This window comes from Episyrphus balteatus, chromosome 4, assembly GCF_945859705.1.
Source record: "Episyrphus balteatus chromosome 4, idEpiBalt1.1, whole genome shotgun sequence".
In the NCBI taxonomy this organism is placed as follows: domain Eukaryota; kingdom Metazoa; phylum Arthropoda; class Insecta; order Diptera; family Syrphidae; genus Episyrphus; species Episyrphus balteatus.
The window spans coordinates 33,794,269-33,866,357 of record NC_079137.1 but is presented as its reverse complement, the minus strand read 5'-3'; the positions used below and the strand labels follow the sequence as shown (position 1 = coordinate 33,866,357).

The following is a 72,089-nucleotide window of genomic DNA, read 5'->3' as shown; positions in this document are numbered from 1 at the left end:
TATGAAATTATGTCGTTTTCTATTGACTTTTGAGATTGTTGTGTAAAATTCTCAGATTTTCCACTGCAAATAGAACATGAAATCTAGTTTTGTAATTGTGTGCGAAATCTGTGCGTATAAAAAAAATAAAACAACAACAAATGTTCAGACAAATGTCAAACAGAGAAGTGTGTGTGAAAGTGCGTGTGCTTATATGCGTGAATCTTGATAAAAATCCAGAATCAGATTCTTGAATCTCAGATTCATTTTTTTGTTCTTGTTGGGGCTTAAACGTTCTACACAAAAGTGCCTGGTGTTAAATCGATCGCTTGAAACGTTTTGAAGGACGTTCGATGTTAAGAGGTTTTTCGGGAATCAAGTTCCTAAGTGGAAAAAGTAGTTCAAAATAATAAAAAAAAATTCACTTATTTTTGTAGGTTTTTATTTTGACGCTGGATGGAACCCAACAAATGTTAAATTTTTTTCTCATTTGGAATAGGTACCTATATGTTGGCTTATGAGGTAATTTTTTTGAGATAAGGCTTTAAAGGAAATAAAGGAAAAAAAAAAATGATTAGGTTCTTGCCTGAATTAAACACTGTTTTTAAAAAAGGTATAAACCATCTTTTGAGGACCAGGGTTTAATTTTGTCACGACATGTATGTTTTTTTGGGTTTTGTTTGTGCAGTATGGAAATTAGCATCGTACTTTTGAAATAAAAAAAAATATTTTTTGAATCCTAACTAACGGAAGCTGATTATAGAATCAATGTTTTGATTTCTTGTAAACGACGATTTCAATGATTTTTTGTACGTAAAAAACCGTGTAGCAACCTAAATGTTAAAAATAAAAACAAATCAGAAAAATAATTTTTGAATTTTTTAATAAAACTTGATTTTTTTAATCAATTTTTAAACAGGGAACAATGTTTTTTTTTTTACTTACTTTGTGTGTGTTTTTTTAATGTTAGACATAGTACCAATTTATAAAAAAAAACTGGATCTAAAGATTTTCATTTTTTTCTACGAGAATTTGAATAAAAATGTAAAAACCTTTATAAAAATGTATTTGTTATTTCAAAATCAAATTTTATATAACTACGTAATTTATATTTTTTTAAACTTTATTATATATCTTAAAAAACAAAATTGACACACTGCACTGTTTAAAAAAGTGCACTTTGATAAGAACACTCTATTTCAATCAGAATTGACAATGATTAAATAAAAATTCTTTCGAACAGAAGTAGGTACCTATCTTATATTCGCTAATGGATTGACTTTATTTTTTTTAGGAGATAAGAAAAGTTAGGAAGAGGAACCCAGTATAACCATTAAAATGTGACGGAAAAACAACAAAATTGTTCACTTATTAAAAAATGAGGGAAATGCATAGCAATTACATATCTTTTATTTCTACATATATATTTTTGTATGTGGATTCCAAAAAAAATGCAATTGCTATTGCGATATATGGAGGTATAATTGAACAAACTCATAAAATTAATTGCTCATCATCTCTAAGGTATTGCCATATTTTTTTTTTGAGTAAAAATCGAAGTTGGATAATCGATATAGGTCGTTTCAAATCAAAAGTCCCATGGAAAATTGAGCAAAAATAAAAAAAACTCATTCCCTTACTGGAAGGAAGCATTTATGAGGCAGCTGAACTTTTTCTAAAATTACGATAAAATAATGAAGAACAGTTCTTGATATCCGTATTTTAATTAATTTATCCGTCTGTGAGGTTCACTGGGTTAGCCTAAGAAAGCAGAGGCAAGTCTCCCGGGCTTGCATCACTCCAATACAAAAAAACATACAATTATTTAAATATTTATCATTTGAAGGCAGTTGGGATAACTTTGCCGAAGATATTATTATAGGACTAGGTGAATATGTACCAGAAATGTCCAGTTTATATGATAGCAATTCATAACTTAAAATTCTATTCACAACTTTGAATTTGTATAATTGGGCAGTAAATATCTTATTTTTATTTTTCAATTATTTTGGAGTCGTCACCATAGAAATCATAAATAAACAAATTCAGATTTTTCATTTGCTTATTTTTTTCTCTAGCATTTCTTTCATTCAAACAAGCATGATTTGTTGTTATTTTTGAGTTGATTTGTCGCAATGAGCAAATAAAATTGAGTTTTTTGTTTATTTGTTCTGAATTTTATTGGAAGGGAGAAAATAAACTCTGAGTCAGGACTTTTGATTTGAAACGACCTATAACAATCCAACAATAAAAACACAAACAATAGCAAATTTTTCGTTATCAGCCTTAAGGCTATTTATTTTTTTACTTGCGATATAGGTACTATATATCAAGTTATGCATTCGTACAAAAAAAAAAAGTTGAGATAACATTTTTCCATGACATTACGATGATAGACAATGCCAAAAAAGTGGGTCCCCGAAGTCCTGTCAGTCTGTCAGTCTGTCAGTCTGTCAGTCTGTCAGTCTGTCAGTCTGTCAGTCTGTCAGTCTGTCAGTCTGTCAGTCTGTCAGTCTGTCAGTCTGTCAGTCTGTCAGTCTGTCAGTCTGTCAGTCTGTCAGTCTGTCAGTCTGTCAGTCTGTCAGTCTGTCAGTCTGTCAGTCTGTCAGTCTGTCAGTCTGTCAGTCTGTCAGTCTGTCAGTCTGTCAGTCTGTCAGTCTGTCAGTCTGTCAGTCTGTCAGTCTGTCAGTCTGTCAGTCTGTCAGTCTGTCAGTCTGTCAGTCTGTCAGTCTGTCAGTCTGTCAGTCTGTCAGTCTGTCAGTCTGTCAGTCTGTCAGTCTGTCAGTCTGTCAGTCTGTCAGTCTGTCAGTCTGTCAGTCTGTCAGTCTGTCAGTCTGTCAGTCTGTCAGTCTGTCAGTCTGTCAGTCTGTCAGTCTGTCAGTCTGTCAGTCTGTCTGTCTGTCTGTATAAGGAACTAGAGCCTAAACGGATAGACCGATTGACTCCAAACTTGCTATGTAGAAGTTTTTGGAGACTCTCCAGAGGGGTTTTTGGAATTAATTTTTTTAGACCAAAAATAACGGTACCTGTCATACAAAAATTTCGGAAAAATTTAATTTCACGAAAACGGCTCCAACGATTTTGTTAAAAAAATTCAAATGTTAGTTTTTGAACAAGGGCTATCTTTTGAAGAAAAATTTTTTTTTTGAAAATCATTATTAACGGTACCTGCCATAGGACCGCTTTTTTCAAATCTGATTTTCTGCAAAACTACTTATTGTATTTCAACGAAATTTTTTACACAAAAGCATTTATATAATTTAAATATAAGCCAAAAATAAAATTTTGAAAAAAATAATTTTTGGATTTTTAAAAAAATTTTGAAAATTTTTTTTTGAAAAATCAAATTTTCGAAAATGGGACATTTAATTTTTTTGAAATTTTGTTTTTAGATGTTGATTAGTTATTTCTACAAAATGGCATACTAATTTTATTTTTAAACTTTTTTTTCAAAAAATTATTTATAAAAAATTAGTTTTTTAAAAAACGGCTCTAACGATTTTGAAAATTTTTTTTCTAAAAATGCACCTTAATGTATCAAATAAAACTGCATACTTGTTTTGTGGGGTGATTTGATTTCATATATTGTTTTATTTTTTTGAAAAATGAATTTTATTTTTTATTGTTTTTATATACCTACAATTCCCAAGTTTCTATATGAAAAGTCTTAAAAATTTAAGCAACTTGAACTCTAAGAGCAAGTTCGTGCGACCCAGTCGTGCATTTTATTTTTTATTGATTTTGTCTTTTTTTTACAAAAATTCTTGGAGCTATGTTAGTATAAAACTCAAATTACTTTATTTGGGAATTTTAAATTAACAATAGGGAGGTCCGTATGGTGGTGGGCAAAGAGGTGGTCCGTCTGGTGGTGGGCAAAGAGGTGGTCCGAGTGGTGGTGGGCAAAGAGGTGGTCCGAGTGGTGGTAGGCAAAGAGGTGGTCCGAGTGGTGGTAGGCAAAGAGGTGGTCCGAGTGGTGGTGGGCAAAGAGGTGGTCCGTGTGGTGGTGGGCAAGGAAGGACTGGGGTACATGGCTTGGGATGTCCGGGACCATGGTGACCAGGACCATGATGTCCGGGACCGTGATGATGCCCGTGATCATGATGGTGTCCAGGACCGTGATGTGGTGGTCCGTGATGTGGTGGGCCGTGATGTGGTGGGCCGTGATGCGGAGGACATGGATCATGTCCATGGTGTGGAGGACCGCATCTGCAGGGTCCAACGCAAAGTCCGAGGCAATGTCCGTGTGGTGCCATTTTAAATAAAAATTCTTTAAGTACTGCCTTACAAAATTTTTCTCCTCTCGAATATCAAAGCTCAAAAGCCAATGCCAAACTGAATGAAAATGCAATGAAATTCTTGCTATTTAAACAAATATCCGCCGCGACTCACAATTCAGAAATCACAATCTCAAGTATCGCTTCTCTATTATCGCATTGGTTTAGTTGGAAAATTGAAGCTTTCAAATCATGAATCATGGTTTCTTTTTAAAACAAACAAAATGCACTATGTGGATGAGAATGAATGTTGTTCATTGTTTTGTTTGTGAAAAGGAAATGCATTTGTGGTGATTCCCTACATTTTATTTGGATTTTTCAATAAGACTTTAATTTTTTTCAAATCAATATTTTTTTTATCGAGAATTTAAAATAAAAAAAGTAAAAACTATTTAAAAAATTGACAAAAATTACGACATCGAGCGGCCGTTGCGACGCGTCGTTTAAAAAAAACATCATTCGTGTTTTTTTAAACTTTTTTTTTTTTTATATATCATTAAAACGTATTTACCTAGATATGTATTTAATTAACATATAAAGAAATAAACATTTAATCAACCATCTTCAAAATTTAATTTAAACAATTAATAACAATGGCTTTTTGTATTGAGTGTGCATAATTTGCTTCAATCTCTATATTATTTCATTAAGGGGAGAGTGGGGCAGTTTTGAACACTTTTTGCTTTCGCAACTGCTAGAAAGATATTAATTCGATTTATTGATCTGTTAAGTTTACTTATATGAAGCCGTGATATTGAACTTCGATTTTAAATTATATCTGGTTATTTTCGCATATTATTTATATTTAATTTTAATTTTAAACCAATATTAGGTCTTATGTTCAAAAGTTATATCATATTTCATATTTTTTCATTAATTTTGCTCACAAATGCTAGTTTCATTATTTTTTTTTATAAGAACATTACGATTTATTAAATAAAACACATTCAAGTGTCCTTAAAATGTCTGATACAAACTACTCGGGCGGTTTTGAACATGTTCAAAAGTGCCCCACAATACTTGTTCAAAAGTGCCCCAACTGTGTCAACGACATAAAATGTTGAATAAATATTTAACATTAATATATTCATTCAAAAATTCACCGTCAATTAGTTTAAAATTCATTAACCATTAACAAAAATTGTATTGCGTTTTGAAATCACGTACCAATTTTTTTTTAAACTCTTACAACTAAAAAACTGAAACAATGCAAAACCACTATAAAAATCACCTTCCACCTATAAATCTGAAAGTCAGCCGAGATAACGATGGAAAGTCATTGACATTTATGGATATCGTGTTGACGGGTTCAAATATCGAAATACTTCTAAAAAAGATTGATATACTAAAACTTTATATGCAGTGTTCAAATGTGCCCCGTGTTCAAAACTGTCCCACTCTCCCCTATCAAAATTGCAAACCCTAACTCATTAAACAAAATCCATTAGTTTTCATATCAAAGATTTGTAAAATGAGCATTATGGGCCATATTCCCGATTTTGCGAAATAACTTTCAAGAGGTGGAATTATTGAAAGTTTGGTATCAATTTCAATTGATTAATATGAACTTAAACGAATGGCACCTTTTATTTCGTAGAAGCAATACGTACAAAATTGAGCTTATTTAATGCTCATAAGACTAACTCATTGTTAATTAAGCATTTAAAACTGTTTGGATGATAAACGGTATTTTTTTTTTAGATACGGAAATGTTATGCATTGAAATAGCAATTTTAAACTTTGTAAGTAATTAATTAACACAAATAAAAATAAACTGTTCATTTGGCTTTATTAACAACGAAAAAAAATTGAAAACTAAATAACACTGGTCGACAATTAAAATAGAGCTAGAACCAAACCATACTTTTCTAAAGGACTTTTTATGCTGAATCCGAAGTCAAAATTTCGCACGTCAGGTTTTTGAAATACTTGAATATAAACAGGTCTAAAACGCGTTTTTTGGGTACATTTGATGTCAAATTACACCACTGTAAAATATTTTTTTGCAAATTTTCGTATGCAATTTCAAAAAGCAATATTTTATTGTCCTAAATATATTTTACATTTTTTCAAAATCAATTTTTTTCTCAAAGATATTGCAAAAAGGAATGTATGATATCTCAAAATCTAAGTACATACATATCATAATGAATGGTTTTTTTGATCCAAATTCCAGTTTGCTACTTCTGATTTGGATTTTAAAAAGCAACATTTTAAGGAAAAATGTATTTATTCGATTAAACATCAAAAAGAACTTCATTGAAAATTAGTTTTTGAGACTTAATAGTGAAAATAGAGATGAGTATAGCTCGAAAACCAGATCAGAAAAAAGAAATACATATTAATGGACATATTAAAACTAAGTTTTGAAAAAAAATTATTATGGATGTGTTTTCAAAACATTGATTTCTCATTTATTTTTTACTTGCGATATGTGTAGGTACTATATATCAAGTTATGCATTCGTACAAAAAAAAAGTTGAGATAACATTTTTCCATGACATTACGATGATAGAGAATGGTAAAAAAGTGGGTCCCGGAAGTCCGTCTGTCTGTCTGTCTGTCTGTCTGTCTGTCAGTCTGTCTGTCTGTCTGTCTGTATACGAAGCTACAGCCTAAACGGATGGACCGATTCATGTCAAACTTGGTATGTAGCGTTATTTGGTGACTCTCCAGAGGAGTTTTTGGAATTAATGAACATCAATATTAACGGTACCTGCCATAGAACCGTTTTTTTTTAAATCTGATTTGCTCCGAAACTGCTTATACGATTTCAACGAAACTTTTTGTGAAGAAGTATTCATATAATTTAAATATAAACCAAAAATAAAATTTTTTTGAAAATTTTTATTTGAAAAATCAAATGTTCGACAACTTGACATTGATTTTTTTTTGAAAATTTGTTTTTAGATGTTGATCAGTGATTTCTACAAAAGGGCATACCAATTTTAATTCAAAACTTTTTTATCAAAAAATTATTTATACAAAATTAGTTTTTTTAAAAAACGGCTCTAAATATTTTGAAAATTTTTTGTCTTAAAATGCGTCTTAATATATCAATCAAAACTGCATACTTGTTTTGGAGAGCAATTTGATTCCAGATTTTATTTTATTTTTTTAAAAAACGAATTTTGTTTTTTTTCCAAATGTCTATATAAAAAGCCTTAAAAATTTGAGCAACTTTAACTCTAAGAGCAAGTTCGTGCGACCCAGTCGTGCATTTTTTTTTTTTAATTTTCATAATATTTTCATTAACGTAACTTAAAGGTTTTTATACAAAAATTTTCGGCTCAATTTTAATCACTACTACTATTTGTTTTATATTTTTTTTTTTCATTTACTTATAAAATAAAAAGTTTCAAAAAATTAAACTTGAACTTTAGCACTAAGTTTTTAAAACACAGTCGTCCATTTTATTTTCAGAAATTCTACGTTACTAAGTAGTTTATTGATATTGGTGTTCTCAATGCTTTTTTTTAAATTAAAAAATATCTCTTCAGTTAAAATCCAAGGTAAGACATTCAAAAAAAATATTTTTTTCTCCTAACTTAGGTACCTACAATTTTTTCTTTTTTAATTTTCGGAAAATGTCTAAAATTACCTAACTAGTAAACAATTCTATGAAACATCCATGAAATCTCTGGATATGATTTGGCGATGTAAAATTAAAAAAGTTGTATGCTAACAGTTTAAAAGCTTAAACTTAATAAAGTAACTGAAGCTGAATACGTTATTGAAGCCTCAAAAACTATTGGCATCTAGAAAACAACTGCATGAGAAAGAGACTGGAACTAATCACCAATCATATCATTTTGGATGAAATTCGGATTTTGATTATTTTTCTCCGAATTTCCTGCATCAATATTGCATTTTCAATCAAAAAAACATTTGTATCTCTTGATACACCAAAACCATTTAAAGCCTTGATGTTTTTCTTTTTCAAAATCCATCTGGGCTAAGGGCTTTTACAAAAAGTACAAAATCCGTCTCTGTTACATTGTATATGGATGTGTAAATATTTCATCGATGTTCTTAATTAGCCATGGGGTATTGGTCCCACGACATAAATCCCCCTATCAACTATCCCTTCATCCTCCTCCGGACCAAAAGAGATGGTCCATCCTTCCATCAAGATAACGTGTTTCGAGAATCTTGTATACAAAACGATGTTCGTTTAACTCCCTAAAGCCACTCAACTCCACCTGATGCACCAGCCAGAATCAGCATCCAGCATTTTGGTATCCAGCAGCAGCACTATGCGGGATATGCAGCGATACCGATCTGTCCAAAATGCTATCGCACAATCGGAAAAACCTACCTTGCTGATGCTTCTGATGCTGATGCACACACATGATGACTTTTGTTTTCTATTTATAATCCAATCAGTGGAGCCACTATCTCATCCCGCTGACCATTATTTTTCAAATGCGAACACTCTTTGGGTGGTCCTGATGGTCGTGCTGCGGCTGCTGATGCAGTTGCAGGAACCTTAAGCTGGGGCGTGTGTGTATAGGAAAAATTTATATTTCCACCAGCCACAAAATACAAAATAGAACGAATGAAACAACACAAAATAACAACAACAACAAAAACAAAACGAAATGAAACGAACGAATGAACGAAACAAAAAAAAAAAAAAAGTGAAACTGAAACGACACAATCGTGGTATGTGAGTGTGTTTTGGAAATGTTTCCAATTCGTGGACATTGTTCTAGTTGCTCTTCTAATTTCGGGCTGTTTTCTGTGGATAGAGGTATCCCAGGGGAACCAGTAGCCGCACGTTTCAGCTGCAGCGGAATTACCACCGCACCAGCTCTTCGCTCACCATCATCAGCCCCAGCTTAAGCTATGACTGTGTTCCTAGGTAGGTGCCATAGTCGTGTCGTGGGTCGTTTGGTCGCTTCGTCTGTCGTCCTTTTTGACAACACAGTTGAATGCGGCTTCGTTGGCATGTCATGTCGTAATCACTGGTGGTGCTAGTGTGGTATCCTCTGTTTCGGAAACATAACATTGCCCCGTATATGCACTCTTCTAGTTCCATTCCATGGATCTGGACTTTGGGGATTTGCGTGCTATTTCCATTGCGGAATCTATCCCCGCCGCAGTTTATGTATATTTAAACTATATCCTTTCCCGGTCCCTGGTGTGGTATAAGTTTTATATCTATTTTTTTTTCTATTTTCAATTTTTTTAGATTTTAACCATCTGTTGACGGTAGATCCCCATCTAAAGGTAATTAATTAGGCTTTAGCTAGCAAATATTTTTACACAACGCTTTCAATTAATCTATGTTTCTCTCCTCTATACACGAGCTTCTCCCCGAGTTCCGTGTATTTACGTCACCCTAGTTTGATATTCCTCTTCTTTTCTATATGCGTCGTCGGTCGCTCGTCGTCGCCATGATTAATCGAACGGTTTAGTGGCGGAGTGTGCGCCTGCCTATTAGTCTTGAGCAATTTGCTGATTGCAATTACTTAGACATGATTGTGATATGGTCTTCCTGTGCAATATTTACAGCAATTTTGTAGAGGTATTCCCGAAGGAACTTCGAACAAAGGAAATTTCCCATCTTCTTTGAGGGATGTTTGACGAATGAATTGCGTGAAAGATGAACTGCAGCTTCCTTATACTAAACTCGTAGTCATTCGTCATCCCCATTTGCGAGATTTCGGTCGATTTCACTCTGCAGCAATCTGCGCTGCATAATCAAGTTCCCCCCCATTTTTTTGTTTTTCTTGTTATGTGCAATGACCCAACTACAACACTGGGGCCACACCAGTATCCAGCATCATAGACACTAAAAGCCGACTGGCGGAATTATGAGCCTGTGGAACTCTCCAAGGTGTGATTTGTAATTTATTGCTCCGTTAAATCTTTGATTTCAACATTCCTCAGCAAAAATGTTGTGTTTACAACCGCCTTTATACCGCACTGGTCAGTGCGGTGGTGGATGGCGGCGGGATTATAGTGTTGCACGATTGGACATTAATTAAGAAACCAGAAGTGTAAAAAATAAAAGAAACACTTTTCAGGTGGATTTCAGTGAGTGGCAAATGATTTATCTGATGGATCTTTCAATGTAAAAGTCTGAATGTAAGAAAAAAAAAAAAAAATAGAAACCTTTCAGCACTCAGAAAAGTTGTTGTTGCTGGAATTCGGGTGAACTCTCATAAATTTTGCATTATCTCTACGTCTTTCTGGGTTTAAATAATTTTTCTTTTGTTTGGAAATAAATTTTTGTTGAATTTTTTCTTTTGTTTTATACTTTCTAGTAGCTAGTAGGTATAACATTGAAAAAAGGACTTTTTTTTTAACTGAAGGAAATTATTCTATACTTTTGACAAATCAAAAACTTTTTCAATTTAAATGCAAAAGAGAGACAGAATGTAATCAAATCCTTTGTGTTTTAAAAAAATTTCACTTCTCTCTCAAACAAAAGAAAGGAAAATGGAGGTGAAACTATTTTGTCTGTGCTACAAGAGATTCTATAATAGCAAATTTGTATGGTTTGGCCTTGGGTCTTGTAATGGAAATGATTTTATGACTAGGACTATGAACTTTTATAACTTACAAGTGAATTTTGAAAAAAAAAAAAAAAATGTACTGAGGTTATTTAGTTTCAGTGTCATATGCCTGGGAGCAAGGATTTTTATTAGTCAAATGGATTATTTTTTTTTTTTTTTTTTCAAAAATCCATCATCAACTTCTTTGAGATTTGCAGAGTTCTTGAGAATAGAAAGTTAGCAAGGGGCATCTAAGAGGTTAACAAAAAATGTTGGTATGCTCGAACGTATAACCTTCCTTTACCTTATTCCTACAACAATGAGAGTAGCTTTTATGCTTAGAATATGGATAGCGAAATGACAAGCGTGGCCTTTTGGGAATAATAACACTGTGTTACAAAATAAAAATTATGTCAATTACTTTGGAAATGAAAATGACCTAACAGAGGTTGTAGGTATTACTGGGTAGGTACATCATATTTCGGCACTTGAAATTTTTCGTAGAACCTTAAAAATTTTCAAGTTATCGTCAAAAAACTGTTTTTCAATGTTTCCAGATTTCAACGATTTTTTACTCAGCCATTTTTCGGTCAATTTCAGATTTTTTTACAGTTCTAAACAGAGAAGTACTTGTTCTTTTTTAAAATATTTTTTTTGAAATGGTAACGTAGTTATGAAATATCGAAGTTCTGAATGACCGAAGTTACGAAAAACCGAAGTTATGAAAAACCAGAGTTATGAACACCGAAGCTATGAAACGATGTTTCATGATTTTTTGAAATTTTATCAAAATTTTGAGAGTGTTTGGAGTTTCACTTCAGATTCGGATTCAGCACGTCAAAATACATAAAAATAAGCAGGAACGGTCAAAAGAATTGATACTTTTTTTTTTGGCTTGTGTTATCATGGGCAAGAAAAAATTAACAGTATTTAAAATATATATCTGAGCAACCAAAATCGATATCAAAATGTTTTAAACGCAGTTACAAAGAATAACATTTTTTCTTAAAATTAAGACCATAAAAAATTTTCTACCATTATTATGAAAAGAGAAATTAACTTTTCATTTCTTTCATTGTCCCAAAAAATTGAAATTTCTCTTTTTTGTTCAGCATAAATAGAACAATAAAACTGTTTATAAAAATTTTTTTTCAAAACACAAAATGAAGCTTAAAACGGTCTCCGAATTCTAAAAAACGGTGAAAAAATTTTGTACTTTGAGATTGAGCCCATCAAATCTACACCCAATTAGGTGTTTGAGCATAGTAAATAAATTGCACAACTGGGGTCGCACGTACTTGCTCTTATGGTTAAAGTAACTATAATGTTAAAGCTTTTTATTCAAGAAATTTAAAATTCGATATTTTGAAGAAATTTCATAAGTAGTATAAAAAAATTAAATCTGTTTTTATAATTAATAAAACTCCGTTTTAAAATATCTTAAAAAAAAAAAAACAAATATGCCATTTTATTTCTCGTATAAAAAGGTATTTTTAGAAAAAAAAATTTTGAAAATTGTAGGAGCCGTTTTTTTAAAAAAAATAATTTTTTATATATAAAATTTTTTTAACATTTTTCAAAAAAAAAGTTGGTATGGCATTTTGAAGAAATAATTAATTTACACATAAAAACTAAATTTTAAAATTTTTCATTGATCCGTTTTCAAAAAATTGATTTTTCAAAAAAAAATTTTGAAATATTTTTTAAAAAACCAAAAATGCGTTTTTTGAAAATTTTCTAAAATTTTAATATTATCTTTACTTACACACTTTTGTATAAAAATTTTCATTTAAATCGGGTTAATTTTGTACGAGATATTCAGAAACGAAAAAAACCGTTCTATGACAGGTACCGTTAATAACGGTACAAAAAATATTTTTTTTATTTCAAAAGTTGGCCCTTATGTGTAGTATTACACACAAAAATTTTAATCAAAATCGTTAGAGCCGTTTTTGAAAAAAATTAACTTTTCTATTTCCGTTATATGGCAGGTACCGTTAGTTTTGGTCATAAAAAAAAAATTTCAATTTCCCCTCTAGGGAATCACCAAAAACTGCTAACTACCAAGTTTGAAGAAAATCACTTCACTCGTTTAGGCTGCAGCTCCAGATAGAGACAGACGGACAGACAGACAGACAGACAGACAGACAGACAGACAGACAGACAGACAGACAGACAGACAGACAGACAGACAGACAGACAGACAGACAGACAGACAGACAGACAGACAGACAGACAGACAGACAGACAGACAGACAGACAGACAGACAGACAGACAGACAGACAGACAGACAGACAGACAGACAGACAGACAGACAGACAGACAGACAGACAGACAGACAGACAGACAGACAGACAGACAGAATTGCCGGACCCACTTTTTTGGCATTCTCCATCATCGTAATGTCATGTAAAATTGTTATCTCGAGTTCGATTTTTGTTACGAATCCTAAACTTGCCCTATAGTAGGTACCTATATCGCAAGTAAAAAATACACTAGCCCAAAAAATTAAGGGAACAAAAAAAAATCGTCATTTTTTTAGTGATTTTCGATAGGCTGTATCTCAGTAAAAAATGATCGCATCATGACAAAATAAAAAGCATGTGAAAGCTCTATTCTTCTAGTTTTGGGATTAAATGTTAAAATATTTTCTTTCTAACGGTAAAATAGCTAAACTGTTGCAAATGTTCAAAAACCAACATTTTCCAATTTTTTTTCGTTTTTTCTGTTCTCCTAAGAAAGTGAGAAAATTTTTTCTGATAAAATGAGTATTATTTTTAGAAAGGCTTTTTATTTGGCTTTAAGATTCATTTTGTTTCAAACATCTACGATTTTTTTTAGACTGCAATATCAGTCATCAAACCAAAAACCATACTTTTGACTTTGACTATCAATATCTCAATAACGGATTACTGTACAGAACATTCAAGGACACATTTAAAAACTTCATTCAATTCTCTACAAAGAAATTAAGTTTGCTTTGTTAAACAAAATGTTTTTTTATTTATGAGATTAATTTAGAAAAGCTATCAAAATAGGCATTTTTACGTTTTTTTAGAAAATTTACCGCTTTTTTATTTCTTTTGGTGATAAGATTAAACTGAGCCTTAATTATTGAAGTCTAATATACCTGTAATTAGTATGCAAAGTTTCAAACTAATTCATCAAGCAGTTTTTCTGTTGTGAGGGTTTGAACTTTTGAGATGAAATAAAACACCATATTTCTGCAGGTCTAAATGACTTACTTCTTGTAACTTTTTTATGAGCAAAATCAAATTCTTTTGAGTTTATTTGATAATTTTATTGAAAAATATCGTTTAAATTTAAGATAAGCCAAGGAAAAACAAAAAATTTTCAAAATTATGAAAAGTATCCAAAAATGGTATAAAAAGCTTTTTTTTCAAAATTTAATTTTTTTTTTTAACTTTTAATTTTTCCTTGGTTTATCTTAAATTTAAACGATATTTTTCAATAAAATTATCAAATAAAGCCGCAGTAAGATGAGACAAAATAAGGGTTAGCAATGCTATTATAACAAAACGCTTACTTTGTGTTACTTTACTCATGTTAATGATAATTTACCAAAAAACTCATACATTTTATGGTACTTGGGAAAATCTGCACCAGGAAAAATATAAAAAAAATGTCTTTAGAGTCAATTTTTTACTAGCCAAGTAAATCCCAGTTAACACTTATTCCTAAGAATAAACGTTTTTATATATTTTTCTGATAGAGTCTAACTGACGCGACGATTGAAATTTGAAAAATTATGGCTTAAATTATTTTTGCTGTTCAAGAAAATAATTATTTAAACAAATTTAAACTACAACAAATATTTCAAGTTTTCTCTTTGATTTTGTATGTGCATATGTTTAAGCTATTTTTTTTTTTTTTAATTTTATTGCGAATTTTAATTTAAATTTTGTTGTTCTTATGACAGATTTCATAAACATTTAAAAGGCTTTTAAATTTTTAAATGACATTTTTTTTTATAGAACAAACGTCATTTTAGGACGTAAAAGCCAGATAAATATTTAAAATGGCTTTATGAAATTGGCCATTAGTCTTTTAAGACCTTTTTTAAAGATTACACTGGTGCACATTTTTCTAAATAATATTAAAATGTATGAGTTTTCTGATAAACTAGCAGATGAATATTTTCTTAATTATTGTTTTCTTCAAAAAAAAAAAAAAAAAAAATGAATAAAAAATACTATGGGCCATATTCATAGACACTGTCTAAGCTGCTTTTAAGAAACACTGGAGTTTAGCCTATTCAAATTACATTGGATAAACCCCAGTCTAAGATAAATTGGGGTCTACCCTACAAACACTTTTGGTCCTATAATGCTTTACAGAAGCAACAGTACCATCTGTAAAGCTTTATAGAAGCAAAATTGTTTATCGGGTAAATACGACTATGAATATGCCCCTATGTTTATCAAAAAAAAAGATATCAACATTTTTGAATCAAATTAACAAATAATAACATTAAATTTAACTGAGTTTAAGTAGAATCACCTTCTTTTAAGCGGATATCATATTATTTTAAGGTGGTGAAATTTAATATGCGCATCATCTTATTTTAATGTGATTTTTTGAAGTGAAAACTTCTTTAGTATCGTAGTGATTCAAAACAAGATGGAACGAAAAAGCGACACGAAAAATCAATTGATCATAATTTTTTTGTCATATAAAAAATTGTGATGGAATAAAAAAAAAAGTTATATTTTTTCGATTTTTTTAAAATGATTTTTAAGGTTTCACTTCAACCACGTGTGAATTGCACACATGATTTTTTTTTCTCCGTGTAGGATCTCTTAAACAGAAAGATTCCTAGCCCTCAAACCACCATGACAGTTCTCATACTTTCCTTTGGCATGTTTTAAATGATGTTTTTAAAGTCTACCCAAATGCATGTCTTCTTCACCAATTGCATCACCAATTTTACAAAATTCAAACGGTTACTGGACTTTAAAACTTCCAAAACGTTTCCATCAAGTATAATTCTTAGACAAGAAAGTTATTGATCTTGTTTTTAGATTTCTCTATCCCAAAGTAGAAGATATTGTATGGTTTCGTCTTAACGCCTAAGAAACAAGCCATGTTTTCAGTATATCACCAAATATTTACTCGTCTCCTCTTCATTATCGCTTCTATTTCGTAGCATACTAATAGCTTTTAATACTAGTTCACATTTAAATATGTAGAGCTGAACATGAGTGCCTCTATTATTGACTTGGTATATTTGAGATAGAATGAAAATCTCTCTCATGCATATGAAGTTTTAAATCTAGGTAGGTACTTCTTTTAAATATTCATTCTGCTTTCTTACTTTAAAAATGGCCTTGCTCTCAAATTTTCTTTTCAAAAGAAAGTTCATAAAAAAACAAAAGTTGAAGGCCAATTGAATCCACATCTTATTTCACTGCATACAATACTCTTACAAAATCACTTCATCTATATCTCAATATATAAAAGTTCCCTTCAAATCGAAATCCCATTTCCAACTGATCAAAACTTCAGAGTCATAATAAAAAGTGACAATCAACCTATAAAATATTCAAAATTCCCTCAAATCCTACTTTCATTCAAAAAAAAAAAACTGCGAATTCATGTTCCAATATTTGAAAAAGGAAAAAATATTAAAAAAAAAAAACAGAAATCCTCACATTCGCATTCAGAAAGCGTTTTCTTCTTCTCTGCGCGCAGCCTAATGGATTTATTTCAAATGTATATTTCTTTTAATTTTATTATGCCTATACCATACCTTCGTTACAAAACACTCTGTTCTGTGTGTGCTAACACTCTCCCCTGAGAATTCCGGGATTCCAATTCCAAGCCCCCAGCCCTACACAAGGACCAACGATATGACGATGACGCCGAAAATGCCAAGGACGACGCAACGGTGAGTGTTGTTAGTAGGAAGGTATATAGTAAAGCAGTACTACTACAATATTCGTACAAAAGACATTACTCATCATGTTTTCATTAAAAAGGACTTTTGGTATAAATCCTGTGCGAATATGGGCAAACAGAATAAAGCTGTACCAAGGGGCGGAAAAATATAAAGAAAGTATTCAGTCGCCCTTATTTCTTTTGGCATACAACAAAACGGGATTCATTCATCCATCTATCTCCACCCTGCTACCGTTGCGCTGCCAAAACAGACCAGGAGGGTGGATTCACTTCTTCTTGTTAGAGGCAACACAAATTCAGTTTCTGCCATATAATCGTCTCAGTTTTTATTACCGAAGGGAGCAATGATTTTCAATGAAACACAACTCTGACAACGAAATCCTTTTAAATTTAATTTAACATGCTACATGCCTCCCGGTCTTACCTCTGTTTACATTGTACTGAAAACTGTACTACATATATAGAATCTAACCTAAAACCAAATGCTGTTGCTCTTCCCAGGGCTAGAAGTGAAAAACCCAAAAATTCTAATGAGTTGCACGGGCTCGTTCCGATGATGATGATGATGGGCTTATGGATGCTCAATTAATCCTGTGTATTTGTTTAAAGTAATCTCACTCGAACATGACTGCCTCACGAACTTGTCGTTTCTTCCTCTTCAACTGGATTAAGTTTTGTGTCAAGTTTAGAAAGGGTAGTTGCTGAAAGTACAGTAGGACGACGCATGTGACATTCTAAATTTATTCGAATCTGAAAGTAAACAAACGCAAATTGATGCTTTAAATATCAAACATCACTCAGATTGCTCTATCATCACTTGGTTGATAGTTGGTTTTACTATCAAAGGCAGTTTCATGGTTAAAAAAGGCAATATTTTGAGGTTGAAACTGAAATGGACTCAATTCATGGAAGAATGAATGAATGTGTATTTCTTCTTGAAACACATTAACTGGAATAAAACTAAGAGTCACCCAATCGTATATGGTTGTAAGTTTATGGATTCCATTCACAAGTTTATCAACATTTCTTGGTCATGTTCGTATCGTAAATCATTGAAGTTGCTTCATTGTCCGAAAACTCTTCTTAAAGAAAGGGTTACCACCCGACTTAAATAAAACTTGAATTTGTGCTAACTGTTTCAATACACCAAAAAAAAAACACGTCCCTTACTTTGGCAGACACTTTGTGGCGGAATCAAACAAAATTTATCTCATTAATTGTAGCTAATTAAATGCTAATTTGTTGCGCAAACCAAAAATTTGTAGCTCGCATAGTTTTTGAATTATTGAATTTTCCGCTAAGATAAGTCTGAAGTTAGCGGACAAAATCTGAAATGATTGAAATTTATACGTTTAGTTGACCTCCAAATTTGTAGCTTCTTAAATGCTTTTCAATTACATAAAGTTGGTTTTTGTAGCTTGAACAGTTTTTTTTTGTTATTCAAAATTCCGCTAAAATAAGACTGAATTTAGCGGACGAAAGTAGGAAAATTAATATTTTTTTGATGCCCGAAATTGTAGCTAATTAAATGCTAATTTGTTGCGCAAAAATTAGCTCCACCCAGTCATTTTTTATTTCAAACTTAACGTTTCAGAAGTGCACTTTTCTGGTTTGATGAGGCCAGTGGAGACTTTTTTAAAAAATCACTTTTTTAAGTTGTTTCTTTTTCCATTGATTGTAGCTTTTGAATACATTATTTTTGATACAAACTCCAATTTTGTAGCTCAAACCGTTTTTGAAATATTCAAGATTTTGTTTTAAAAACAAAGCTCAAAAGTGACCTTCTAAAATCCAAAAAAATGCGAAATTCAAAAAATTTTTTTTGCACAAATTTGAAGTAACCTAGACTAAGACGAAATCCAAAAACCTAGATTTTGTAACTCGATTAGTTTTTTTGTTATTCAATATTCTGCTAAAATAAGACTCAATTTCATATGTAACGGTCAAAATTAAAAAAAAATTGAATTTCCAAATTTTGTGTCGCATTGTGTCGCATTGTGTCGCGTTGTGTCGCGTTGTGTCGCGTTGTGTCGCATTGTGTAGCGTTGTGTAGCGTTGTGTCGCGTTGTGATGCGTTTTGTCGCATTGTGTCGCTGTTGTGTCGCTGTTGTGTCGCATTGTGTCGCATTATGTCGCTGTGTGTCGCTTTGTGTCGCATTGTGTCGCATTGTGTTGCTTTGTGTCGCATTGTGTCGCATTGTGTCGCTGTGTGTCGCTTTGTGTTGCATTGTGTCGCATTGTGTTGCATTGTGTCGCTTTGTGTCGCATTGTGTCGCTGTGTGTCGCTTTGTGTCGCTTTTTGTCGCATTGTGTCGCGTTGTGTCGCTTTGTGTAGCTTTGTGTCGCACTGTGTCGCATTGTGTCGCTGTGTGTCGCATTGTGTTGCATTGTGTCGCTTTGTGTCGCATTGTGTCGCTGTGTGTCGCTTTGTGTCGCTTTGTGTCGGTTTGTGTCGCTTTGTGTCGCGTTGTGTCGCATTGTGTCGCTTTGTGTCGCTGTGTGTCGCTTTGTGTCTCATTGTGTCGCATTGTGTCGCTTTGTGTCGCATTGTGTCGCATTGTGTCGCTGTGTGTCGCTTTGTGTCGCATTGTGTCGCATTGTGTCGCTTTGTGTCGCATTGTGTCGCTTTGTGTCGCATTGTGTCGCTTTGTGTCGCTGTGTGTCGCTTTGTGTCGCTTTGTGTCGCGTTGTGTCGCATTGTGTCGCATTGTGTCGCTGTGTGTCGCTTTGTGTCGCATTGTGTCGCATTGTGTCGCTTTGTGTCGCATTGTGTCGCTTTGTGTCGCATTGTGTCGCATTGTGTCGCTGTGTGTCGCTTTGTGTCGCATTGTGTCGCATTGTGTCGCTTTGTGTCGCATTGTGTCGCGTTGTGTCGCATTGTGTTGCATTGTGTCGCATTGTGTCGCTGTGTGTCGCTTTGTGTCGCGTTGTGTCGCGTTGTGTCGTATTGTGTCGCATTGTGTCGCTGTGTGTCGCTTTGTGTCGCATTGTAACGCATTGTGTCGCTTTGTGTCGCATTGTGTCGCATTGTGTCGCTGTGTGTCGCTTTGTGTCGCATTGTGTCGCATTGTGTCGCATTGTGTCGCATTGTGTCGCATTGTGTCGCATTGTGTCGCATTGTGTCGCTTTGTGTCGCATTGTGTCGCATTGTGTCGCATTGTGTCGCTTTGTGTCGCATTGTGTCGCTTTGTGTCGCATTGTGTCGCTGTGTGTCGCTTTGTGTCGCTTTGTGTCACTTTGTGTCGCGTTGTGTCGCATTGTGTCGCTGTGTGTCGCTTTGTGTCGCATTGTGTCGCATTGTGTCGCTTTGTGTCGCATTGTGTCGCTGTGTGTCGCTTTGTGTCGCATTGTGTCGCATTGTGTCGCTGTGTGTCGCTTTGTGTCGCTTTGTGTCGCTTTGTGTCGCATTGTGTCGCGTTGTGTCGCATTGTGTCGCATTGTGTCGCTTTGTGTCGCATTGTGTCGCTGTGTGTCGCTGTGTGTCGCTTTGTGTCGCATTGTGTCGCTGTGTGTCGCTTTGTGTCGCATTGTGTCGCTGTGTGTCGCTGTGTGTCGCTTTGTGTCGCATTGTGTCGCATTGTGTCGCTGTGTGTCGCTTTGTGTCGCTTTGTGTCGGTTTGTGTCGCTTTGTGTCGCGTTGTGTCGCATTGTGTCGCATTGTGTCGCTGTGTGTCGCTTTGTGTCTCATTGTGTCGCATTGTGTCGCTTTGTGTCGCATTGTGTCGCATTGTGTCGCTGTGTGTCGCTTTGTGTCGCATTGTGTCGCATTGTGTCGCTTTGTGTCGCATTGTGTCGCTTTGTGTCGCATTGTGTCGCTTTGTGTCGCTGTGTGTCGCTTTGTGTCGCTTTGTGTCGCGTTGTGTCGCATTGTGTCGCATTGTGTCGCTGTGTGTCGCTTTGTGTCGCATTGTGTCGCTTTGTGTCGCATTGTGTCGCGTTGTGTCGCATTGTGTTGCATTGTGTCGCATTGTGTCGCTGTGTGTCGCTTTGTGTCGCGTTGTGTCGCGTTGTGTCGCGTTGTGTCGCATTGTGTCGCATTGTGTCGCTGTGTGTCGCTTTGTGTCGCATTGTAACGCATTGTGTCGCTTTGTGTCGCATTGTGTCGCATTGTGTCGCTGTGTGTCGCTTTGTGTCGCATTGTGTCGCATTGTGTCGCTTTGTGTCGCATTGTGTCGCATTGTGTCGCATTGTGTCGCATTGTGTCGCATTGTGTCGCTTTGTGTCGCATTGTGTCGCATTGTGTCGCTTTGTGTCGCATTGTGTCGCTTTGTGTCGCATTGTGTCGCTGTGTGTCGCTTTGTGTCGCTTTGTGTCACTTTGTGTCGCGTTGTGTCGCATTGTGTCGCTGTGTGTCGCTTTGTGTCGCATTGTGTCGCATTGTGTCGCTTTGTGTCGCAATGTGTCGCTGTGTGTCGCTGTGTGTCGCTTTGTGTCGCATTGTGTCGCATTGTGTCGCTGTGTGTCGCTTTGTGTCGCTTTGTGTCGCATTGTGTCGCGTTGTGTCGCATTGTTTCGCATTGTGTCGCATTGTGTCGCATTGTGTCGCATTGTGTCACATTGTTTCGCATTGTGTCACATTGTGTCTCATTGTGTCGCATTGTGTCGCGTTGTGTTGTTAATGTTTCAAGTCAAAGTTGATGAAAAAAATCCTTATAAATGGATTAAAAGTATTTTTTAGTTTTTCTGAATGGTTCCCAGACACGAAGGTTGCAATGTCAAATTGACGCAGCTTTGTGTGTAATTCTTATGGGATCAAATGGCGTCAAAAAACGAATGTGTGCACCCACCCTACATCTTTTATAATGAGTAATGCCACAAGAGATTCAGAATTCTTAACTCCTACTTTAAGGTATTTCGTGCACTAACTGAAGAACCTTAGAAAAAGCTGCTGGTAACCCTACTCATGAACACCACCTACAAGCATATAATAAAATACCTCGTTTTAAGGTAAATATTTCACTCAAACTAGATGATGACGAGTGTAGTTATGTATTTTGGCTGAGCAACAAAGCGAAATAACAGTCTTAACGATGTAAGCCGGCTGACCTTGCGTTTGGCAGGCAAGTAAGCAAACCAATCCGACTTGAGGCCTTTTGCACAAGAGTTTGTTCCACAGAGCATCAGCATATTCAGGAAGCCATGAAGTGTGGCAATTTCAATAAATTGACAATAATTCTGAATGGGGTGCTCAACACGTCACCTAGACGAGGCTCTTTGTATACGCATGCATTTTGGTATGAATTTGCTGCAACTGCACCAAGTAAAGATCTGCACCACAAAAGAGCTCTGTTTCGTTGATGGTCTGAATGGTTATTTATTGCAATTGCATCAGCACAGCCTTGCACCGTCCCACCCGTGCGTTGTTGTCGTCGTCCCCAGAATAAATAAATTCATACCTAAGACCAATTGATATTAATGGGACGAACGTGTGGAGCCACAAGAAGGGCGTGTAAAGTATTAAAGGTAAGGTACACACGTTCGAGTTCGTCCATCCGTCCGTCCGTAACTAATATACGTACTTATAATAGGATTATGGATCAGGTGACGCGAGGCCGTAATTTTCAATAAATCGTATAATCGTGAGTTTGAGGTAGAAAGTCGATGTGTGGTGTGGTTGGATTTGTTGGTGATGGTGTTGGTGTTAGCAATGTGCACAAGTGATTCATTTTCGGATTTTGGGGTTATCCACAAATAATGGTGTTACCGGACACCTTTTTGCTATATAGAAAGATGTGTTACGTTTCTTTGTTGGGGGCGAGCAATGGTAATTTGTTTTGTGGAACATTTAATCCCTTTTTCTGTCAACTTTGTGCTGAAGTAATATTTTCAATTGCGTTATGACAGGGTGTCCAATGTCCATTCAATCCTTATGTACACCTTTATTCGAACCAAAAGATAAATTAGGGTTTCTATTGAGGGTTTAGAAGTACATCCCAAGAAGCTGAGTTTCAAATGCCTAATGGAAAATGTTTAAATGCAAGATTATAGGGTGTGGAAAATTTTGAGTAAATTATTAGATATATTATATACGGATAGAATAAAAAGGGTAGATGAAAAAAAACTGTCCTCTTATTAAACCTATAATCAAGTTTCTGTATCAACTGGAAAAGAGCAAGATATATTTTTTTTTTATTTATGAAAGGTAATACTTCAATTGAGAGTTTAAAATACTCTTTAGAAATCCTAGTTAAAAGGCTTCTGACGATAGGATTTTAAAAGAAAACGTTGACGAATTTCAATTAAAATACCGATAACTTGGTACCAAAAAAGTCCAAATATTTTAAAGGCCCAAATGCGAACAAATTTTTTGGCACCAAAATTTACGGTACTTGGCATATGAGTGATATGAAAAAAGTTATTTTTCTCAAAAAACAGATCTAACGATTTTAATAAAAAAAAAAAAAAAAATTTACTGTGGCAAAAAACGTACTACTTTTGAAATAAAAAAAATATTAGTTCAACCGTTATTAACATTAGATACCTGCAACCTGTCATAGAATCGTTTTCTTGATACCTGACTTACTCATAAACTTGTAATCCGATTTCAACTAAAATCTTTTAAAACTTTTTTAAATTTTTTTTTTTTTGAAAAATCAGTTTTTGCAAACGTGGTAGATAATTTCTTCTTAAGAAATTTTTTTAAAAATTTTCACTGAGAAAAAAGTTTTTTTTAACGGTTCTTTGATTCAAATGAAACTAAATGACATACTCCGTTTGAAGATTAAGACCATGCAAAAGGGTGATTTCATTCTTATCACAGTGAGCCTGAACAAGTTTAAGGTTGACCTAAAATGACGACAAAAACTAAAGATGAGGCTTTGTTCCTGAAGGCCTCAGCAATAATAATCTGTTTTTACCAAAATCGGATTAGCTTCCTTTTTCGAGATACCCCCCGTAAACGTGTTTTTTTAGAGAAAAATTCATATCAACGCAAGGCTTGAGTACGATAACTTAGTCGCCGAGAATTGAAAACGGTCTTTAGTAGAGGTATTCAATATAATCGTTTTTTGTTTTGGGAGTTTTATCGAATAAAACTGTCGAATAAAAACTATCGAATAAACTATCGGATAAAAACTATCGAATAAACTATCGAATAAACTATTTTTTTTCACTTCAGATTCTTTGATGTAGTAAGCTTAGAACAAGCTTTTAACTACAATCAGAGGCTCATCATAAGTGCATGTTAGTGGTTAGTAGACAAAAAATACAACCTCCCACATGCACAATATAAAAACAAAATAATTACAAACAAATTTACAAGTTATAAAATTATAAGTACAAAAAATCCAACATTTATTTAAAACATTGATTAACAGTCACGATTGTGGAGCACTGGTTCGAAACAATGTTTTTAAACCCATTTTCGTCAAATTAAAGTCTAAGGATGAATGGTTCAAGTTAAAAAGTTTACTCATGCGACTAAGAGGCTCATTAATACCATAGTTTGTTCTATGAAAGTCGATATGCAAAGGTTCAAATCTTCGTAGGAGGTGAGATCCACCCGGATAATTTATACCAATACAAGCTAATAGATCAGGGGCGTCAATTTGGGAATTAATAAGCTGATGAAGAAAGATTAAATCATTATTTACACGTCTCTGTGCTAAAGTTTGTATCTGGAGAAGTTGAATGCGATGTTCATAAGGTGGCAAGTTGAAAGGGTCGGTCCAAGGAAGACCTTTTAGAGCGAAGCGTACAAAATTGTGTTGAATAGATTCGATTCGGTTTTTATGAACTTCATAAAAAGGACTCCATACTTGAGAAGCGTACTCAAGATGGGGTCGAACGTAGCAGTTGTACAAAGATAGAGTAACAAATGGATCATCAAATTCCTTTGCCCAACGTTTAATAAAACCAAGCATTGAGCTCGCTTTATTTACTATAAAATTGATGTGTTCAGTAAATCCTAAATTTGAACTAAATTGGACACCCAAGTCTTTGAAGCTAAATACTCTACATAGCTTATGTTGCAAGATGTAGTAATCAAAAATATTAATGACTCGTTTTCTCGAGAATGTAATTGTTTGGCATTTAGCTGGGTTAAGTGAAAGGCCATTTTTACCACACCAAACATTAAAACTGTTAATATCGCTTTGTAGAAGGATACGGTCATTGTCAGACTTAATTTCTTTAAAAATCTTCATATCATCAGCAAATATGAGAATATCACTTGAAGTTATGCACGAGATTTTACTATCGAATAAAAACTATCGAATAAAAAAAACTATTCGAATGAAAAAACTATTCGAATGAAAATAGTAACTAAATGAATGAATGAATAGTTTAAAACTATCGAATGAATGAATATTTTACAACTATCGATAGTTTGGTAGTTTTTATTCCATAGTTCCCATCACTACTAACAATGATAGATTTCTTTTTTCGTAAATTTTATAAGATATGTAAAAAAGGACTAAAAATCGTTTTTATAACACAGTGAGCCTGAACAAGTTTAAGGTTGACCTAAAATGACGACAAAAACTAAAGATGAGGCTTTGTTCCTGAAGGCCTCAGCAATAATAATCCGTTTTTACCAAAATCGGATTAGCTTCCTTTTTCGAGATACCCCCCGTAAATGTGTTTTTTTTAGAGAAAAATGCATATCAACGCAATGCTCGAGTACGATAACTTAGTCCCGAGAATTGAAAACGGTCTTTAGTAGAGGTATTCAATATAATCGTTTTTTGTTTTGGGAGGGGGGGTCTATGTCCCCCCCCTTTAGGCGGGAGGGGCAATTTTCTAAGAAATCATACAAAAAATTATTATAAAACAATGCCAACACTTACAGTTATGAATGATACTTTTTTTAAAAGCTAGAATTGTACACTTAATTATAGTTTTCAAATCAAGTTATTTTAAACAGTTGTTTTCGAAATAATCGATTTCAAAGTCATCAATTGTGAAAAAGAAGTTTAAAAAAATACATTGAATACTATTTTTGTCAAGACTTTGGGTTTCATTACGGGATAAATTGATAAAGTAAACTACCTTAAAAAATTCCTTATCAAATACTGAAAACCATATGTTTCTATGCCCTCTAGTTTTTGAGAAAATTTAAAAATAGGAAAACTACTTTCTTTATCAGGCTCACTAATGAGCGTTCTGGTACCACACTGGTAAATTTTTTTTTTAAGATCCAATTATAAATGGAAATAAAACAAATTCATGGAATCGAAGTAGTTTAAGCACAGTACTTTTTAGCTTTCGATTTTTGATTATGGCAGAGCAAAATAGCTAAGAAAATAAAAATAAGATAAAGAAAGTAGTTTTCCTATTTTTCAATTTTCTCAAAAACTAGAGGGCATAGAAACATATGGTTTTCAGTATTTGATAAGGAATTTTTTGAGGTAGTTTACTTTATCAATTTATCCCGTAATGAAACCCAAAGTCTTGACAAAAATAGTATTCAATGTAGTTTTTTAAACTTCTTTTTCACAATTGTTGACTTTGAAATCGATTATTTCGAAAACAACTGTTTAAAATAACTTGATTTGAAAACTATAATTAAGTGTACAATTCTAGCTTTTAAAAAAAGTATCATTCATAACTGTAAGTGTTGGCATTGTTTTATAATAATTTTTTGTATGATTTCTTAGAAAATTGCCCCTCCCGCCTAAAGGGGGGGGACATAGACCCCCCCTCCCAAAACAAAAAACGATTATATTGAATACCTCTACTAAAGACCGTTTTCAATTCTCGGGACTAAGTTATCGTACTCGAGCATTGCGTTGATATGCATTTTTCTCTAAAAAAAAACACATTTACGGGGGGTATCTCGAAAAAGGAAGCTAATCCGATTTTGGTAAAAACGGATTATTATTGCTGAGGCCTTCAGGAACAAAGCCTCATCTTTAGTTTTTGTCGTCATTTTAGGTCAACCTTAAACTTGTTCAGGCTCACTGTGTTATAAAAACGATTTTTAGTCCTTTTTTACATATCTTATAAAATTTACGAAAAAAGAAATCTATCATTGTTAGTAGTGATGGGAACTATGGAATAAAAACTACCAAACTATCGATAGTTGTAAAATATTCATTCATTCGATAGTTTTAAACTATTCATTCATTCATTTAGTTACTATTTTCATTCGAATAGTTTTTTCATTCGAATAGTTTTTTTTATTCGATAGTTTTTATTCGATAGTTTTTATTCGATAGTTTATTCGATAGTTTATTCGATAGTTTTTATCCGATAGTTTATTCGATAGTTTTTAATCGACAGTTTTATTCGATAGTTTTTATTCAAATGAATACATAAATGAATGAATGAACTATTCGATAGTTCAAATCATTCAGTTACTATCTATTGATAGTTAAAATCATTCGATAGTTCCCATCACTAATTCTAAGCAACTTTTACCATAAGAGCAAGTTACACCCAGTCGTGTATTTTATTTTTGTATTATTAATCAGCCCCTGATGTGAGTTTCACATGGACATTTAAAAGTTATTGCGTGTTTCACCGGAAGCAAATTAGCATTTTCCTCTAAACTCGGTTTTTGTTCTTCACCAAAAATAAAGTGAGCTGTTACTTACCTCACTTAACTATTATCTGGAAAAAAGTTCAAAATGCGAGGAGATTTCGGACTCACAATATTTCCATAAAAAAGTGAAATTTAATTTTTCCGGGTGGAAGTTTGTTCACGTGAAACTCACAATAGGGCTAAGGGTATAATGAGGTTTTGTAATGGGACTCAACCCCCAGAACGAATAAACTAACAAACAAAATTTTGTCAATTTTTTAACTCTGTAAATGGTCCAGAAACGGAACATAGACCGACTGACGAAATTAATCTTCTGGACCACCTTCATAATTGTCTCGGTTCCTCTGTTTTGCGATAGTGTGTGTACTACCAGTTGCAAACCCATCTTATTAGCAGTTTCTATAGGTAACTGCAGGAAATATGCTACCAAATCATTCTTCCTAAAGTAGTTGAGTCAGTTCATGAAAAAAGTTGTGACGTCAGCTTATTTTGGATGCAGCATTGAAGAGGGACTTCTTCTGCGTATAGATCTCAATATTTCGAGAACGACTCACGTAGGAGTATTGTCATCAAAAACCTGGCCATAATTATTTTTCTTGGTTTTTGTTAGTATTTTTGTTTAAAATGAGTATTCCTACAAGAAAATACAATATAAACCTAGTTTTTGTTATTTTTATTTTTTTTTTTTTTTATCAAAAACTAAAAAAATTGATTAATGGCCTGTACTCCGCCTGTATTTTTCTCAAATTTTTTTCCTCATCCCTAATACGCAACTCTCAGTTTCTTTTCTCTCTTCCCCAACCATAATTAACATCACCCAAAATAAAATACACTAATAACATCAGTAAATTTAATTTAAAAATAAAAAAAAAACGTTGCATAAAGTAAGGAGTATTTTCTATCAGAAAGTGAAAAACTAATTTACCCTCAATTCTCTAAAGAGCACCTAAGAGCACCCAATTTTTGTTGCATTGTTTTAAAGAATATATAAACTAACTCATACATTTCAATTTATTGCAGAATAACGGGGTATACTTAAACAAAATCATTGAGGTTCAAATAATAACTTAACAAAAATATCAAGTTTTTAGATACTAGTTCTAAGCCCTAATTAAAATAGAAAACACCATCTAACATTTCCAAAACTTTATTAATATCGCTGATAAATAATTGAAGAAGAATTTCTCCATTTAAATTTTTTTTAGATTTCTATCACAACACTTCGATATCGCATATATAATAACACTTACCAAAATACTTCGCATTCAAGTAAAAATGAGGTAGATGTAACAGTTAACTTTGAACTCATTTTTTAACAAGACACGATCTAAAAACAAAAAAATGAGTGCAGCATATTGACACATGTTTGTTTTGCACCCTTTTTGCCAAACCACATTCAATGTGTATAGGTTAAAGGCTTTTAATAATTGAAAGCCCCCCATTGGGAACATTTATTTCCTTAAAAGCAACAGTCTACTTCGTCCTGTCAACTATTAAACGCTCTAATTTAAAACGATTTAAATGAAATGATAACCCTCTTGACATTTCTCAAAAGGCTAAAGTACATCCGAATTATAAGTAAAGAAAAACTAAACTAACGTGACGTGACCAATTAAACGAAAAACCCCAAACCAACTTAACATGTGCCACTTCTTCTATATAAATCTTCTTAATAACAGTTTTTGTTATAAGTAAACAAAAGAAGCTGCTAATGGCTCCTTCAAGTCTCAGCAAAAAAAAACTTGTAACCAACCGTAAACACAAAGAAAAAGTGTACACAACAATATGCGAAAATTAAAAAGCTCTTCCTTTGCAACACAAAAGTATATAGTTTCAAGTAGATCACGAGTTTCTGTCACGCAACTAATATGCCTCCGTGTACTTTTTATACCCAAAGTGTTGACACATTACCTCAAGAGAACAACTTAAAGAAGCTTCTTTTCTTTTAATGTGTGTTGTGTGTGAGTGAGGAATATAGCCCCAAAACAACTTTAATACAATAAGAACTTCATTCCATTTACTGAGAGACTCTTTCAAGGAATTTGTTCAAAGTTTTCTAACCCACAAAGGGAATCCTAACCCCACACAAGCTCATACCCTACTACACTATAGGTACTCCATCACCAATCGTAAACAATAACTTAGCAGCCAAGAATCACATTTCAAATGCGAGCTTGCCTCTGACATAACCAAATGTCATATCCTCAGGGAGTTTCCTCTCGCACGCATTCAATTCTTGTGTTTTGACATAACCAACACCATCATTTTCTCTGTGCATAGTCGAGTCGGGGCTTGAAGAAGTTTACACGCCAAGTTTTATACCCAACCATTCAACAATGGAAGAAAACATTGAGGAAAAAAGGACGAAAAAGTAAAAAGCAATTCTTCATAATTGCTTGCTAAATAATACGCGCAAAGTGATTTTTTTTTTCTTTTCTGTTTTTGTGGAAACGGATGAAGATGGAGTAGGACGCAACTTTTCAATGGCGAAAGGAACAAAACGCGCGTTGGGATTTGGGTTACAGAAATTCTTTTTTTTTATCCTTTTAACATCCTTGAGCTCAAATCACTTTAAAACCAACATTCCTTCCAAGGATAGACGAACGACCGAAGCGACGACGACGGACTGACGGATGGATGTTATCGTTATGAAAAACCCACTTTCAAATGCACTCGACCATGCAGATTGCTGCGGAGCGGACTAGAAGAAGTAAATGAAATTCGATGCCACAAATGATGCACAAGAAAAGTTTGAAAAGAAGAAGATTTAGCGATAATTATCAGATCTTTCATCGTCGTAGTCGTCGTCATCATTAAATTAGAAGAATCTTTTTTTTTTTGTTGTTGTTGTTTGTAGGTATTCAATTCAAGGTTTTTATACCATCTTACAAAAGTTGGTAATAGCTTGCAGCGCGGTACGGTTGCGGTGGTGGTGGGAGGAAATTGTATAATCTACTTCTCCAATACGATGATGGTAGAACATCATCTTGATTGGGAAACTTTGTGTGTTGAGGAGTGTTAAGAAAATTAATACCTTTAATCGGATTAGTGCCGCGACGAAAATTCCTTCCAGCATTTCGAATTAAAAACAAAATAGAATTCTAGAGGCGGGTTTTACTACAGATACACGTCGTACCTATAGGTAGAGATTCATGTTTCCACAGTAGCAAAACATTCAACGAAAATATAATTAAGTTTTGCATAAGTTATGTCACGGATCTATGAGAGCGGCGGCGGTATTGTGTTTTGTTTGGACAACAATAATGTATGGCATACCAATTTTTGCAAGGAGTTGTGTATTATGTTTGTAGGTGATGGTTTGTGGTGGATTAAAGTGTATATTTTGTCAACTTGATTTGAATGACAAGTCACGGAGTAAGTGCACAATGGGTGATAATTATACGAGAAATTAGAAAGACAGTACCCTTGTAATGCATTTTCAAGCTCTTTTTGAAAAATGAGAACAAAACTGTAAATAATTGAAGTAGTGCTTAGGAACGTCAAATGGTTGTCAGACTACCATTTAGCAACTGGAACGTGAGCAATTCAGCTCAGATGGGTCTTCTAAAATATAATTTTGATTTTCTGCAAAAAATTGTTTAGCGATGGCGTTGGGCGCCACAAAACCCCCAAAAAAATATTTTTTTTTATTCTGTGTAAAAATTGTTGCTTTTTCACTGTGGTTCGTTTTCCCAACGTTAGCCCAGGATAGCCCAACTTTTTTTTGTTTTATTTCATTATTTTTTAAAAAGATACAAGATACAACACATCAGAAACCGAAATAAAATGCACGACTGGGTCGCACGTACTTGCTCTTGCAGTTCAAAGCATCTTTATCTTAAATATCTATTGGAAATTTAAGATTTTGTGAAGAAAAAAAAAATAAAAACAAAAAAAAAAATCGAAAGTTAAAAAAATTCAATTTTTTAAAAATTTTTTGAAAAACTTTTTTTTTAAATTTTTTTTTACATTTTACACTTCAATACCTATGATGTCTGTAAATTTTGAAAAAATTGACTTATGCTTTGATGAAATATATGGACTTAAAAAACATGTCAATTTTTGAAAAACGGCAACGCCATATTTCCGCTCTTGGCATTTTTTGAGAAAAACTAAAAACGCAGTTTTGTTGGAATTAATAAGAGTACTGCGCACACCAAATTTAAACGAAATCGTTAGAGCCGTTTTCGAGAAATTTGAAATACCTCAAAAACGTTATATGGGAGATATGCGTTAAATTGGAGATATTAAAAAAATAAAAAAAATTGACCTAGGGAATTACGTAAAAATCATCTGTACCAAGTTTCAAGCAAATCCATCCACCCGTTTAGGCCCTAGCTCGATGTACAGATGGACGCACAGACGCACACACGCACAGACCGACGGACGGCATGACGAAAACCACTTTTTTGATCTTCTCCATCATCGTAATGTTGGTTTTGATTAAAACCTCGATTTTTTTTTTCTACACGAAACCAATACTTGCCCTATAGAGCAAGTAAAAATTGTGATTTTTGGTTCCTGTAAAAAAATCGTTAGCTTAAAACCGTGGTTTGTTTAACCAAGATAAGTCCAACTTTTATTTTCGCTATCTTACTCTTAGATTAGAAATTATAGATGCATCTCAAAAAAATTATAGACGCACCTCACAAAAAAAAGAACGCATACACAACAGTGACCTTTTTTTTAATTTAGAAAAAGTAAATCCATTAGTGTGGGCACTTCGCATTTTTTTCAAATTTGTTTTTTTTTTTTTTCAGTGTAACAAATTGCATCACTTTTTTTCGTTATCCCAAAATTTTTTAATTACCAACCTCTTAAAAATCAATTTTTACACTGAAACAAATAAACAAATTTGGATTTCTAAGAGGTTGGTGATTTGAAAAAAATTAGTTTGTCATAATTTCTGAACTAAGGGTGGACGGAATACCTATGTTAGAACTACCATGGTTATTTGAAAAAGCTTTAAAAAGTACAATTCGTGTACTGAAAAAAAAAATCACCTCACACACCATTTTATATTTGTTGTAAATTTTGAAAAAAGTTTTCAAAGATTATAATAACGATGTAGCTTTTCTAGGTGCTCATATAGCAAATCACTTTGGGGGAAGTTTAAACTTTTAATACTTTCCCATGTTTTTTTAGACCATAAGCTCATGAGGCTTGGTTCTTCTTAATCTCCGAATATGGTTTCTTGTATTCAAGATGGATTTCAGAATTGGTATGACTTTACAGCCTCTGATTATGCGATACAGCGTATTTTTTAACCGTAACCGTTTCTATTTGTAAGTCACGATGTAGATCGCTATTTCTTATGTACCAAGGTGCATTAACTATTCCATGAAGGACTTTGTTTTGAAATGTTTGGATGATTTCGGTATTTGTTTTCTTTGTACAGCCCCATAATTGGATACCATAGGTCCAAACAGGCTTTAGTACTTGATTATACAGCATTATTTTGTTTTGGGTTGATAAATCAGAGTTGCTACCAAGTAACCAGTACATTTTTCTATATTTCAAGTTTAGTTCTTCTCTTTTCTTTTTGATGTGCTCTTTCCACTTTAGCTTTGCATCCAAAGTCATTCCAAGGTATTTGGCCGTATTGGCGTAAGGAACAGCTTGATTATTAATGAATATTGGAATATTGTTTATCTTTTTATTTGTAAAGTTTATATGTGAAGATTTTGTTTCATTGAGTTTGATACGCCATTTTTCGGTCCAATCTCTGACTGTGTCGACGGCATATTGCAGCTTTACTGCTCCCCTAGAGACACATTTGTCGGGTACCAAAATTGCGGTATCATCTGCAAAAGTAGCCATTATGGTGTGATTACCAACTGGGATATCCCTTGTGTATAGTAAATACAGGGTAGGACCTAGGACAATTCCTTGTGGTACACCGGCTTCTATTTTCTTCAATTCCGAATATTCTTGATCGTACCTTACTCTAAACAATCGGTCTGAGATGTACGATTCATCATAAGACCACTGAAAATTTTTTGTCTTAACTCACTTAAGCGGTTATTGGTTGTGGCCACAGATTTCATAGTACTGTCTGGGAAGATCCCTTTGCAGTTTGTACTCAAGTCCCTCATGCCAAACCTTGTCAAAGGCTTGAGCAACATCTAAGAAAATAGCTGAACATACTTGTTTTTCTTCTAATGCTTTTTCTATTACATCCGTTATTCTATGAACGTGGTCTATCGTGGAATGTTTATTTCTAAAGCCAAACTGATGATTTGGGATTAACCTTCTTTCTTCTATAATTTTGCTAAGTCTACATTTGAAAAAATATTTTGTACATAATTTGTGGTTTTTTAAGGTGAAATATAACAAATCAACTTAAGCTTTTTAATAGAAATGGTATATGGACTACATTCAAACATGACAGAATTCTAAGTCATTAAAATAACATTTGAGGCAAAACGCTGACACCGGTGGATTTACTTTTTCTTAATTATAAATTTTTAAAAATGGTCACTGTGGTGTATGCGTACTATTTTTTTTTTTAAGGTGAGTAAGAAATAATGCTTATATGTAGGGTTGCCAGATATATTTTGAAGAAACTAGTAATCGAGATGTAAAATCCCGGACTTTCCCGGATAAATAAGGACACAAAAAAGAGTACAAATCTAGGACAAAAGGAATGCATAGTCTTATAAAAACAAAAAAAAAGCGGAACAATCTTTTAAAAATTTAACTAAAAATCACATTTTTAACCCTTGTTCCCGTAGCATTTTTTTCTTAATTTTTTTTCACACAAAAAAAAAATAAAAATACAAATTTTAGCTAATATTACAAAAGAATGTACCTACATAGTTACAGTAAAAAAAAATTTTAAATTCCATTAAAATCCAATTGCTCAAAATTTTAAATTTTATTCATGATTGTTTTTGTTTTCTTGTGTTCCACTGTATTTTTTTCAAAATTCTTTCAAAACAGCTTTGACAACTGACACAATATTTTTGTTGAGATTATTCCTTAGAATAATTTTTATTCGTCTCTGAAAGAAGCAGATAGCTTTATTCTAAGGAATAAGCTATAAGGTAGAGTTGCCTATTTTCGGCCGTCTCCAGTTTCCGGCCACCTTTCGGATAATCGTTATAATTAGGGATTTCGTAGGGTTTATTCCAAAATTTTGCTCTTATGCTGTTCTCTTATATGTTAAAAAAGCATACGAGTGAAAATTTGGAATAAACCCCTTTGAAATCACTAGTTTTAACGATTTTCCGAAAGGTGGCCGGTAACTGGAGACGGCCGCAAATAGGCAAATCTACCCTATCTGCTTGTTGAAAAATTGATTTTTTCTCTATCCTTAGGAATAAGTACTAAATGACTTATCAATATTTTGATAAATATCTTCAACAAAAACTATTTCTTAATTCAATCAATTAATGTTAACGTAAAATCACAAAATTTTAAGAATATGTTCTTCATACATTATAATTAAATTTATAAAATAGATTTAAGTATTTATAAGTATATTTAATGTACATAGTGTCATAATTTAAGAGATAACTGCGTTAGTATTTAACGTGTTGAATTAACAGATGACTGTTTAACTGACTATTGAAAAATTGGCCCTTAGTTAAATGCTAATAGAATTTTTAGTAAGTTACTATTTAAGTTAAGAAATGGTCTTTTTGACTTAGCAACTTACTTAAGCGGCCTTATATTTTTCTTAATCGTTTAAAATTTTGCACCTTGAGTCTTACAATAAGGTACCTACTGTAATAAATTATAAAATTTAAATAAATTATTAAAATAAATTTTTGTTGGTCAGAGAATTCACTAACCAGTACCTCATACGCACATTTTTGAGTTTTGATTATATTGGAACAGAACACAAAAAAGAATTGACCAGATAATAGACCAAAATAAAAACGCCTCGCTTTTAATGAACTCGATTCGTTTTTTGAATATGGAATGAATTAAGAGTAGCATACAAAAAGTGAGATTTTTAAAGGCTTCAAAAGAGTACAATCCCGGACAATTGATAGAAACTATCCCGGACGTCCCCCACACAGCCAAAAAATAGTACATTTCCGGGAAAACCCGGACGCATGGCAACCCTACTTATATGTATAATTTCTAAAGGGAAGTATAGCGAAAATAAAAGTTGGGCTATCCTGGGCTAACATTAGCCAAGCAAACCACGGTTTTAAACTAACGATTTTTTCACAGGAAAAAAAAATCATAATTTTTTCGGTTTGTGATAACTATGAATAAAATTTTGCATTCTATCTTTGGAATTGAATTAAAGAAAAAAATACTGAGCTATCCTGGGCTAACCTTGTTGAATCGAACCAGGCAGATTTTGAAAACAAAAAATTAGTATTTGGGGTGACAACTTCACATAGCCGTTAAAAGTCTTGTATTATTAATTGATTTTACGAAACACAATAATTATATACAAATGATGTATTTGTACTCTGATTCTTAAGGCAAGCAAGGAGTGTAGCCTCATGAAGTGTAGGTAGTAACCGAATCTTTCTTTTTCTACATTTTCATAACCAATATTTCAATATTATTTCAATACCTACCTCAACTTACTTTTAACACCTTCTAACAACCTTTAACCTCGAACCACTATAACCACTGCTCGTGCATTTGTTTTTCTTAATTCTTCAAGGTTAGATTTTTCAACAAAACCTTCATTATAGATACCTACCTCAAATATATCCAATCATTTCCAAACCTAAAAACATAAGTAATTTGGGAAAAGGGAACTCCCTTCAAAACAAAATTTTAAATAAACAACCCCGTCATAAGAAAAACTTTTTTACGAGTTGCTTAAAATACTATATAAAACCAACACTAATTTTACCACAAAGAAGGTCGACACAGAAAATAATTTCAGTTTTTTTTTTCCTCAAAACTCTAGTTAATTTTCCAATACAAAAAGTAAATAATGTCCCTCCCAAGGAAATAAATTCACTCCAACGGAAATAAATTTGAATTTAAAATTACCCCAAAACAAAAAAGGGTTATTTCGTATATACTCCTATAGTTGGCGAGTTACCCAATTATACTTGACCTTTTCCATCTTAAATTTAATTGAATTGGTTTCATTTTGTGGTATGGTTTCATTTTCTTTTAAGAATCCTTACTCTATAACTCTCTTTCAAAATGAAAAGATACTTTTTACCAAAAAAATATTTGAAATAAATTTTCATAAATAAATTCAAATTAGCTTCACAATATTCTCATATCATTGCTAAAAGGTTTTATTGAAACGAATTTATTACTTTTGGTCCTTATCAAGTGACGATGAATTCATTAAGTCTCTGTCAGGAGCAAGACATTTATCGATATGAGCTCTTTGCCAAGGGAAACAACAAAAACAAGAATCCACTGAACCTCGTAAATTGAACAAAATTATATCCCGAAAAAAAGTAGAACACAAAAACAAAAACAATTCATTTAATGGTTTGCCTCATAAAGTGGTTTGCCAAATTCCCTAGATATTACCACCTATTTAAGCAGCCAGCCTCAGCGAGATGGAGGAGTATTATATAGCGTGTATATAGGACGCCCTTTGCACTCGAGGATGCGTGGGCATTTTTAATGGATGTGGCGGCGCGGTTTCACAAACATTTTATCCCCGACTTTTATCACATGCGGTTTTTCTCGACTTATCACACGCCACTGACCAGGACCAGAACCAGCGAGAACCCATAGAAACCCTTAAACCATAGGACCACGATACCAAAGCATAGATTGGCTACGGCCAAACTAGAAATGCAAAGACCGACGTTATGGCTACACACCAACCAACGCGACGTAGGTCCTTTTTGCATTTAAATTGAAAAAGTTTTTAATTAGACACAAGCCGAGGAAAAAATAATACAATAAAATAAAACAATGAAAAATCAGGAACATGGTAATTTTCAATACGAGAATCTGTCTGCTTGTCGTCGGTAAAAGTCGCAGCCATTGTCGCCGAATCGCTACGCGCCGTGACGGCGACGAGGGCCGGGGAAAAATTAAATTTCCAAACAACTTGACAAATGATCCACGAAATGTAAACACAACCCTTGAGGAGAGTATGTTTACCAAATGAACGGTTCAGGATTTCGTCGTCATCCGTCGGGCGGCGTGACGTCGAAAAGAGAATGAGAAGGATTCGAAATTGGTGATGTAGAAGAGGAAGAATTGATGGTGGCTTAAAGAGAATGAAAATTGCGAAACAATATTAATTTCAACTTTCATAAATTCAGTTCCTGACGAGTGGTGTGGCCGGGATTGAAAATGCCATAGTATCCTGGCAGCCACTATAGTGTGCGTATATAGCCTTGTATAAACCTTTTTTCCCTTCGACCCACGTCAAATTTCCCAACCTCCCCGGAAAAAACGGAAGTTCTCTGTTCTCATTGTTTACTCATCGGATTCGAATTGAAAACTGAAAAACAAGCACAACTTTAGACCGAAGAAGTTGGAGGAGGTAGTATAGATTTAGGAGGAGCAGGAGTTATATAGCAAAAAATCGAAAGTTAAATATTTTACTTGTTCGGAGAACAAAATTGATTTACATTGTGCGCAAGAGGATCTGTTGATTTTTTAACTTCTTAGAGCATTTTTATAGCTTTGGTTGGAGCGGAATGGAGTCGTGTGTTCTTTGGGAACAAAATTAAGAACAACATAAAACAAGCAAAAAGGAAAAGGAAACTTTTGTATATAATGGATTCAAGGTCTGTGAAGGTTTAGTGGGAGGATAAATGATGCGGGATTTCGAAGTTCTTTGGCGCAAAGTGTTGTGGAAAGTCTCTTGAGTTTTAAAGACTGCCAAGAAGATGATGAAAATATGAACCTTTTAAACTCTTATTGTAAGGGGGTATTCTTATAAGAGGGCGGATTTGTATGAATCTTGTTTTTTTTTTTGTGATGGATTGTGGTAGGCGCACCATGGATAGAACATGTGTAAAATGCACACACCCTTTGTGCACACAATTATGCATCAAAAGGGTGGTTTTTATTAATCAAGCTCTTTATATCCATTCATAGAAGCCTTTGTTACCTACTCTCAAACACACACACACACATACATGAAAAATTGAGAATCTTCAAAAAGGGTTGTATAAAATTTGTATGGTTGTATAGAAGAAGACTGAGTGATGTATATAGAGCCCCTTAAGCGATTCGTTCGCATAATTCATCGTCACAACCTCTTGACATAAAACGTCAGAAGATCCCTTGGGATGAGTTTTTTTTTTTTTTTTATTTTGAATGAAGTGCTCTGGTTATTGAGTGAGTGCTGTATGTTGTAATCAATTTCCTTGCACTTTGCTTTTGGTTACAATGATGTGTTACCTCACTTTTCTATATGAGATGAAGAGCTTGATGTGGCAGTGCATTAGGGTTAAGATTTGTATGTTTTTTTTTTTTTTGTAAATATGGAAAGGGTTTAAACCAAGTGGGATACATTTTCATTTTTGGGAATTGATTTATTTCCTTGGAACAGTTGTTTCTTTGGAGGTTTGTTTAGGGAGGCTAACAGGAGCAGTTAATATGTGAAACAATTTTACGGAAATTTGTAGTTTTTAATTCTTCTTAAAGTTTTGCTTGTCGTAAAATTTGTACAATAAATTAAAAATGATTGGGTTATAATGGATTTTTTGATCGATTCATCACATTCAAACCTTAGATTTTTCTTTAAAAAGTAATTCCAAAGTTCATTTTATCCTTTTTTATCCTATTTTACGGATAAGGTTTTGATTTTTTTTATATCATAACTTTGAATGAAGGCCATTCTAAATTTCTTCATTTAATATTGCCAAGGCTACCCAAAACTTTATCAATTGTTTAAAAGTTAAAATAAAATGTTCACTATGGCGTATACTTAACATTTTTTTGTAGAAACATTTCTAGCGCCCGATAAAATCATATAGTTGACTTTAATAGACAATCTGCTGATTTTATAGTATATCATTTGAAGTTTTTAATATGGATTGCTTACAGCCGAAATAGAATATTTCTTGAGGTGAAAAATGTAACGTATTAAGTAAAACTATCAATGTATTTGAAATTTGAAATTAATATTTTTTTTTGTCAAAAACTTACACATTCAGAAATGCATAAGATTTTTTTAAAAGCAAATTTAAAAAAAAATTAAAGTAATATAAGTTTTAACAACATCTTTTTTAATGGTTTCGACTTCCAAACGAAGTATATGCCATTGAATTTGTTTTCATAAGACTCTTGAAATCTGGTTTGAAACCAAAAATAATTTTTAGACCTTCACCCAATGCAAATATTCTTAACTTTGTCAATTACTAACTAATTTCAAAAATTTTACCTCTTATTGCTATAAAATTCAGAAAATTCAGAGGTACTACAATATATAAAACGTTTTGTTTAAAAACCTAGAATTAAAAAAAAAATACTCTCCTTTTTGACATTTTCTCTACTTTTTTTTCCCAAAATCAAGATCATTTTATATTTTTAATAAAATTTTCTTATTATTCAAAGAGACAATATACCAGGATGATGTTGCAAAATCGGTCTTTGATGTAAAAAAAAAAAAAAATATGACATTCAGAGCTGCTCAGGATGCATATTGGAAGCTTATATAAAGAATCAAAGGAAGAAAACAAAAACTTTTATTTGAATTTGAAAAAGTTTTTGTCAAATACTTTCTTGAACGTTTTTCAAGTCGTTATCCATATGATAAAGACGAAATTTTTAATTTTAAACCGCTGTTTACATTTACCCCGAATTTGTAAAAAAAAAAACACAAACATGGTGGGTAGGGTGCTTTATAAAAATAAATTTTCGAAATTTTAATGGGACACCCTTTCATTTTGTTCTTCATGCCTTAAATATAAATTGGGTAAAATTTGGTCCAGTTTAAACACGTTTTAGGGGTCGCTACCACAATTCAAAGTTTTGAAAAACACAGCAAACTTTGTTTTTTTTTTTTCTCAGAAAATTTTAAAATTTGTAATCAGAATTAAATAAGTTTTATTAAATCTTTAGATTTTTTGAAAGAAATTTTGATAAAAATACAGCGGGATAAAAATTACGTTTAATTTTGAATATTTCTTAGTTTCTCATTTTTTTTTTGTTATTCTGTAGAATAGCTTACTGAGTGATCTTTCTTGGTTGAAAAATTCAATGTTTTTATCTGATTGTTTATGAGCTTAATATCTTTATTCGTCAGACAGTTAACTGACTGTTTATTAGAAGATTGAAAATCGCATACTTTGTATTGTTTTCCCTACGATAAATAATTGAAAACCAATTTTTTTTGAAACTGATCATTTTTTTTTTTACTTAAATCTTTAGTGAATGGTAGCAACCCCTAAATTTTAATATTAAAATCGGAAAAAAAAATACCACTATGCTTATGTGAAAGAACATAATGCAGGGGTGTCCCATTAAAAAATCGAAAATAAATTTTTTTCGACCACATAAGAAGCACCCTAACATACCTACATAAAAACAGAATGCAAATTTTGAGTACATAAGTTCCAATCAAGTATGGATTGCACTGAGGTGGATGCTAAAATTCTATTTACAGCCTTCTGCATTTAAGTCTTCGTTTTGACTCTCCTGTTCGCAGTACGCGAAATACTTGACAGCAACATTTGCCCCATGAAGATTGGAAGCACACATAAGGTGACTTTAAGTATACTTGACTTCAAAATGAGAAATGATTATTTTTCAGAATCAGTCATTTCGAAAATGCTAGAAAACGGTCAGATTCATAAACGCCTTAATAGAGTTTAATAATCAGAAATGCAATTGATACAAGGTTCCCAATTTTTAGTGGTGGGGTAAGCGAAGATTTATTTAAGGCTGGCTGACACGCCAGATGCAAATGAGCTAGTTTCTTTCAGAAAATAAATCGAAGGAATTGTCCCTAAAAAGTTAAAAGACAGAAAATATTTTTTTTCCAACAATAGAAAGGAAAAACTAATTAAAGGATTTTCGTCAAAGTCACAAATTTTTCTCAAATTCTTTTCCTTCCAAGAACATGTACTTCAAGCATATTACCTAAAAATTTTTAAGATCAAACGAACAAATCGTATCAAAATTCAAACAATTCCTACCAACCATTCAATTATTCTCAAATCAGCTCGAGAACAAAAAAAAAAAATAAATTCTAATCCAAATTATTCCAAATTACATATAAATTAGCCTCTGCTTAATGAATTTATTATACTAAACCGCTTGATCCAATTCCAATTAAACTGCTTAAAATTTATCAAAAAAACATCCTGTCAATGCTTTTTTCCTACCCAACAAAACAAGGACCTTTGATGTTTAATTTCAAATTTTCAAAATATATCCTCACTAACGAAAACCGAAAAGACATTCCACGCACAGTAGTAATAATGCAAATTAGTTGGTGGGAATTGTAAATCAATTAACTTTCGCGTCTTTAATCACAAAGCTCTCTCACTCTCACACAAAACGGAACAAATCATTTCGCATTCAGCTGACTTCCATTACACCCCAGCCATTGAACAAAAAAAAATATAAAGAAATTGAAGGAATGGAGAGGATTGCCATCCTCTATTCCACCTCGACCCTATCCACCATTTGAATGAGTGAGTATGGTTGGGGGATTTATTTCTGCAAATCAGGAATTAAAATGACACGTTGAAATTGTTTTGTCTGCCTCCTGTCAGTGTTTGCTTTGCTAGCGCATTGCTGGCTTCTCCTATAACTCGAACTCAAGCTGGAACTCCTATTTATAGCTCCAGGCGTAGGACACACCATCCGGTAGTTCATTTTTGTTGATATAAATGTAGGTAGTTCGTTTGTCGATTGTTTTTTTTTTTTTTTTGTTCATTCTTTTTTTGTGTTATGTCTCTCGTTTGGATTCTATGTTTGCGATTGTGATAAAAAGCTCCAGTTCCAGCCCGACAGACGAAGTCACACTCTCTATACTCTCTCGCTGGCAGTGAACTCGAGACTCTGCTGGAATGATTTGGTAGGCAGCTGTTATGCCTTATAGTCCCTTATAGTCATCGTCGTCGTCTTCGTCCTTGCCAACTCATGGATGGCAGTATGTTTTCTGGGATGTTTGAAATTCCACATCCTTGCTTTTGCTTCCCAGCAGAGCCAGTGCCGGATTAACCATGTCATGGGCCTCTAGGCAAAATAATTCTTGGGCCCTTTTCCGATGCTTTTTCAATATCATAAGCTATTTTTAAGTTTGGTTAGAAATTTGTGCAGGTAACTTACTAGAGACTAATCGGATATAATCTGGTGTCCTATCATGTCATTTTATAAATGTAAACTAAAAGTTTTGAAATAACTATAATAAATATTGTAGTGATATCTCAACAAAAAAATTTTAGCAACTTGATGGTTCACAGATAATTTTTATTAACGATAAGTTATTAGAAAATATATTAGATTCAAAAGGTATAAGTAGGTATACCTATCCCGACTTTTCACGAGTCGATTTTAACCACATGATATGTCTCACGGCTTAAGTCGACTAGGACTCTAGTATGGGGATTGTCACTTTAGTCGCGTGCGGCTTACGTTCACACGACTCGACTGACGCCAAAAAGCTTCGCCGCACGGCGAAAATCGACTCGTTATAAGTCGGCATTACGGTTTCATTATAAAACTGGAAAGAGAAATCATGAGAAAAAGTTTCAATTTTGATTTTATTATTATTATAGACAAGGCAAATTACTCAAAACAGAGATCCGCAAAACAGTTCCAAAGCCGGAACGAACATGGAACGGTTCTTTTTTCGGTGGGAACAAGTTCCTGGAACTAGTTCCGCGGAACTATCTAGAATTTTAGTTTTTTTCAGGAAAATGCATCAAAAAAAGAAATAGTATGATATTGAATATTTTTTCCTGATGGCCGTTTAAAGCGACCAGAAAAACTAATGTCAGTTGAAACAAACTTCATCTACCTTTTAAAGGGCCAGAAAAACGTATGTCGGTTGACACAAACTTAATCTACCTACTAGTTCCTGGAACTAGTTCCGCGGAACTATCTAGAATTTAAGTTTTTTTTTTCAATAAAATGCATCAAAATAAGAAATAGTCTGAATTTGAATATTTTTTCCTGATCCTGGAACTGGAACTATTAATGTAGTTCCATGTCCGTGAGCATTATTCATAAGAAAGTAGTTGTGGTTTTGGTTTGTGAATTTTTGGCGCTCAACTCGTTCGCATCCATGTGTGTTGGCTTTGGATGAGAATTCTATGACATGCGTGTGTGTATTGTGTATTTCAAACAGAGACAGAGATATATTCGCATTCGTTTTGTTTCTTGTTCCTCTTCTTCTTTCTTTCTATTGTGTGTGGCTGTGTCTGAACGATGGAACTGTTTAAATTAATTTTGGGGAAATAGTGGAACTAGTTCCGAGTGAGGAACTAGTTCCAGGAACTATTTGGCTGCGGAACTATCCATCTATAGTCTGAAACGCGTCTGAAACGCGTCCGAAACGCGTTTGAAACGCATCTAAACGCGTCCAAAATACATCTGAAACGCGCCTAAAACAAGCCTGAAACGATCCCAAAACGCGTCTGAAACGCGTCCAAAACGCGTCCAAAACGCGCATGAAACGCATCTGAAACGCGTCCAAAACGCATCTGAAACGCGCCCAAAACGCGCCTAAAACGCGCCCAAAACGCGTCCGAAATTCGTCAAAAACGCGTCCGAAACGCTATTTGTTATTTGTGAAAACTATTTTCTCTAAACAATATCTACCACACAAATTCTTCGGCACGCCACAAAAATTTATTTCCACCATCAAAATGCACAGCCTTAGCCTTGTGCATTTAGAAAAAAAAGTAATACAAAAATGATACAAAAACAACCACCAATTGATTTGGAAAATAAAGGTATGCTGATTATAAAATTGATGAATTATAAAGTTGTTGATTTTTCTGTCTTTTAGTGGCGATCAATTCCAGACATCATTGACTGAGCTTACAGCAGCTTCAGCCTTGAGCATTTAGAAAAAAAAAATCATAACAAGATACAAAAACTATGACCAAAGTGCAGACTGCAGACGCAGAGTATTTTTTTCTTTTTCCTTTTCTCAACTGGCCAGGCCACAGGCGCGTGCCCAAGGATCTTTTTTTTATGTATTTTGTTTTCAAAAAAAAAAAACTATTTTGTGTTTTTCCAATAAAATATTAAATAATAGTTTAAAAGAATTGTTTGTTTGTTTTGAAGATTTTTTTATTTTCAGATGAAATTAAAATATGGATTTTAGCAGTACGGATATAAATCCATGAAAGTGCTCCAAATAAGTACTTTAAAAGTACAAGTTTCAGTGCTTTTTCTGTAGGTTAAAAAAGTACTGGAAAATGTACATCAGAACCAATTCCAGAAGTGCTTCGCTGATGCACTTTTGAAGTACATTTGTCTGTACCTACTATTAATGGAGGGGAAATTTATTTCATCTTGCATGCAAAAAAGAGATAGCTGCTTCACGTATTCTTATATACAGAAAGTATATAACTGATTTTTTTCCCGAGCTCCTATCTTTTTTCAGTGGAAAAGAAGTACTTATTTTACGTACATATTTCACCGGTTTTTTCTGTAGTTCTGCGTTTGCTGGGAAAACACATCTGAAACGCGTCCGAAACGCGTCCAAAACGCATCCAAAACGCGTTTGAAAAGCGTTCAAAACGCGTGTGGGTGGTTTAGTTTTTTTTTTAATTGATAACACTGGTCAACAAGGTTTTTGCCACAAGAACCAAAATATACTTTCCTAGTAGTGATGGATGTGTTGAACTCGAATCTGAAGTCAAAATTTTTTTATTGGCATCCGTTTTTGAAATATTACCGTTAGAAAATGCCAAAAAACGTCATTTTGGTTGTTTTCGAAGTTATGTTTTTATTTGGGGTAGTTCATTATGAATAAATTTGTAACGGTGCCTATATTAACTCCTAACTTCTCTGCATGCACAATCTCAGATTTTTCTGACATATTATCTGATTGCAACATGAAGAGCTTTAATGGCACCATCTCGTTACTAAACTCTGGTTCGATGTCGTTGGAATAATATTCGAATAGACCAGTATTTGTCTTGGTATTTAAACGTGATATATTTTGAGCTGCACAGAGAAAAATATGACCCGCTAAAAACTAACAGATTGCCATATTGTTTTACCGTCCATACATTTCATAAGGAAATCTTATTAAAATCAACGATTAATAAGGTTTTTTTAAGGAGATTTCTTATTATTTTTATAGAGAAAATCTTATTAAAATTTGACTGAAAAGTTGATTTTTTTTGCAACTTAGCACTAGAACAAAAATCGCGATCAATATTTTCATGGCAGGTTGGTTCAGGTGGTAAGGTGGGCGACTAATGATTTGAAGTCTCCAGTTCGATTCCCAGCCTGGTCATCGTTTTTTTATTTTTTTGCAGATTTTAAAACAATAAGGAAAACCCGATAGTTTTAATAAGGTTTCCTTCTTGGATGAAAACCATAGAGAAATCTTATTGTTTTTGTTCTATTTTATGTGGTCTATTTTTCTCTGTGTGACTGTTCTGGGTTGATTTTCCATTTTCCCTAATCAAAAATACCGAAAAAAAAACAGGAAAAAATCCCTCAATCTGGCATCGCTGGGTTGGGCCCTTCAGGATGGGATGGGAGTCATAATTCATTATAAACACATGTATATTAAGGGAACCCAAAACCTCTTTAGTGCGCGCTCATTATAAAAAAAAAAAAAAAAATAGAAGATCAGTGGTAGAAGTAGAAGATCATGTGGTAATTATAGTACTAGATCAACTCATGAGTAAACTACCACCTCCAATGAAACGGGGCTAATGTTTAATGATTTGCAAACGTTTTTTTATTCTTCTTTTTTCTTATTTTTACTGATACAAATGTAATGCTGTTTTTTATTAAAGGTACAACTCCAAGAAATTTTGTTTGTTCGTAGTCGGGGCGAGGGGCCCCTAGCTGAAGTGGGGCCCCTAGGCAGCTGCCTAGTTTGCCTTGAGGCTAATCCGGCACTGAGCAGAGCTCAAACCCAATCCAACCAACCGAACCCAAAAGTGTATGTATAGAACTGGGCGAAACGAAAATGTCCTTCCTGGTTACGTGTTGTGCCTGGAATCCGCAATGAAGCAAAAACGGATATTTCTGATTTTTCTGAAGTATACTATTTTTTCTGTCCACAGGGGACAAGGGGGTGCTCGAAGTACTAAATGGCAAAAAAATTATGTGCATTAGGGTGGTTGTAGCGAGTGAGCGCGAGTCAAGGGTGAGAAGGGTGAATGTTGAATTATTTTTTTGTATTTTTCTTCTTGTGCTCATATCCACGCCCGCCTATTTATGACGTGTCTAGGCCTTTCCTGCAAGCTTCAGCTACAACCATTACCGTCCCATGACTTTGCAAACGACGATGGTGGAATAATAAAGTCGTCTTTAACTGATGCTAGTGCTGATGCAGAGTTGCAGTCTAATTTTGTCAATTTCGCCAATAATAATTCTTATAGAATTCCAAAAGAATTTATGGGCGATAAAAATAGGTTAGGTACCTATATCGAATATAAGACCTTCCCCAGAGGTAGGTTTATAGGAAAACCCATGCATAAGTATTTGAAAACTGTATTTTTTTGGGGTTGTTATACGTGTTTTTGATTATCTTGTAAATTAAATAATTACAACCTCCTAAGATCCATAAAACATAAGTTTCCATCTGTGGCGAGAGGCGAGCCACCCATCAGAAATGTATAGGGCTTTGTATACCTAATATTTTATAGATACATTTTGCTTTATGAAATAAAAGTCCATAAAGTTGGGATTATGTCGGCTTAAGTTCGGCTGTTTACTATTAAGAAAGATGCTGTGGATTTGTTTTTGTTTTTTTCATATTTTTTTTTTTTTTTTTTCATGAAGAAAGACACAGCCCTTTCACTTTTGGCCATAGCTTTACCATCACTTTGGTGATAGGTTTTAGGTAAGGTAAAGTGCGGGCGCGTGTTAGCAGGCCTTGAAAGCCTTTTATATACAAATTGAGAGGATTACATTGAAAGATTATGTTTTCATTTTGTTTTTTTTGTGCGTTCATCTTTTTTGATGGCAAAATAATGTGTGTAGTTTTATCTCTAAATGAATAAGACCTTTGAAATGGGAATAGAATAAAGTGATTTCTTTTGGGAGAATATTTGTGGGGATTATCTTTAGTTGTTGACACAATTTTGCTTTTATTTTTACAAATATGTATATAATATAGAATTATTGGTATAACTTAGTTGAGAATGAAGATTCTTATAAAGAAGATTTTTATAAAGAAAATGCAACGTCATTGTTGTGGGCTTTGAATGAAAAAGAAGCAATTTGGCGGGAATAATATTGATGTTTTTGTTTTTATAAAGAAAAATTAATAAATCAAATCAATTTTTATAAATTTTATTTTTCCGCAAAATTCATCTCTATTTTTATGAATGAATGAAAAAGCACATTAGGTTCATTGAACAAAGAGGTAATGATACCAACAAAATAAATTTTAAAGAAAATGCGTGCGGAGTTTTTAGGTTATAATATAATATAAATAATTTAAACTTTACAAAAAAAAAATTTATCATTCGATATTTTAATTCGAACTGTCGCGGCTTTTACAATAATCACGTAAATTTGAAAAATTTTCATTTTTTGTATTTACTTAAAATGTAAAAAAAAAATATTACTATACGTGGACACTAGGGCTTTCGTTATTTAGGTTTTTTTTTTTGAGAATCAAGTTTCTAAGTACAAAAACTCTTTCTAAATAATAATAATTTTCAGATTTTTATTTTGACGCTAGATGGAACCCCAAAAAGGTTGAAGTTTTTTCTCATTTGAAATCAACGGCGTATACAAGGGGGGGGGTCACGGGGTCATGACCCCCCCCAAGAACTCAGAACTTAAAAAAGAATTTGTTAAGTGATACTGAAATATCTTTAGTAAGATTATTTTCAAAATGTTGAAGTTTTAGAACATGAACGAAAATTAAAAGTAAACAAAATTTTTGGTATTCAAACAAACTAGCTATTTTACCATATTTTGGGGATGTGGTCATATTTTTAGCGAACGCTATGCTGGTTTAGGATTATTTTGATTCGTTCGATAATATAAGTTGAGCTATAGAGTTTTGTATGGAAACAAAATCCGGATAAGTATTATATTCAAAGCTTTTTAAAAGAAATTGAATCTAGTAGGTACACAAAAATAATATCTTAAGGGCAAGACACTGCTTACCAGCAAATAAAAGAAGCAGCCATATCTTCTATTTTTTTATATGATGAAGTTAATAAAATATGTTTTAAATAGGGAAGCTTTCTGTGGCCTTGCTGTGTGGAGGTCAATTCTGTTGATAAAATTCATCATCGGCAAAATGTTAAAGAAGGATATCATTTCTCAAATCTTTTTAGTTTTTTGCAATGTTCCAGTTCAATACATTCGTCTGATAAAATTTTGTGAATTTTGTTTGCTTACAGAATATAACAGTATTTTGTACATACTGAATTTGCTAGATCTGTTGCATTTTTTGAAACAACTATCGATTTGTTAATCATCAATGGCCAGCCAATTATAGAAGCAATATAAGCAACATTATCTAAGGCAATTTAAATATTATTATTAAATATCACTTAGGGCTAATTTTTTGAATAGTTAGATAAACCTAAGTTAGAGCTTATTCCTAGGAATAAAAGTTTTCTGATAGTCTATCTGACGATTGAAAAAGCAGGGCTTTATCTAATAAATACAACTGAATGTTTTTTATATTGTAAACCGCTGATTAATACCTGAAAACGGACGAATTCCAAAATATCCAAAATAATTTTTTTTTATCTTTACTATTTTAATAGAGGTATTTTAAATTCCCGTACAATTTTAAAACAAAATTTTAAAAAAATTATATTTTCAAATGCAATTTTTTTTTTAAACTTTCTCAAGTAGCACAAAAGTCTAAAATACACCAAAATATTTGGTGTATTTTTTGCACTTTCGTGATATGCATTTTGAATATAAAAAATACACCATTTTCTCGTATATAATAAACTCCGGTGGTTAAAAAAATATACCGATTTTGGTGTATAAATGGCGCTAGTGGTATATTAAATGATCTGGTTTTTGGTGAAAATTATCCCTTTGAAATTGAAGAATAGGTACACAATAAATCTACGGATAAAATACACCATTTAAATTATTCTGATTTAAAATTTGAACCAAAGTTTATTTTTTACCTCAAACAGTGTGATGAATTCTAATTCACACCATTTGTTATGAAATAAATGTAAATGAATTTTTATTCACTTTCATAATATTGCCATAAGAAACTAATGGTTAAATATGAATTTGTTTGCCTAATTTTAAAACGAAACACATTCTGTCTACTAATTTTACATACTACCCCCTCTAAAAATCGAGCGCCTCAAAAATATCAGTGAATTAATGATTTTTTTGTTCGATTTTAAAAATCAGTTTTTCAAAAATTTTATTTTTTTTGTTGTTTTTACATTTTTTTTAGAAGAGTTCTTTTATAATATAATAAACCGCATAGAAAAAACCAAATTGCGGGATAATTAGGTCGATAAATATACTATTATAGAAAACTAATTAATTGCTGTCTACTTTTTTTAAATGGCGGCCATTGAAAAATATGTCGTCTCCTACTTATGCATTCTGGTGAATTTTATGTCCACAAGGTGTGCTTTCTACACCAAAGAGAGTTTACAAAATGTACCGTTTTGGTTGATTTCAGAATCGAATAATTTTATACACCATTAATGGTATATTATAAAAACAACTGAATATCGGTGTATTTTTTGCACGGAATCTTAAAAAAATGTTGAAATTTTTTACAGAAAAGACAGTGGTATAATTTTTTTACCACTAATTTTGAGAAATACACCATATTTTTTCAATTTCCTCAATTTTACACCAAAATTAATGAATTTACACCAATTTATACACCAGTGTGCTACTTGAGTTGCGATTCGTTTGCCTGAGGTTAGGAAGACTTTTAATTCAAAAGTTAAAACTGTTATTAAGTAAAAACGATTTTTATTTTAACTTTCTGGGCTAGCGGAAAACAATGAACAGTTGTTTTAAGGCAAATTATTCAATCGAAGTACTCGTACAGTACATTTTATTTTTAGGAAAGGATAGCCTCATTTAGTCAAAATTAAAGCCTAGTACGCTGCTGATAAGAAACGAAAAATCCCATACAAAAATGAAACAACGAAATGGTAAACCAAAAATTTCGTTCAACTTTTCGTTCTGTAATACGCTGTTCGGCACAACGAAATTGAAAGTCTAAACTTCTTTTTCGCACACAAACAATTGCCGGGGACATTCATTGTGTGTGGAAAAATGACATTTTGAGTTTTTTTGTTTGTTTTTGTTGTTCATTTTGTCATTGCATGTCTTTCTGCGATGCGTGTTTGCTTTTTTTTCATTTATGTTTTGCAATTTTTGAGTATTTTTCGGTCCAGATTTCGCAACCATTTCGTTGTCCTCGTGGAGACCGACGAAAAATTTCGTTTCACATCAGCAGCGTTCTAGGCTTTAAGGCTTAACGCTAAACTTAAACGAATCTCATACCGTTTTTGTTTGGTTATTTTTAGAACTACATTCGGAACTTTTCGATTCGAAATGCAAGACGCACAAATTTTAATGTTTAATAATTCAAAAAGCCCATTTTCAGGTTTATGCCTGCTATCAAAACTTTTGAAAAAAAAAAAAAAAAATTGGCATGACCCCTCCCAAGAAGCAAACCTGTATACGCCCCTGTTTGAAATAGGTATATGTTGACATATTGGGCCATTTGTTTTAGATATAGCTTAAATGTAAATATTTTTGATGAGGTTCTATTCTATATTAAACACCCTTTTCAAAAAGGTATAAACCATTTGTCTAGGACTAGGGGTTTAGTCATTACATACATGTCTTTTTCCCCGCTTACATACTTTATAATTAAACATAAATAAGACTTTACTGGGGAAAAATAATAAAAAAAATATATATGATGGAATGATGATGATGTTTTGTTCATAGCAGAAATTGGTCATTGAAAAGTTTTGAACATCAAATGGCAAAACTGTAGCAGAAAAAATTATAAAATTCCAATCATCGCCAAACAAAAAAGATACCAGGGAACTACTGAAAATTATTGTAAGTAGGTATTCTAAAAATTATCCCAAAGGCAGAAGAAGTTCCATCTTCCATCAACTTCTATTGGAACCACTCTTTTATGTCAGAACTGTTTACAGTGTCCAGTGTATTTGTAAAAATTGGAGGTTTCGTGGTAATTTTTATAATTAATATTTATATTGACAATTTTTCTATAAATTGTTTATCATGTTAGTTTTTGAACCAATTTAATAAATAAATAATAAATACATTTTTTTTTTTTAATTTTATTCATTTTTATATATATTTTTATTAAGGTATTAATTTATTAATTTATAAAATTATTACATGGTTTGGACAAAAATAAATAAGTTTTTAAAAGATCCACCTGTTGAGCTCGAAACCAACCGGGGTCGTGCAAAGCCAAAAAACGCACATCTGGAAATTGCTATAATTGTAAAGAACGAGTGAAAATTTGAAAAGTTTATAAAAAGAAATATTTTGGATTAAAAAAAAAAAAAAACAAATTTTCTTGTTTTCAAATTTTTATTAAAAAGATGTAGATATTTTTAATTCTTGAATGTGGCAAACCAAACTTTTATTTTGAAGTTGTGAGAATATTTTAGGTATATTACCATAGAATTTTTTTTTTATTTTCTAAACTGACTCAGAAGTTTTTTTTATTTATATTTTACCTGTGCATGAACATCATTTATTTTTTTATAGGGAATACCTACCTAAAAAAATAAAAAATTGATTTTATAGATAAAAAACATTCATACAAAGTGTGTCTTACCTAGACAGGTGACACCGATAACATTTGTTTACTCAAAACTTATATTTTTTACACAAACCCGAAGAATTTAGTATAAAATTTAAAAAGTTTTTTTTGTTCCAGTATTCTACTGTTCGGTATAAGTTTGTAAAATATACGTCTTAATTACCTTTCTCTTTGATAACACAAAGCGTGATTCATTTCTGTTTTGATTGATTTCTTCCCTAAACCAATAAATTTGGTCTTTGACTATATACCAACCACACACATAAATTTTGTTTTACCTGTGATTTTGCATTTCTTACTATCTCAAAAATAATAATCCCACTTTGATGGAACTTCAACAATTCAAATTTGTGGTTCACATGAAACAAATAAAATAGGTATAGCTTTTTTGCAAACCTATATAAGGGAAAATAATATGAATTGCTAAGTAAACACTTTTCGGTTCGATTTCGGTCCATACACAGTTGTCGTAGAAATTTTATTTCGTTTAAAGTAAAATGCCACCTCCAGGCTGGGGAAGACCTTCAGAATACAATCATCGTCATCATCACCATGGAAGACCAATTGTCGAAGTCGATATAATAGCTGCTCGTCCACCACCACCATCTCGTCCATTGATTGAAATTGACCTCTTTGGAGGTCGACCTCGTCCACCGCCACCACCTCGCCCGTTTATTGAAATTGACCTCTTTGGAAGTCGACCACGTCCACCACCACCACCTCCAGCAACCGTAGTTGTGGTCAACAATCAACCTCAACAACAACCTCCACCTTATTCATACAGGTGGTAAATTTTAAGTGGTAAAGTGTTTAAGTTTATCATATTGTTCATATTATTGTCTTAAGACTTGACCAGTAAATTAATATTGTTAAAAAATAAACTGTGATTTAAATTATTTCAAACAAATAAAACTATAAAAATGTTTTTAAATTAAATTAAAATTTGTGCAGTGAGCAATTTATCAGCCAACGCAATTAAGTAACCAACACTCTTACGAAAATATAATTAACACCTTTATGATAAGGAATGATAAAATTCGATGGATTGATAGATTTGAATAAAATACCCTAAAATTTATTTTGTATTAAATTTTTCTTATATAAAAGCATACTTTTCGGTGCCAACTTTTAATATTAACGGTACCTGTCATATGACTGTTTTTTTTTTTTTTTGGTTTCTGAATATCTCGTACAAGATTAACCCGATTTTAACGAAAATATACAATTTTATAGAAAAGCGTTAAGGTAAAAATAAAATTAAAATTTTACAAAATTTTCAAAACAACACATTTTTAGAAAATCAATTTTTTGAAAACGGGTTGATGAAAAATTTTGAAATTTCCTTTTTTTTATTATATGTAAATTAATTATTTCTTCAAAATGGCATACCAACTTTTTTTTTTTGAAAAATGTTAGAAAATTAGTTAAAAAAAAAACGGCTCTAACGATTTTCGAAATTTTTTTTTATACAAGAATATTCAAATGGCATACTAGGTTTGTGTAAAAGATCATTTAAAACCGGTGATTAGTCAATTATAAAAACATATTTAATTTTTTTTTTTCACTAGCTACTTATGAAATTACTCAAAAATATCAAATTTTCACTAATTTGGTTCAATAAAAACCTTTAAAATTAGAGAAATTTTTTACCATAAGAACAAGTACGTGCGATCCCAGTCGTGCAACTTATTTTTTTTTTTAATTTTCTTTAAATTTTACCTACTTCAAATTACTCCGTCAAAATAGCTGTGGTATTTGAACTATCAATAATGGCGTACCAATTACAAAAATTTTAAATGACTCTATTTATATAGTTATAATACAAACAAATTATTCATTACAAACTCTCCATATTTGCCTCACAACATACACACCAAAAAACTCTAAATTTTTTGTTCAAATAATTTTAAATTAATAATTTTTTAACCCTTTTCCAAACTCATTGATCACAAAAGCAATATTATCCTAGAAAAAAAATCTACCAATTAGTGCCAGAACACGCACAGACAGAAGGCAAACCCCATGAGAGTGCATAGAGAGCGAGAGAGTGTGTACCAACATAAAACAACATTGTAAACATAAATTTCGACGATAGCTGAAATTCACTCCTATGTTTTTTAAGTTAGCATTTGATAAACATTCAAAAACACTAGGTATACAAATTGCGCTCCTCTTTTCTGTTGTGTATCAAATTTTACGCTAAGAAATGTCAAATTATTGTGTACCAATTCCCATCATGTACCATGTGCTGCCACTTTTATTAAGTGTTGATTTCGTGACCCACCCCATAGTGCTTTCCACCCGTTTGCAAACTTTCCAACTTTCCATAGCGAAATGATGCGCTTTGAAAACATTTTCGAGAGTAAACATACTGGGTGTAGCGATGGCGTCTGGCGGATATAATATTATACAGTAGGTGTCACTTGATTATATACACGGTAAAATTAATCTTTAGCTTTGAGATATTATTTTTAAATTATTCATTCTAAAAAAAAATTTAACTCCTAGATAAAAATCAGACATGGCAAACCGATGCATGCACAAAAATTTGGTTGAACAGAATAAAGATCTATCTTAAAATAATTGTGATTTTTTGATATACCACGAGAGCACTCAAAATTTGCTACTTGCTACCTCTATTAGTCGAAGAGCGTTTCCTATTTAATCGATTTTTTAAAATCATTTTCAAGTGTTTTTAGCTGGTTAATCATCTTCACTTTTAATCGAGGAAAGGCTATTAAACCTTTAAGGCCCAATTTATTCACACTCCATTAAATTTAAAGTCACCGGAAATTTTAAAATTTGTATTCGATTTGACAGTTTTCTAATTTTTAATGGAGCCTTAAAATATAATGGAGAGTGAATATATTGGCCCTAAATAAGATATTTTCGTAATTTATGTATATTCATTCAAAATTTGTATTGATTTTAAAAATATGCTTTAATATTCTCATCATGCGCTCATTTTAAAATCTCTCTCAAAAAATCTAAAGAGTCTAGTTTGAGTTGACACAAGAAAAAATAAAAAGCTAAAAAAAATCTCTGAATTTTTTTCAAAAGCGCTGCATTCGAAATGAGATAATTTGCGAAATTATTTCATATGAGCTCTTTTCGAAAAATGCAATAAGGGTTTTGTTCAATTTGTTATATTATGATGAATTTGGATTTTAAATGTTTAAAAAGAAGTATTGGTATGGTCTGGGCTGGTTTTGCCTTTTTCCCTTTTTACAATCCCGAAAAGCGGGAAAAATCCTTCAATCTGGCATCGCTGGTAGGAAGTACCGTAATCTCAATATGAAATTTTGACATGGTTGGCTCTTTAAATTGCAGCTCTTTTGCAGATGACACTAAAATTAAGATGATATAAAATGTATTTTAAGTTGTTAAGTTTGATTTTTCTGTTTTGTATTTTTTTTTTTTAATTAAAATTGATTGTATTAAAAAAATTAAAACTCTTTTTGTAGATGCCGTTCAGACATGAGTAAGGTAAATATATTGAGCTGAAATAATAACCTTTCATATGATATAAAATTTATCATAGGTTGTCATATAAAAAATGCATTTATATGTGATGGAAGAAAACAAAAGTTTGATTTGCTTTTTTCATGACAAATAAAATATAGGCTATTGATTATGTCTTTAAGAAAGGAACTAAGACGTTCACGGGTTTTTATTGCAGGAATTGTTCAATGGGTCATAAAAAAACATAAAACAGCGGAGTGCTATTAAATGAGAGGGTGGAAACTGAAGATAAGGGTGCAAAAGCCCCCTTTTTGGGATTTTCATTATATCTCGTAAACTAATCAAAATTTTGAGATATTGCCCTTAACACTTTTTTTAGAGAACTAAATTTCCTATAAAAATAATGTTTTTTAAAAATTGATAAAAAAAATTTCCTCACCAAAACAGTCAAAACAATCATAAAAAAAATACCAAAAAAAGATTTTTTGAGTTTTTTACATTTTTGGTTGTGTCTTATTATTTTTTTTTCATTGAAAGCTAGCCGAAGTATGGCCATTTGAACCTATATTTTTTTATTATATTAACTTCGCAACCAAGAATTGATATTTTTTTATGATTGTTTTGACTGTTTTGGTAAGGAAATTTTTTTATCAATTTTTAAAAAACATTATTTTTATAAAAAATTTAATTCTCTATAAAAAGTGTTATAAGGGCAATATCTCAAAATTTTGATTCGTTTACGAGATATACTGAAAATCCCAAAAAGGGGGCTTTTGCACCCCTATCTTCAGTTTCCACCCTCTCATTTAATAGCACTACGCGGTTTTATGTTTTTTTTATGACCCATTGAACAATTCCTGCAATAAAAACCCTTGAACGTCTTAGTTCCTTATTGCCCTCTTTTTTTCGACATAATCATTAGCCTAATATTTATTTTTTTTTTACGTAACGTATACTGCCCATAATCTCGTAAGAGCCCTAACTACATTTTTCTCACTTCTGAGTAATAGAGAGAAACAGTAAATCTAATATCGCAATTTGCTTATAAAAATGAAAAAAATCAAAAGTACATTTTGAATTTTCTGACGTATTTGAAGACCTAGGCTAAAAAAATAAATGAGGATAAATCAGAGACAATGCCCTAACTCCAAATATGCAAACAAATCAAAATCGAAATTTTTGTAGTTAGGGCCTTTACGAAATTATGGGCAGTATAGGCTTAAATGTAGTTTTACTCTTTAGAAGAAATTTTAAGCTTTTTAATGATATAATTTTTCTGTAAGCTTTTGATATAAAAAAATGAGAAAAGAAAAAAAGTAATTTTTTGGTTTTTTCTTGTAAATTATGATTGGATTAAAAAATTATTTAATTTTTTTTTCTACAAAACATCTACACGGAATTATGTAAAATCTATATCTTTAGCTTAGGTACTTTGTATTGAGATGGTTGGTATTATTATGTTTTAATTTTTTCCAACAATTTTCAAAAAAAAAAAATTAAAAAACTTTTAATAATTTTTTTTACATTTCTTATTACATTTATAAGAAATGTAAAAAAGTATACAAATTGTTTTTAATTTTTTTTTTGAATATTGCTGGAGCCGTTTAATTTGAATTGAAAGCTTTTTTTAAAGCTTTAATATTCTAAGCAACTTTTCCCATTACAGCAACTACGAACGATCCAGTCGTGTATTTTATTCCATTTCCATTGAATCAATCATTATTTCATACTGCGTCTAATTAAGTGAACCGAATTGTATTTTTATTTATGAAGTTCGAGGACAAACATTTGCACTTGCTCGCGCTCTGTCCATTACGCATCGCCTCAGCAATATTTAAATTTAATTTAAATTATGAGCCAAATAAATATAAACAGTATTTTAGGGAAACACAGAATTGGTAGTTGGTAGTTTTTGCCAGTCAATGAAGTACTTACTGTAGTTGTAAACATTATTTTTTTTTTTTTTATTATTATGTTACTCCAATCGGAAGTTACAATGGTTATGTCAATTGGAATTACTATGCGCTGGCATGGCAAATTGTGGAATTGAAAACAAAAAAAACTACAAACATAGCTACTTCCTCCCTTTTTTATTATTCCGAGTATCCAATGGCAAATATTAATCCTATGGGAAGAAACAGGGCTTTTGTTTGGTCCTCTTCACTTCTCTCACACGATTCCCAGATTTTCATATGCATGGTGGTGAACTAGTCACGTATGTTGGTGCAACCAAACAAAGGCAACTTTGGCAGTCACGTTTCTGTGCATGGAAACTCTCCACACCACACACAAAGAGATACAGACTATACACGGAATAACAAAAGAATAGAAAATATCTGCAGAATTCCTTATGCAGGATGCAGATGTAGGTATAAATAACGACAAACTATACATAGCTATATATAGTCGTACCTGTGGCCATCTGCAATAAATCACTGGACAAGAAGAGAAGGAGCAACATACGGGATTAATTATATCATTAGGGTACCAAAATTAGAAGAATTATAACAAAACAGTCTTGGTCTCCCTAAATTACGAAAAAAAAAATTTTAAAAATTCATTTCGCATTTCTAAATTCATTAAAAACTATAACCTACACGTAAAATACCATAAGACAATTATAGGTAAAGCATTTCGCAAACTGATTAATGTTTTCTTCAACAAAATCTGCTACGAGTTTGTTCTCTCCGAAGGTTATTATTAAAACAACTTATGACAAACTTATCAGTATTAAATTGATTGATGAGTATCTAGCTAATCAGTTTCTTTCAGTTCTAGTGCTCATGTTTAAGTTCTTAAGTGAATTTTTCATGAACAAAATTGTTTCTAAAGTTTCGAAACAAGTTTTGGTTTACTTATATGAGTTGCCAGTGCACAGCCTATGCATTTAGGTAAAACAAATTTTCGGAAAAAATCAAGTTAACCAATTGCCGAAAAAAATGCATTTTAAAAAAAAATTCTTCCAAATATATGGAGTGAGATATCTAAAGAAAGGTTAGTACGAGAAAGTAAAAAAAAATTTTTTGCCTAAAGATCGAAAACGGTCCGTCAAATCAAAAAACCGTTTATGTAACAAATAAATGAATGAAAAATTTTGTTTTCCAATTTTTTTTTTCTCAAAATTTTGATTTTGAAAACTAATTTTTTAAAAACTTCGCCATATAATGGTTTTATTTAAAAATTTTGTAAAATACGAGGTTTTTGGTTTTACCAAAAAGATATAGCACATTATTGTAGATGTAACCGTAGATTTTTAATATTTGTTTATGTCAATTATTTTTTTTTAATTGCCCCTCCCCTCTAAACGAGGGCGAATAGACCCCCCCTCCCATACGATTTTTTTTCTTGTCTCGACCCAACCTACACACTCTGGCTTTTTAGCACATTCTTCCTGATGAAAATAGATAGAGAAGAAGATATCAAAAACTTAAAAAATAAATTGCACGACTGGGGTCGCACGTACGTGCTCTTATGGTAAAAGTTATTCTAATGTTAAAGTTTTTCGTTGAACAAAATAAGGGAAATTTTCAAAAGTGATATTTTCACGGAATTTCGTTAGTGGTGAAAAAAAAAATAAAATAAAATATGTTTTTATAAATAATTAAATACCGTTTTAAATGATCTTTTACAAAAAACTAAGTATATTATTTCTAATATAAAAAGGAATTTTTAGAAAAAAATTTTCGAAAATCGTTAGAGCCGTTTAAAAAAAAAAAAAAACCAGTTTTATATATAAAAATTTTCTAACATTTTTCAAAAAAAAAGTTGATATGCAATTTTGAATAAATAATTAATTTACACATAAAAACAAAATTTCAAAATTTTTTACCAACTCGTTTCCAAAAAATTGATTTTTCAAAAAAAAATTTTGAAATATTTTTTAAAAATCTAAAAATGTATTTTTTGAAAAATTTAAAATTTTTTTAAATAATGATTGTTTAAAAGTTTCTGTATTAAAAATTTGGTCGAAATCTGTTTTGTCGTTTATGGGAAATTTATAAATCCAAAAAACCGCTTGAGTAGTTTAGGCTGTAGCTCGAGGTTCTTACAGACAGACAGACAGACAGACAGACAGACAGACAGACTCACTTTTTTGGCATTCTCCATCATCGTAATGGCATGTAAAATTGTTATCTCCAGCTCGATTTTTTTTACGAATCCTAAACTTGCCCTATAGTTCCTTTATCGCAAGTAAAAAAATTAAAAAATATCATAATATAACGTCTAAGAGTGTATTTTACTACTTTTGCACTTTTTGGGCTTTTTTTTCAAATTTAATTTTCGAACATCTTTTTGACATCAGTCCAGCTAAATTTCTAGCTTATATACAGTTTCGAAAAAAGAAGATTATACAGTATAATAGCTCATTCTGTTCGTCACTTTGGAACCACTACGCCACAAAGCACCAAAGGCTTCACTGTGCGGCAAAGTGTATGATAAATAGTCAAAACGTTCTTGACCAAAATAGTTTTAAATCTTTTTCTTCGGCCAATTCATGACTTTCACTGATTGTGCCAACTTCATTTTTACTTCTTATTTGGTAAAAATAATAATTTACCAAATAGTGTATACAAAGGAAAAATAATATCGTAAAAATAGGATGTTTGCCTTATTTTGACAAATTTCGAAACTAATGAGTGACCGGAAGTCCCTAACCAAAGTCAACAATTAATTTTTCTATTTTTCTAAAGCTTTACATATATTCAAAAAATAAGAAGCTAGGGTGGTAAATTTTATTTTTTGAAAAATAGGTACCTTTTAATTAAAGCTAATTTACTAAAAATAAGATGTTAGGGTGGTCATTTTTTTTTTGTTGTAAAAATAGCATTTTTATAATTTTTTTTTTTTTCAAAGTTCTGAGTGGATGCGCGAAAATATGAGTTGATTTTCCTTCAAAGTCTTTACCATTCGCAACTTTTCCAAAATATGTACATATTACTTTTTATTATTCGAAAAAAAAAAATCGGCCTACTCTTCTGTACGACCACTTGCGAGCACTAAAGTGTTGAAGAAACGTTCTTTAACATTGGTAAAATCAAATAACTGAACAATTTCATAAATCTGTGTTTGTTTGGATTATGATAGAATGCCTATATACATAACTCCAAAATAAGGTTAGCAACCATATTAAAATTACTTTTTTCAATTAGGAAGGAAGGCACTTCCGAGCACTGAGTTTCTCTAATTTATCTTATTTCTTTTGTATTTCCAACGTATCAATCACATTTTTTTTTTTTAATTTTCTTTTACTTTTTTCAATTTACAAATCCTGCATATTTTTTTTATTTGATAAATTTTAATTTTAGCTTTACTCCGTACTTAATTTGTAGGCGTATTGTAATCGATTTTTATGACCTGCACTACGCAAATGTGTATACTTATCTTTTTCAAACTTGATTTTTTATTTGATTTTTACATCAAAATAAATATATTCTAACTTTATCTTATCATATTTTGTTAATGCCTAACTAATTAAAAACTTTTAGTTCCCTTTATTGTAAGTTCAACTTTAATAGCAAACCAGTTCATTATCTGAACATTTAATCAGTAGAAACAGTTTGCAAAATTCCTAAGATAGGTAGGTAATTATTATCTATGTAAGAATATTTTTGTACAGAATTTTAGTTTTGCATCGCACTTTTACTAAAAAAGTCTAAATACGCCTCCCATCCAAAAAAGCTATTTAGATAAAATTATTAATAGGGTCGTTAGAATCATAACTTTTGAGGAACACCCTATACACAAGTACAATGACATTTTTTATTTTCTCTCATTTTAACGAACTTTCATCTACTTATTTAATTTTTTCATTCATGACGAAATAATTGCAAGATTGAACTTGAATTATTATAATCAAACAGACTAAAAAAGCAAGTCACGTTACGCGCCGGCCGCCGAAAACGTTTACAATCGTATCTCACCAGTTTGTATAGATTTTCTAAACAAACAATTGCCTTTATTATCTGCCGGGGAATCACCACAAATGTATTTCATTCTCACCAACAAAACAACACCCATTTCTCATCCACAAAGTGTATTTGTTTGTTTGTTTTAAAAACAAACCATGATTCATGATTTGAAAGCTTTAATTTTACAACTGAACAAATGCGATAATAGAGAAGCCGACGCAATTCATTAATTGAGATTGTGATTTGTGAGTCGCGGCGGATTTTTTGTTTAAATAGCAAGAATTTCGATGTATTTTTATTCAGTTTGGCTTTGGCTTTTGAGCTTCGATATTCGGGAGGAGATACATTTTGGAACGCAGTAATTAAAGAAATTTTATTTAAAATGGCACCACACGGACATTGCCACGGAAGTTGCGTTGGACCATGCAGATGCGGTCCCCCACACCATGGACATGGACACCATCACGGTCCTCCACATCATCACGGACCACCACATCACGGTCCTGGACACCATCATGATCATGGACATCATCACGGTCCCGGACATCATGGTCCCGGTCACCATGGACATCACGGCCCTGGACATCATCATAGCCCAGTCCATGATCATCACCACCATCACCATCATCATGGCCCTCCACACCATCATCACGGACCACATCATCATGGACCTCACCATCATGGCCCACCTCACCATGGAGGTGCAGGAATTGTAGTTATTGCCCCACCAAGGTGGTGAAAATCCATATAAACATCCGTCATCGAAATTTTAATTAAAAATTCCAAAATAAAGTACATAGTTTAAGTTTTATACTAAAATAGCTGTAAGAAGTTTTATAAAAAAGACAAAATCAATAAAAAATAAATAGCTTTAAGGCTAAAAACGAAAATTTTACTGTTGTTTGTGTTTTTATTGTTGGATTTTTTTTTTTGTTATCGATTACCCAACTTCGAGGTTTACTCAAAAAAAAAAATAAAAAAAAAATGGCAATACCTTAGAGGTGAGAACATTTTTTGCAAGCGCAATAAATTTTATGAGTTTGTACAATTCTTCGGATATCACAACAGCAATTGCATTTTTTGGAATCCAAATATAAAAATGTAGAAATAAAAGAAAGATGCATTTTCCTCATTTTTTAATAAGAGAACAATTTGGTTACTTTTCCGTCACATTAATGGTTACTGCGTTCCTATAAATTTTCTTATTTTCAAGCAAAAAAATAAGTCTGTCGATTAGCACATAAGGTACTTGTACTTCAGTTTGAAAGCATTTTTATCTATTCATACATTTGGAAATGCAAATGAACCGAGAAAGATAATTTTTTTTATATTTTGTAGGGGGTGCTTAGAAAAGCTTAACTTGAAGTTTTTGATTAAGATTTCCTATGAGCGTTTTCCGCCATTTTGAGAAAAAGAATAAAATTGTTTTTTTGACAATATCTCGGCTATCCGATGAGATACAGTTAAACCCGATTAAGAGAAACGGCAAAATTTCACAGTTCCTCTTTCACTTAAGCGTCACTTAACCGAAACCCGCTAAGGTAAGGTTAGGTTAGCGGGTTTTACTATACGAAAATTTGAAAATAATTTTTTTTTAGCTTTTTGTAACTTTTTTGCTGTTATCGAGATACCTATCGATAGTAAAAGTCCAAAATTTAGGACATGGCATTTGTTTTTTTTACATTATGTATCTGTTTTTAGGTGATAAATATCAATAAATTTATTGAAATGAAACCTGTTCAGAACTACAATTTCGTTTTTTTATTTATTTTATTTTATTTTTTTTTTTTGACAAAAATTGCGACCTCCAGCCGATCGCAGTTGAGTCCGCGTCCAACGCCAAACAAGCCGCTCGTTCGGTTGTAAAAAAAAAAAAACAATGCACGACTGGGTTGCACTTACTTGCTCCCATGTAAAAAGTAGCTCTTATCTTAATGATTTTTATGAAAAAAAAATTAGGGAAAATTATAATTTGATTTTTTTAAAGCATTTTGATAATGTAAAAAAAAAGCAAAATCTGTAATTAATAATTCACTGCATTTCATAAATTTGACCAAAAAAACGAAGTATGCTATATGATTTCTTTTATAGAAAGGAATTTTTAGAAAATAAAATTGAAAATCGTTAGAGCCGTTTTTAAAAAAATAATTTTTTCCAAAATTTTTCAAAAAAAAGCTCTGTATTCCAATTTGAAGAAATAATGTGATAACACTTAAAAACAAAATTTTTAAATTTAAATTTTTCAAAAATTTGATTTTTCAAAATATTTTTCAAAAATCCAAAAATATGGTTTTTGAACATTTTGTAAAACTTTAATATCACGATTTTGCATACAAATTTTCTTTGAAATCGGGTTATATTTATATAACGGAAGGTACCGTTAGTTTTGGTCCTAAAAAAAATTTCAATTTCTCCCTAAATTTCTAACTACCAAGTTTGGAAAAAATAGCTTTAGTAGTTTAGGGTGTAGCTCGAGAAACTTACCTTCTTAAAAATGTTATTAAAAAAAATTCATAACAATGGTTTATTGTATTGAGTGTGCATTTAGTTATTTGCTTCAATTTCTATATTATTTCATTTATCATAATTTCAAACCCTAACTCATTTAACTTTTTTGAAAAAAAAACCATAACTTTTCATATCAATCACCTCCAAATAAATTTTAAAAAAATCCTTTTATTTCTTCACAAACAATCGAAATCGAAATCCATTTTTTTAGTGGGTAAGTACCTTTTACACATTTATTACACTTTTTTCTAGAGCTCTCAAAAACAGCTCGACCATTTTTTTTTTTTCAAATTTCATTAACATGTTTGTATACTATGTTCAAATAACATGGCATGCTAAAAAGTTTCAAAAACCAAAGTTAAAAAAAAAACTTAAATAGTTTTCTGATTTTTTATTACAAGAAAATTTAAAACACTTACGAAAAAACACACAAAGTTTAAAAAAGCATTGGTCCGTGTGCAAAAAATTGATTTAACAAAAACTGAAGTTTAATTAAAAAATCCAAAAACTGTAAGGAATCACCACAAATGTATTCCAATCTCACCAACAAAACAATACCCATTTCTCATCCACATAGTGTATTTGTTTGTTTTAAAAACAAACATTTGATTCATGGTTTGAAAGCTTTAATTTTACACTGAACAACAACAATGCGATACAAGATTAGCCAACCCAATTGATTACTTGAGATTGTGATTTGTGAGTCGCAGAGGATTTTTGTTTAAATAGCAAGAATTTCTTTTATTTTCATTCAGTTTGGCATTGGCTTTTGAGCTTCGATATTCGATAGGAGAAACATTTTGGAACGCAGTAGTTAAAGAAAATCTATTTAAAATGGCATCACACGGACATTGCCACGGAAGTTGCGTTGGACCATGCAGATGCGGTCCCCCACACCATGGACATGAACACCATCACGGTCCTCCACATCATCACGGACCACCACATCACCATCATGATCACCACGGTCCCGTACATCATGGTCCCGTTCACCATGGCCCTGTTCACCATGGACCCGGACATCACGGTCCTGTACACCATGATCATCACCATCATGGCCCACCACACCATCATCATGGCCCTCCCCATTGTTAATTGAAAATTCCCAAAATAAAGTTATTTAATTTTATACTAACATAGCTGTAAGAAGTTTTGTAAAAAAAGACAAAATCAATCAAAAAAATAAATAGCTTTACGGCTGAAAACTAAAATTTTGCTGTTGTTTGTGTTTTTATTGTTGGATTGTGATAGATACCCAACTTCGATGTTAGATTAAAAAAAATGGCAATATCTTTAAGGTGAGAACATTTTTTGTAAGCGCAATAAATTTTATCAGTTCGACAATTACACCTACGTTTGTATCGCAATAGCAATTATTGCATATTTTGGAATCCACATTAAAAAATATAAAAATAAAAGAAAAATATTTTATGCATTTTCCTCATTTTTTATTAAGTGAAAAATTTGGTTGCTTTTCCGTCACTTTAATGGTTAATGCGTTCCTAACTTTTCTTATCTTCTAGCAAAAATAATGTCTGTCGATTAGCGATTTTATCTATTCCGTCAAATCATTGCCAATTCTGATTTAGTTGATATCCATTTCTGCGTATGGGCACGTACAATTATTGAAAATAGGGTGTTCCATTCAAAGTGTACTTTTTTAACAGTGTGTACTTTTTTATAAATGGTTTTTACTTTTTTTATTCTAATTCTCGTAGAAAATAAAATGCACGAACTTGCTCTTAGAGTTGAAGTTGCTTAAATTTTCAAGACTTTTTATAAAAAATTTGGGAAATGTAGGTATATATAAAAAAATAAATAAATACAAAAAACATAAAATTGTTTATCAAGACAATAAAACAACATTTGAAATCAAATTGCCCCACAAACAAGTATGCAGTTTTATTTGATATATTAAGCTGCATTTTTAGAAAAAAAAAATTTCAAAATTGTTAGAGCCGTTTTTTAAAAAAACTAATTTTTTATAAATAATTTTTTGGAAAAAAAGTTTTAAAACAAAATTGGTATGGCATTTTGTTGAAATCACTAGTCAATATCTTAAACCAAAAAATTCAGTATCCCGTTTTCGAAAATTTGATTTTGCATATAAAAATTTCAAAATTTTTTTTAAAATCTAAAAATTATTTTGTTCAAAATTTTATTTTGAATTCCTATTAAAATAAATAAGTACTTCTTTATTAAATTCGTTGAAATCGAATAAGTAGTTTATAGGAAATCAGATTTGAAAAAAAAAAAACGGTTCTATGGCAGGTACCGTTAATAATGATTTTCGAAAAAAATTTTTTTTATCAAAAGAACAACCTTGCCTAAAAACTAATATCTGATTTTTTCACAAAATCGTTGGAACTGTTTTCAAGAAATTAAATTTTTCCGAAATTTTTATATGACAGATACCATTATTTTGGGTCGAAAAAAATTAATTCCAAAAATCCCTTTGGAGAGTCTCCAAAAAATACTATATATCAAATTTGAAGTCAATCGTTTAGGCTGGAGCTCCTTATACAGACAGACAGACGGACCATGGTATCGTCGTTTACGAGAAATCAAGAAAATAATTCTATAGCATGTTTCGTTAGTTATTAAGGGTTCAAAAAATATTTTTTTTTATTTCAAAAGTTTTTTCGTTCTAAAATCGGGACTTTTTATAAATTTTTGACAAATTTTTGACTACAAAAACTTCAATTGGTCATGATTATGAAACAAATATGGCAAAAATTAGAGCTGTCAAATTTAACACACGGTCTTCCTCTGGAGAAACGATAAATTGGACCATATGTGTATCTATATATTCAATAGTTTTGTTTCGCTTCTCCCCAACGCAAAAACTTATTTAACAGGAAAACTATTTTTTTAATTTTTAAAACATAATTTATTTAAAAAAGTGTATAAATAATTTATTTAAAAAAGTGCTATAAAACTAAAAAATACATCACTTTTAGGGCTTTGGCAATTAGATTGAATGTTATCGTTAGTAAATTTATTTAGAATTCAACAGTGATGATGTCCGTGGTGATGATGGTGATGATGGGCATGATGCTCGTGTCCATGGAAATGATGGTGTCCATGGAAAAGATGGTGCCCATGATGATGGTGGCCATGATGGTGCATTGGTTCAAAATGGTGGTTCAGATGACCAGGGTGATGAAAGCTTAACTGGACTTGATGTTGAAAATGTCCATGAGGGTGGTGATGTGGTGGCCCGTGGTAATAATATGGAGTTTCTTCGTGACACGATGTGGAACCCATTGTTTTTAATTTTTTTTGTTGCTTTTTTTTGTACAAGTAAACTTGATATTGTTTCTTTCGAAGAAAAACGCTGTCTGACTGAACAAAGCTTAGTATCAACCTAATATAATTTATATTCTAAGTACCTACAATATTCAAGTAAATTGATAAGGGATATCCTAATAGATAAAAAAAACTTCGATTTCTGATTGATAACTGAAATTAATTTATAAGAAAACTCGAAATGACGCATCATTTGTTTTTCAGAAATATGTATAAACAACGCAGTAAAAAAAGATATCTTCAGCTTGAAAAAATGTACTTCAGTATGTTTTGATTTTTATCGGTGTTATAATCGAATATTTTGATATGAGTTGAGTATGAGTAACCTGACTCATTTTCAAAGCTTTTTTCTGTTTTAGTTTACAATACATTTAATTAATTGGTAAAAGCTTTTTTTACTAGGAAACTAATTACACCAGTCATGTCAAACTTGCATGCCCACAACGCTTAACTCTGCGGCCCAGTTCACATTTTTAATAATTTCGAGTTTAAGTTTATAATTTACAGTACTTTGCCATATTATTAGGCCTAAGCGAAAAAATTGCAATTTTTTGTTTCATGTTGCTCAATTTTTAAAGTTTTTGTTGAGATATCCAACATTTTGTTTGTCTCATTTAATTTTAAATTTTGATAATCCAGTCAAATAAGGGTTTAACCTCGGAATGAATGTTAGTAGAAATTTTTTTTGTTCAATATCTTCCTTTTGCCATTATATAACATATCTCAAAAGTCTAGAAAAATCTCATGTCCGCTTGTCGCGATTTCAAGGTCAAATCGCGAAATGGAGATTTTCAAAATTAGCAAAAATAGGCTATGGTATTATATACACATATGATACATGATTTCAAGGTATTTTTTAATGCTGATTCCAAAAAATCTAAAATCAAGACAATCTGACGTCTATGGAAGAAGTTATACCTGTTTTTCATCTGTCAACTCATATTATTATAACAGTTGCAAACTTACTGCCGAAAAAACCTTAAAAGTTATGGTAGAGGAACCAAATTTTGCATGAAGATTTTATAATCCATCATTATTAAAAATCAAAACAATCCATTACAAAAAATATATATACCTACGAAATAATGGTATTTTTTGATAGAGGGGCAAATTTTAGGATATGCACTAAAAAGATTCTTATTCATCTTAGGAATAAGTGCTAATAGGCTAATTTTTTTCATTTTAATCTTTGTTTGGATATTCTTTAACTACCCTCAAAAATCTAAAAAAAAATCTCATGTCCGCAAGTTCTGATTTTGGAGGTTAAACTAAGTTAGGTGCAGACTTAAAAGAATTAGCAAGAAAAGTTTAAATTTGTATATGTATACCAACATAAGCGACATGATAAGGGTATTTTTTAACACTTATTCCAAAAAAACTCACAATAAGTCAACCTGACCATCCCTAAAAAGTAATGCACCTTATTCATGTTGATCTGACACAAATATCTGAAGTGTTGTTTTTCAATTTTTTAAAATCTGCACCTTATCTTCAAACCAGGAAAATTAAGACTTGCGGACATGAGATTTTTTTTAGATTTTTGACATAAGATATAGAATATCCAAACAAAGATAGAAACAAAAAAATTAGCCTATTGGCACTCATTCCAAGATTGTACCAGGATGTTTTTTAGTGCATATCCCAAAATGTCCCCTTTTTTCGAAAAATACCAATTTTTCATAGATATGAATGTTTTTTTCATTGCATTTTTTTTGATTCATAATAATAATGGATATGAAAACCTTCATGCAAAATTTGGTTCCTCTACCATAACTTTTAAGGGTTTTTCGGTAGTAAGTTTGCAACTTGTATAATAATATGGGTTGACAGATGAAAAACAGGTATAACTTTTTCCAGAGACGTCAGATTGTTTTGATTTTAGATTTTTTGGAATCAGCATTAAAAAATACCTTGAAATCATGTATCATATGTGTATATAATACCATAGCCTATTTTTGCTAATTTTGAAAATCTCCATTTCGCGATTTGACCTTGAAATCGCGACAAGCGGAGATGAGATTTTTCTAGACTTTTGAGATATGTTATATAATGGCAAAAGGAAGATATTGAGCAAAAAAAATTTCTACTAACATTCATTCCGAGATTTACCCCTTTTTTCTCCTTATTTTACTGTATTATGATAAAAAATAACGTACAGTCCTAAAAGACGTTTTCTATGGATTTCTATGGAGTTTCCAGATTGGTCCAATGCTTTAATTTTTGCATAGAAGAATAACGTGACATTCTTAATTTTATGGCAAAAACCAGATTATGCACAAGTATAGAATCTTTGAGCCTCAAGCATATTCCGAAATCGTAGAATCAAAACGAAAATGTCTTTAAGAGCTTAATCCCTTTTACACGTTATTATTTATCGAAATCTAAGAATTCTTTTACTTTTTTTAAGTTAATCCGTATCAATCCTCATCGGTCGTATCAAATTAATCCACAAAAAAATATAAACTTTCATACTGAATATGAAAAAGGCTTTGAAAGACAAGTTCTCTTGATTTTCTTCGCTTCTTTCCTGTTAAATGTACCTGTCGATGCGAGTTGTTATTTAGGTCATTAAGACGAATGAGTTACCTATAAGATCCAGCCTAACTAACCTTGGTCTTAGAAAAAACATGGTAAATGGAATACATTAATGTAATCATTTTTCCTGTTTTTTTTTAATAATTTGTTTTATAAAAATTTTAGTTCTACTTTTTTCTGCGGCCCATAAAAATTTTGATCTCGCTGTTTTGACCCTTCGTTACGTTACCATTGAGTTTGACATGCCTGAATTACACTGTGTTACAAAAATCAGGTTTTGAGAAAATTGAAAAATAATTTTATCAGATTTTTTCTTCTTTAAAATTATTTTTTTTTTTTAAATTTTCAATTTTCTCAAAAACAAGAAGGCATAGAAACATATAGTTTTCACTGTTCGATAAGGAATCAGTTGAGGCAGTTTTCTACATGAGTCAATTTTTTTTTATTTAAATTCACAGTCTGGACAAAAATAGTAATTAATGAGTTTCTAAAATTTTGTTTTTCGTCTATTTTTAACTTTAAAATCGATTATTTCAAAAACAATTGGTTGAAATATATTGATTTAAAAATAAAAATTAAATGTACAATTCTGTCTTTCGGAAATAGTATCACTTAAACCTGTAAGTGTTGCCGTTGTTTTTAAAAAAAATTTTTTTTATTTTAATATTTTTTTTAGAAAATTACTAAAAAACTGCTCTACAAATAAATGTTATCAAATCCTGGCGCCCAAGTTATCGTACTACGTGCCAAAATAACATTTTTGTTCGGTGCCCAAACGTTCGAATTTCTGTGCCTGGGTTGAAATCATACAATTTTTTTTCCAATCCAATTTTGAACTGATTTTCATAAAAAATACCTCGTTTTATTTGGAAATGAATATTGTTTAAGAATATATTTTTAAAATAGCATGTTGTTTTAAAAACATATACCCTAAATTGATGTCGAAGTTGGGAAAATGACAAAAAAAATGGAATTTTTGAACTTTGATAACTTATAAATTCTGGGTAGTTTAACTGAATCACATGTTTTATACATTTTTGAAAAAGTATAATTATCTTCTATCAGAAACCATAAAAAAAATCAAAAATGGGTAAAAAATGGCTAGAATTTTTTCAATGGGTGAAGGTAAAAAGAAAAACGTTTTTTGACCCTAACTCCAGATTTTGGGAGTGTTATGGACTTTTTAAATACCCATTCGTAATCAGTGCAACTAGCTCTACAAAACGTGATAGGTCTCCGCATATATTTTGAGTGTTACACAGTGTTATTTTTTTTTTTTTTTTTTAATAAAATAAGATCAAATTACAAAAAAAAATAAAATTGCATTAAATAAAATAATATTAAAAAAAAAATAAATAAAATTACATAAAATACAAACAAACTGAAAATATAATTAAAAATTATTCATTTTATTTTAAGTGGAAATAAAATACCCTCATGAACTTGAAAAAAAAAAATTCATTTGCAATGAGGATGACCGACCATTTTTTGTCTAAAATTTCTCACCTTGAACCATAAATTTTGTAAATTTTAGAGCTTTGGGTGATTTCAAAATATAAGATATTAAGAAACTTTAAAATACCTCATTACTTTTCATTCGAATTCAAAAAAGCGTTTTCAACGTTTTTCTAAACTTTTTTTTAAAGTGAATGTATCAAAAAGAAAAAAAAAATTCTCCATAAATTGAAATTTTCAAAACTCAAAAAATTTGTCCACCATATTGTTTGTTTGTTTTTAAATGAAACTATTTTTTCTCAAAAAAATTACAATCTTCAAAAAAAAATATTTTGTTTCCAACAAAATTAAACCTTATTTAAAACAAAATAGCGTACATAGAAATTCACAAATCAAACTATTTTTGTCAAAGATACAAATCAAAAAATTAGTTTTCATCATTTTTCTTAATTTATTTAAGGTTATGTAAAAAAAATTATCGAAATAAATATTGTAAATCTTTAAATAATCTGCAAATTTTGTAAGACGTTCATATACTTTCGATAGGAGGTCTACTTTTGCCATCCCCTTTTTTCCTCCCTTACCCCACTTCCAGCCATGTATATTGCGATCCAATTGACTTTTCCACTTATCCATATGTTAGTACCATTAATCGTAAAATTCGTCATTCGTTATTTTCTGCCAATAATTTTTTTTTCAACTTTTGACCTCAGAAAACGGATTTATCAGTACTCTATCAGTCATATACGTAACAAGCTTTATGTTTGCCATAGGCCTTATTTTTCCAAAAATCAGAGTAGAGCTAAAAAACAAAAACAAGGCAGACGCGTAGAGTCTAAGCGCCGTGTAGTTCCCCAATTATTTCTAAATTAAGTTTGTGACTCTTATATCGGGAGATCAAATTCTGC

At 31.9% G+C, this 72,089-nt stretch overlaps 2 protein-coding genes across 2 annotated transcripts; one reads left to right on the top strand and one right to left on the bottom strand.

Annotated features, from left to right (window-relative positions):
- Positions 1–3,702: 3,702 nt before the first annotated feature.
- Positions 3,703–4,326, bottom strand: LOC129918934 (proline, histidine and glycine-rich protein 1-like). Its single transcript, XM_055999702.1, has 2 exons — positions 3,914–4,326; positions 3,703–3,832 (listed from the first exon to the last, which is right to left on the bottom strand). The coding sequence occupies exons 1-2, from the start codon at positions 4,230–4,232 to the stop codon at positions 3,795–3,797; spliced, it is 357 nt and encodes a 118-aa protein (XP_055855677.1). The 5' UTR covers positions 4,233–4,326; the 3' UTR covers positions 3,703–3,794.
- Positions 4,327–52,450: 48,124 nt separating this feature from the next.
- On the top strand, positions 52,451–53,008 carry LOC129918172 (uncharacterized). The gene has a single exon (XM_055998547.1). It carries the CDS (start codon positions 52,501–52,503, stop codon positions 52,792–52,794), a length of 294 nt encoding a protein of 97 aa, XP_055854522.1. The 5' UTR covers positions 52,451–52,500; the 3' UTR covers positions 52,795–53,008.
- The last annotated feature ends 19,081 nt before the right edge of the window (positions 53,009–72,089 follow it).

Excerpts from the sequence above, each read along its gene's own strand:
- LOC129918934 (XM_055999702.1), bottom strand. The coding sequence starts at position 4,232 with ATGGCACCACACGGACATTGCCTCGGACTTTGCGTTGGACCCTGCAGA. Across the intron at positions 3,833-3,913 it reads CCTACCACCACTCGGACCAC|CTCTTTGCCCACCACCATAC; the intron begins CTCTTTGCCTAC and ends CAGACGGACCAC.
- LOC129918172 (XM_055998547.1), top strand. The coding sequence starts at position 52,501 with ATGCCACCTCCAGGCTGGGGAAGACCTTCAGAATACAATCATCGTCAT.